This window comes from Orbicella franksi, chromosome 7, assembly GCF_964199315.1.
Source record: "Orbicella franksi chromosome 7, jaOrbFran1.1, whole genome shotgun sequence".
NCBI classification, from domain to species: Eukaryota; Metazoa; Cnidaria; class Anthozoa; order Scleractinia; family Merulinidae; genus Orbicella; species Orbicella franksi.
In genome coordinates this window covers 22,147,110-22,218,953 of record NC_138151.1, presented here as the reverse complement: position 1 = coordinate 22,218,953, position 71,844 = coordinate 22,147,110, and the positions used below count along the sequence as shown (strand labels likewise).

The 71,844-nt window shown below is 38.8% G+C and overlaps 4 protein-coding genes and 2 pseudogenes across 9 annotated transcripts in view; all 6 read right to left on the bottom strand.

The window, feature by feature from the left end:
- The window catches only part of LOC145492301 (fibroblast growth factor receptor 3-like), an 81,305-nt gene extending 79,337 nt beyond the window's left edge, over window positions 1-1,968 (bottom strand). The window contains exons 1-2 of one of the 3 annotated variants that reach the window (XM_081471724.1): window positions 1,760-1,968; window positions 1,228-1,690 (exon numbers count right to left, since the gene is read on the bottom strand). In XM_081471724.1, coding sequence (XP_081327850.1) covers window positions 1,228-1,405 — 178 coding nt within the window. In that variant the 5' untranslated portion in view covers window positions 1,406-1,690; window positions 1,760-1,968. The remainder of the gene's footprint in view (window positions 1-1,227; window positions 1,691-1,759) is intronic. The other 2 variants (XM_081471723.1, XM_081471722.1) reach the window with 2 other exon arrangements.
- A 12,707-nt stretch (window positions 1,969-14,675) lies between these two features.
- On the bottom strand, window positions 14,676-16,293 carry LOC145493668 (uncharacterized; annotated as a pseudogene).
- LOC145492336 (limbic system-associated membrane protein-like) lies at window positions 15,821-32,116 on the bottom strand. 2 transcript variants are annotated; one of them, XM_081471769.1, is made up of 10 exons: window positions 31,871-32,116; window positions 31,372-31,749; window positions 26,721-26,996; window positions 25,724-25,842; window positions 25,211-25,275; window positions 20,727-20,902; window positions 19,197-19,403; window positions 18,981-19,017; window positions 18,388-18,475; window positions 15,821-17,080 (listed from the first exon to the last, which is right to left on the bottom strand). In XM_081471769.1, exons 1-10 carry the CDS (start codon window positions 31,944-31,946, stop codon window positions 17,054-17,056), a joined length of 1,449 nt encoding a protein of 482 aa, XP_081327895.1. In that variant the 5' UTR covers window positions 31,947-32,116; the 3' UTR covers window positions 15,821-17,053. The 2 variants fall into 2 exon arrangements, with proteins under 2 accessions (XP_081327895.1, XP_081327894.1); XM_081471768.1 differs by lacking the exon at window positions 15,821-17,080 and having other exon boundaries at window positions 17,653-18,475.
- An 11,573-nt stretch (window positions 32,117-43,689) lies between these two features.
- On the bottom strand, window positions 43,690-44,775 carry LOC145493667 (uncharacterized). Its single transcript, XM_081473139.1, has one exon. The coding sequence runs from the start codon at window positions 44,773-44,775 to the stop codon at window positions 43,690-43,692; it is 1,086 nt and encodes a 361-aa protein (XP_081329265.1).
- A 159-nt stretch (window positions 44,776-44,934) lies between these two features.
- On the bottom strand, window positions 44,935-46,354 carry LOC145493666 (uncharacterized; annotated as a pseudogene).
- A 4,923-nt stretch (window positions 46,355-51,277) lies between these two features.
- Window positions 51,278-68,152, bottom strand: LOC145492289 (fibroblast growth factor receptor 3-like). 3 transcript variants are annotated; one of them, XM_081471699.1, is made up of 20 exons: window positions 67,906-68,152; window positions 67,348-67,713; window positions 64,567-64,830; window positions 63,527-63,790; window positions 63,056-63,177; window positions 59,266-59,330; window positions 58,804-58,961; window positions 58,381-58,407; window positions 57,799-57,918; window positions 57,161-57,179; window positions 56,837-56,873; window positions 56,098-56,413; window positions 55,616-55,726; window positions 55,268-55,458; window positions 54,772-54,894; window positions 53,965-54,035; window positions 53,221-53,261; window positions 52,784-52,880; window positions 51,722-51,821; window positions 51,278-51,612 (listed from the first exon to the last, which is right to left on the bottom strand). In XM_081471699.1, exons 1-20 carry the CDS (start codon window positions 68,045-68,047, stop codon window positions 51,541-51,543), a joined length of 2,706 nt encoding a protein of 901 aa, XP_081327825.1. In that variant the 5' UTR covers window positions 68,048-68,152; the 3' UTR covers window positions 51,278-51,540. The 3 variants fall into 3 exon arrangements, 2 of the variants coding, with proteins under 2 accessions (XP_081327825.1, XP_081327827.1); XM_081471701.1 differs by lacking the exons at window positions 67,348-67,713; window positions 67,906-68,152 and adding an exon at window positions 65,844-66,236; XR_014049972.1 differs by lacking the exons at window positions 51,278-51,612; window positions 51,722-51,821; window positions 52,784-52,880 and having other exon boundaries at window positions 53,219-53,261; window positions 53,741-54,035.
- Window positions 68,153-71,844: the final 3,692 nt, after the last annotated feature.

The window sequence follows — 71,844 nt, the reverse complement described above, 5'->3', positions numbered from 1 at the left end:
ATTATTAGTATAATTATTAAAGCGAACGGTTCGCGACAATAATAAAAGGCAAAACGGAATTGTATGTGCAAGGTTAAACGGAGAAAATAGCTTAATTAATAGGATTCCAAGACTTGACTCTCTGCTATTACATTTTACTGGCCATCTATGAGAAAAGCGAAATTGCGAACAAGAATTAATTGTTTATATTTCTAGATTTTGGACTTGAAATGGTTTGTGTAACTGTGAGATTATACTGATGACTAATCAATGTCCTCAAGGACTAAATATATAAATATAAATAATGCAATTAATGACTAATCGATGACCGAACATTCGTTTTCCTATCGACAAGAGATTATCAATACCTTGATAATCTCTTGCTATAGATTATTCATCGAATACCGATTGATCATCGGCAATAATCAATTACTAATCAACTGATTACCCATCGCGGATTAATTAATTCTGATATAACATATGAACACGGAACACAATCAATGTACATCGTTAATAAATAAACAAAAAAGTGAAAAGTGAAAAGCTCATGGTAATGTCGATACAAATGAGGTCACAACTAAGGATAAAGCCAAGGGATATCGCTCTGTCAATACGTACCGCAATGGAAATACAAGGCCGATGACGATCGGTACGGATCAAGCTTAGTGGCCTTTAAAACTATTTTAGACACATCTTCCGTAAGTCGTTGGTTGACTGGCCGCTGTGGAGAGGTTATTATAGCAAATGAGAGGCACAGTTAGTGGCGATCGTTGCCGATTTTGTCGCTGTTAGCAGAGTTCGGCTGCATGCGAGTGAATTGGAACCCACACGTGAAGACGTGGAAGATGCCAGTCCGATAAGCTATGCAGCAAAACTTAAGATTACGACAGACGACGATAAGAGAGAAAAAGAGTAATTTAAGTTAGTGTTCGCGTTCATCATAAATTTCAGCTGGAAGCTAGATGGACAGTTAGGAACAGTCTTTTCAGTGTTACAAGAATCCCCGATACTAGCAAAGTAAACAAAACTTGAAAACATTTCCGCGTAGCTACATACTTAATTATGCCTACGACTTCTTTAATTATTGTTTGCAGATGAACAACAGTCTTCAACAGAGCAAGACTCACAATATTGTATGCATAGTTAAATTTCGGTTTATACACAATATAAGTAGTTATGAAGTTTTAAATACTGCCATGCACTGGTGTGCCAGAAACAGAACTCAGCTGCTGAGAACTCGTTACTAACCTTTCACGTCAACAGTTACTCGGAAAGATTCCTCGAGAATTGCACCGCCACTGGTCCTGTAATCTATCGCGAGAGTGTAAACGTATTCATCATTTCTTTGGACGTTGAAAATCCTCAGCTCTTGATCATGATTAGCACGGGCGTCATACTTTATCTTATCTTTGAAGGGCGCGATCATAGTAAACCCTCCCTCAGTGGCGCCTCATGATGCTATTTGGTCTACCTGAACACTGCCAGGTCTCTGTCTCTTGAAAGCAAAGCTGATGATAGTTTCGCCAGCATTACCGCCGCAATTTTCCCATTTAGGAGATACTGCATTGCTGCTGACTCTTAGCACCACGATTTTAGGATCGTCAGGTTTGACTTGACACACGATCGCTGATTCTGAAATCACATCACACAGAAAACAACATCCTCATTGGACGTTAGGCGCCAATTTCAACTGTATCTAGCACTGAATTATCTGAAAAAACGAACATTTGAACCTTCAGCTTGATGATTTTCAATTTGAACGCCATAGGCATAAGCTTACTAGATTGTTGCAGTGCTCCAAAAACCCAAAACATGGACAACATCCATCGAGTAACACAAACAAGAAAAAGCATTCATTTTCTTTAAAGTAGCTCAAAATTGAACTAGGACTTCCTTTAGATGAAAAATTCAAGCTAAAAACCATTCAACAACAAGGACTGTTCGACGCCAAGCGAACAAGAAACGTTGTAATGGTTCCTAGTCTTTTAGCGTGCAGTGCTCCTGAAGCCTGGAATCCAAAGACAATTTCGGACTAAAAGTATGATGGAACCCTGAAATGGGCAATATAAAAACAGACCGATACAACCTAGGATGATTTGTTAAAGATGTCCTTTATTTCGGCTGGTAAAACCAGTCTTCTTCAGGTACAATGAGAATTTTACATTGGCAGGGGTGTTTTTGTAGTATATTTACGTAATACCGGAAAGGAACCGTTTCAGGAATTTCCGCAAGTTAGCACGATCAATCAATGAGCGGTGCACACATTTTGTTTACAATGACAGCGACTTTAATTTTATTAAAGCAATTTAAAAACTTATGACATGAAAATATTTTGGAGAAAAACAGTCTCTTCCAGCTGTTCACTACTTAGGTCGCAACGCGAAAGAAACGGCGGAGCAAAAAAGGAGAGAGAGGCTTGGTACGAGGAACGATCGAACGCCTGTGGTCGTAACTGTACCATTGCTGAAGAGCGGAAAAACGCAGTGGGCAGCTTTATGCGCATTCCTAACCCTACTTGCAGGCTCAGGCTCCATTTATAATGTCTCGGTTACCCGAGACAACCCTCCCAACAAGTTACCCTAGCCGAGGTAACTTTCCACTTATTTCTTTGTAAATTCAACCAACCGTCTACAAGAGGATCGCGGACCCGTCTCGGAGGGAGATACAACGCGGGTGGCGAGTTGTTTCGTCTCGGCATGTAAGGTAACCCAGGCAAGCGGGGCAACTTTTCTTCATATAAACACTTTGGCTCGCCTAACCGAGACAATTCTCGGCGTGGTGAGTGTCACGAAATGTCTAGATTTAGGATTTAAAGCAGAAATTCGCATCAAAGAAGTGAAAATTAACTTCGCAAGACCCACTGTGATCGAATGACCGAGGAAAACTCAAAGTAAGAGGGATATTTACACATTTGGTTATTCAATAAGGGTTATGAATAATCATGCGGGGTCAACTTTGACTCGGACTACAGAGACAACGTTTTCACATGTAAACGCTCGATAAAATTGCCTCAGGAGAAGGATTGTCTCGGGTACCCGAGAACATATAACTGGGGCCTTGGACAACACTGCGGGTTGCAATGGCGGAGAGAACAGTGATCTGCAATAAGGTACGCAAGGATGTTGCTCGGTTGGCTAATTTCTATTTGTAATACAAAACGGCTGTGGTTCCCCGATCTGAGATTAAACATTTCCTAAAAACAAGGTGCGTAATACAATTAGTGTGTTATGTTAGCGTCGTTCTTTTGGTTGTTTAATCTTCATGTAAGAATAATGCGCGTGATACGATTAGTGTGCCATGTCAGCGGTCATTCTTTTCGTTGTCTGATCTTCATGTAAGAACAATGCGCGTAAGCAATTAGTTTGTCGTGTTAATGGTCGTTCTTTTCAGAGCAGTACGATAAGTGTACATTGTGATTAGTAGTCAGTTAATTCAGTTTGAGGTGCTTTTCATGCGGCAATGAACGGGCCGTTACTGGCTGCCATTTAACCAATTTAAATAAAATACGGAATCTTATGTTTTCTTAATCGCATAAACATTATTGAATAGAAACAACAACATGAATTTCAAAGGGAGAATCAACTGCATTTTTAATACTTCTTTGGCTTGCATTATTTTCTTCATAATATTTTCAGTCATGATATGTTTGCCTAGCAAGTTCGTTATAGCTTTAATCATTTTTCCTTCGACTTTCCATTTATCTCTCAAATTCTTAACAAAAGATTAGTCGATATCGTGTCGTTTGGCAATCTTGTACAGTCTGTTAAGTCTGGGACGTAAAATTCTATAACCGTCTTGCCAATAAGTTTTTGAATATTGATTCCTTGGTCGCGTTGACGTCTTGTTCTTCATTTTACTGCGTTTATTTACGCTCGCGACAATATCGTTTTTTTTTGTTTGTTTGGTATTTTTTTGTTTTTTTAGCCTGCGTAGCAGTCTTTTCCGTTTCCCTTCAGGCAAGCGGGAGTCGCGCGAGGGCACGGGAACAGAGGTAACAAAAAAATTAGTGGCAGGGGGGAGGGGCAGGGAAGGAATGGAAAAGCCTGTTGCTGAGCCCAGACATTTTACCGAACGCCCCTAATTACTTTCGCTCCCTAGGGGCGTCAACTGTCACGTCAACTGTCACACGAGACCCAATCATATTGACTTCCGGTAAAATAAAAACCGCGAAAATTTTAGCGCTTAAGTCAGCAGGGTAATTTTTCGCGGCTTGAAAAATGTAGAGGTATGGCATCCGATAATTGCCGTGTTTGTTAGTGCCCAAAGGAAGTTTGGAAGTTTCTCTCAAAAGGAAGGATATTTATCTAGCGAAAATCTGTTCAAGCCTTCCAACAGAAAAGATTTTCGTGGAGTCGTGTTAGCCGAAGTTTTGAAAAAGACAAGCATTTCCATCGAACGTAACAAAAATTTTTCCGATCGCGTTTGCAATCCCTGCGCCGGCAAGAAAAATCCGCAATCTGGGCAGTCTGTATACTTTGATGGAAGGAATATCACAGAAAACTCCAGAGAAACGGAAGCAGTCCACAAAAAGACTGTTTGGAGAGCGTACTCCCGATGAAAGAAACAAATCTCCGAGTGGGAAGGTCCAACGCGTGAAATCTGCAGGGAAAATTGCGTCGTCTTGAAAGCTGAGTAAAGTGTTGACAGGCCAGACACGACTCATAAGCTTGTGGCGTGAAGAGTGACCTCTAGTTATAGTGACCTCTCGTTATAGTTTTGCTCTCACGAGTATATCTCTTAAAGATTTTCCTTTTTCATACGAGATAAGTGAAGGTTCTTTGAATATTTCTCTAAGCAATGGTTGGTTTTGAATTAAATGCCATTTGCTCATCAAGATGTTTTTGAGGTTAGGCCACGCCGGGTGGTATGTTGTTACAAAAGGCAGAATTTTCTTTCGCACTTAAACGGTTTGTTGTAAAGCCGACTTCCGTTCAGAATTCGCTGTCAAACCGATTGATCTTGCTTCTGCTATCTGGTCTTCCATTAAGCTTCGAAGAGGACAGATAACTAAAATACAGGCCGAGTCTTTCGACATATACTCTTTGACACGAACGAAGAATTGAAATATGGCACTTTTACCAAAACCAGTTGGTGAAACCGCCAAAACATCTTTTCCGTTGAAGAGGCTCTTAACGGCAGCCACTTGCTCTGCTTTTAGATTAATTGATTTCCCGTTCTGCGAGAAAACTTAAGCAGTTTCCTGAAGAGCAAATTCAAAAGAATTATCTTCGACCACTGGCCATATTTGATCTGATCTGAGCTCTGCAATTGTCGTGATCGATCTATTGCGCGGGATCTCTTGACAAGCTGTTGACATTGATCGTTTTGATTGACGCTCCATTGACCAATCGTTATGCCTAATTGCCTCCCGTTCGTGGACGAACGGCGTTCGGTAAAATGTACGGGCTCAACAGCAGGTTTTTCGTTTCCTCCCCACCCCCTCCCCTCTGTTCCTAACTTTTTGCTCTCGCCCCATGCGTTCGCGCGACTTCCGCTTGGCTCTCGGTTTCTCCCTCTTAGAGGAAACGGAAAAGACTGCTACGCAGGCTATTGTTTTTTTGTTTTGTTTTTTTTTTTTGTCAAACTCGCCCGCTTCTAAATGCCTTGTTTCTTCGGCCTTTTCTTCCTGTTCTTCACTATTGTTTTCTTTCTCAGGAACGCGCATCTTTCGAAAACATCTGTTAAGCAAAAATTTCCGTTTTTTCACCGCCGCTTCTGCGGCATCGCCGTAATCCATAGAGTCTTCATCGACAAAACGAGGTAGGGTTCTCATTACTTCCTTAACAAAGCACACTAACTGCATTACGCGCATTGTTCTTACATGAAAATCAAACAACGAAAAGAACAACCGCTGACATGGCACACTAATCGTATCACGCGCATGAATACACAACCAAAAGAACGACTAGTCATTTATCGTTCAGACTTTTCAAACGTGTTGGAATACAATTCGAATAGATCAATTGTTTCTTTCAACACAACAGGAAATAGCAAATCCGCGAAAACGACCTCCGGAACAAAGGCTCAATGAAATAAAGCTTAGAAATTGAAAGTCAAAGGAAAGAAAAGGTTGAATCAAATATAGCTGAAAAAACTGCATGTTCAACAACTGTTAAGGTCAATCTAAATTCCTTTCTGAGACATCTCGTCCGTTCCCTTGAGAAAAATATCTAACATCAATCAAAGCAATTTTAATTTAAACTTAGATTGAACTTAAAAGTTCACTACACTGCGCAATAATCGTATCGTTCTTAAAAGAACGACCGCAATCCTTGGGTTCATCCTCAACGTCTGAGGCTCTGAACAGCTAAACTACCAAGTCATGCGCCAGGATGTGTTGGATGAGATCAAATTATAAATTGGTCACGGGTACCCCAAATCTACGCTTTGATTGGCTAAGGCAAATACTGTTAGGAACCACTGTAGTTGTAAATGATTATGTAGCGACACTGTACATAAGACAACTAAACTGAACTTTTTAGTCAGATGAACAAACAAATCAGGTTGTGCGAAAAACTTAAAGAACCCACGATCGATAACAAACGGGAATAAGAAAACGGCAGCCCATTTTTTGGCCATGAATGAACGATGATCGATCTTGTATAAATCATATTTTTCTGTATACAAACAGTATTGATTAACGCTAATCCGTGATTTCAAGTAACACCGACGTTTACATCCCCCTTGCAAACTTTTAGATCATGGTAAAGAAATGTTCAGGTAAAAACAGCTGGAGCCAGAGTGTTTGTAATGTCTACACGAGTAAGTGCAACCTAACACAATTTGCTGAAAAGAGATGTACTTATCATTATCGTCGATTTTCAGTCGTGATCAACTGTTAGTCCGTGAAAGCGTGTTTGACTGTAAAAGCGTCCTTAGCAACAATATGTAGTAATCCTGCTGTGGGGGATTCTTTATTCCACTGTTACTTTGTTTACATTTAAGTCAAACGTTCTTCAGCAAAATCATTTTACTTAGTACAAACTTAGGTCACTCGGACTTTACTTTACGACCCAAATTGTAAAACTAAGAATTTTTGGGAAGATACAATTGTTAAAATGAATTTGCGTGAGTTTTTCCCTGATGTGACACCCTTTTCTGGTAGTGGCGTGACCTCGATACTGGTCAATCAAGAAAACCATTCAACCACCAACTTGTCAAAAAGGGGGTGGAGTTCTTCATTGACGACGTCATTTGACGAGTACCTGTCAAAATGGATCTGAAGGAGCCGACATGAGTAATGACGGTGAAACTAGTTTTAAAAACTTATCACGTGAAAATATTTTAGAGAAAAACAACCTCTTCCAGCTGTTCATTTCTTGAGTCGCAACGCGAAAGAAACGGCGGAGCAAAAAAGGAGAGAGAGTCTTTGTACGAGGAACGATCGAATGCCCTGTGGTCGTAACCGTACCATTGCTCCAGAGCGAATAAACGTACTGCGCAGCTTTATGCGCAATTCTAACCTTACTTGCCGGCTCAGTCCCATTTATAATGTTTACCCGAGACAACCCTCCCCCAAAGTTACCCTAGCCGAGAAAACTTTTCACCTATTTCTTTTCATAAAATAACTGAGATACTACGCACACTCTGATTGGTCAATAGCGTTGCTAAACCTATGTCCTACTGTACCGGTAAACCACGGTTCCCGATCTATGGCAGCTCTACGCGGGAACTAGAGTTCTCGGAACTCTAGCGATTAAAAATGTAATAAACAGTTGCGCCTTTCACTGGCTGAGATATCAATAAAACGAATATCTTTCCATTCATCATATACATAGAAATTTGCAAGGAAAAAAAGATCAGAAGTTGGTCGTCATATAAAGCTTTATCTTTTTTTCCACGCCAAAAATTTTACGCCGAATTCGGTTACGCTTGAGATTAAAATTAAAGAAGTTTTTAACCCTTTTTTCGGTGCTTTCCACGGTCTGTGGAGGACGAAGTCAGCTGGGCTTGACCGATCAATTTGGGTTCTCAAAAAGCAGGGAAAAGATTTATTTCTATCAGAAATTTTGAGTTTAAACTCAATGCATGCACGCATAACACGATAAACGAATTTGGTTTCCATAAGCTTAGCTTTCAAGCAATAGTTTTCATTTAGCAAAATACAGAGAAACACGGACTAAAAAATCTGAATAAATTCCGGAAGCAGCGTTTCTGAAACTAACCTTTATTCCATTCGCAAAACTTTGAAAAATTGTCTTTAAACACAGCGTTGAATCACTTCGCCAAGTACATGAAGTTTGGACTACTTGACACTTTTCGTGCAGCCTTTCACTGTCGTGATGACTGATTACACCAAAAAATCCTTGCATTTCCCCGTCAGAATACGTTTCAGTTAATTAATATATTTTTCGCCTTTCATCGATAGCCTTTTCCTTTCTTTTCTTAAAACTTTCTTAGCGTGAAATGCTTTCGTCGCTTTGCTCTGCAGATTTCGTGTCCGGCGCGGAGACTGTGCTTTCATTCTTTCAGTCGCTGTAATTGGTTTGTCGCGTCATCTCATGAATTTGATGACAATAGGCAACTTGATCACGAAAGTACAATAAATATTCCTCTCATTGACAGGCTTTTTCCATAGTTATTTCATAAAAGCGATAGACCACTCTTCCTATGGGTTTTACTGGCGCAATAAACCACGCGGGATGTTGGGAGAACACGAGAAAAGCTTGTAAATCACGAGCTGTTAGGCGATTGATTCACTGGCTTTTCGGTTTATTGCGTCAGTAAAACCCGTAGAAAGAGTGGTCTATTGCTTAAGTAAATTCAAACAACGCGTCCCTCCGAGACGGGCCCGCGATATATATTATATTTAAGTATATACCACACAAGTAAATAGTACTTTTCGCGCACGCTGATTGGCTAGCTCGGAGGTGATTAGTTAAGTACTATTCACCTGCGAGCAGCCGAAGAAAAACAAAATGACTTTCCGTTTCAAATAAAGTTACTTTTAAATAAATAAAGTTACTATTTGGTCCGCTAGTTATTCAGCTTATGTGGTATATACTGAAACAATTATTCACCTCAGTGTCGGTGAAAGTGTTAAATATACTGTATACAGATTTGTTTCATTTTAGCCGTTAATTGTATACATTGTACAGAATTGTAGTTTAAATGTTACCTTATATTATGTTGATATCTTTCGTTATTTTTCTCTCGGAAAAATTAGCTTGTATAATAGCTACTCTTAAATTCGAGAAAAAATAAAGTTTCTGTGTGTAGGTAGGTAAGTAGGTAGGGAGGTAAGTAGGTAGGTAGGTAGGTAGGTAGGTAGGTAGGTATGTTAGGAGGGAGATACAACTCGGGTGGGCGAGTCGTTTCGCGTCGGCGCGTAGGGTAACCCTGGCAAGCAGGACAACTTTTCTTCCTATAAACCCTTTGGCTCGCCTAACCGAGACAATTCTCGGCGTGGTGAGTGTCACGAAATGTCTAGATTTAGGATTTAAAGCAGAAATTCGAATCAAAGAAGTGAAAGTTAACTTCGCCAGACCCACTTTGATCGAATGACCGAGGAAAACTCAAAGAAAGAGGGATCTTTGCACATTTGGTTATTCAGTAAGGGTTATGAATAATCATGCAGGGTCAACTTTGACTTGGACTACAGAGACAACGTTTTCACATGTAAACGCTCGATAAAATTGCCTCAGGGGGAGGGTTGTCTCGGGTACCCGAGACCATATAACTGGGGCCTTGGACAATAATGCGGGTTGCAGTGGCGAAGAGAACAGCGGACTGCAATAAGGTACGCAAGGATGTTGCTCGGTTGACTAATTTCTATTTGTAATACAAAACGGCTGTGGTTCCCCGATCTGAGATTGAACATTTCCTAAATAGTACGCCAGTAAATTGATCACAGCGCAGTCAATTTGGGTCATTTTCAGTTCAGTTTCATAGATTCATGGACACTGTGTGCAAGCCCGGTGCTGAACGAGTTCCATATTCGAATAGGCTAATTAAAAGTACTTTTTACATGTATTTTTGACATTTTTTAGAAAAGCCAGCTGTTCTTGTGATTCCACATGCGCTGAACGTTACGGAAGGACGCCCCGCCCTTTTTATATGTAGCGCCAAGGGGAGCGCACCTTCTAGCATCACGTGGACAACCATGTCTAGTGGAGAAATCTACAACAGAGGCAAGCTTGAGGTAAAAAATGTCCGGAGAAATGACTCTAGAAATTATCAATGAACTGCAAATAACGAAATATCAGGACTTGTCAAAGATACTGCATTTCTAAATTTATATTGTGAGTACAAACAGTTATCTATTCTCATCAGTCTTCCTCACACCTATTGTTGATAGTGAGCAACAACAGTCTCTCTTTGAAGATAACCCTAAAACGCTGTGGAAGACACCCAAGAATCCCACACGAAACATGCCCAACCTCAAAAAAGGACCAACCCCAAGATAAAAAAAAAAACCATCCTAACAGAAATTAAGACTCTGAGAACGCAGAGACAAAATTTTTAACGGTTAAGATCCTCATATAGACTGGTGGAAGTGGCCGATTCGGTCGAAGGTAATTTAATACATCTCGAGCAGATCCTTCATGGACGACTTCTGTATGACAAGATGTAGGGGAGGGGACTCTCCTACCCAACTCCATACATAGCCCCGGAAGCCAATCTCCCAATAAGCGTGTAAGAAATAGACTGGACAAAAGGCCTACAAGACATATGATTAGTAAAAAGCCGAGCTGGCGGCCTATTGCAAACATAATTTAACCCTTCGTAGCTTCCTTTGTAATGAGTGAAAAAACATTTTTCAACGCAGACGAGAAAATGAATCCAGAATTGGACCTCTGAGAAATTGTTAGTAGAGTACTGGAACAACTTGTCCCATGCACTGATCCGTATGACGGTGGAGTTCACCTGCCCTAAAAAATAAATTAGCTTGGGTCACGGAAAGCCAGCAAACATTTCACCCTAGATAACTGAGGAGACAAACTTTTGGCGTAATGTGGGCGTTGCTTGCCATTTTCCGGACCTCATCTAGGGAGAACCCCTCGCAATTCACCCATCGCAGTCGAGAGAGATCAAAGTAGGATCAAAATTAGGAGTCTTCTCCCAGTCATGAAAAGGTATTTTTGAAAACCAAGAAAGAGAAAAAAGGAGAAAAATAAATAGAAACGGAGAATAAGGCCCAGGGAATGGTAAACTCAGCCCCGTTAGTCCGAGAGGGAACGTTAGTCTCCCCTTGAAAATGCCACCCGAGGGAAGAAGAAAAAGAAAACAGTGGAAACAACTGAGTATATATAACAAAACGGTACGAAAAAAATGGCTAAAACAAGAATAATAAAAAAGGCGAACACTTTGCGAGTTAGTAAGAGGTTAAAAAAGAAAATTGGCTATTGGTTGGGCTATTAGTTGTTTGTTTGCTTTTTTATATACTTTTTCTTTCCTTTTCCTTTTCCCTTTTTAAACTCGTGGATACGCGAAGCGTAGAAGCGTGTTTGTTGCGGGGACTCCGATATGCAAATGTGTCACTCACTCACTCACTCAGGTGTAGACACTGCTCGTAATTAGTCGGCCCGAACGAGAGCGCCCGGGTCCGACGCCATGTTGGAATAGTAACCGCGCCCGACGCCATATTGGAATAGTAACCGTGCAGTCAGTGCGAGCTTACTACTCATTTTTATATTTTAGTAACATCTAAACCTGAGGCCAGCCGAAATATTGTTTTAACTCTACGACGTTGTGTCAGCCTTGCAGTAGTGACGTATTATCGTTTTACTTTTTAAGTTTGGCTGATTAGATCTCCTGTGAGATCCAACGTTCAATCAAGCAGGACCTTCGTTCACCGCTTTGCAGTTTAAACGCTTACGTTTTTCATTTTGAGTTGTCCATGTTCAACCGGCATCGAGTTAAGTTTAGATTAAAGTTGTGTTCTCTATACTTGTCTTGTTTATTTTAGTACATTGATCTGAACTTTAAGTGGGATGTGAAATGCACATAAACTTGGAAAGAAACTCCCAAATGCTTGATTTTGATAAGCTTAAATGATTTTTACCCTGTCTTTTGTTTACACTTTTGCTTCCTGATTGAAAAGATAACAAAGGGAAAGAAACCCCCTGTGAGCTTGTCCCCAATTATTAGTTAATACTAAATACATTGACACTTCAGTAAAGCTGTTATTATTATTGTTGGAACACATGTTTATGGTCGACAGATTTGTCGGATCAAAACTGAAAATGCTTGCAAAAGAGTCCGCTTATTTTGATGTATTTTACGTGCAATGTATATAGAGACAAGTGGTTCCACATTGGAAAAGAAGTGCTGTCTCATAAGAAACCTTGCCTATAACCTTGAATGAAATACAATGAAAAACGTTTGTGAGCTCGTACGACTTGAATACATGCAAATTTTTCCAGCTGGCAGATCAACATCTAGATCTGGGTGTGAGGGGAGGGGGGGAGGGGGGAGAGTATTCTATGATTTGTTGGGCAGGAGTGTCCTCTGTGACCCAAGAACCCTTAGCCTTTACCATTCCATGTTCTGTTGCAATCTTGCCACCCTAGCTATTCTGGACGTATGTCTTTGTAATATGTGTGCAAAAAAAAAGCCAACGAAAAAAGCCAACACTTTGTGAGTTAAGTGCGACCTTGAATAGTACAAACCCAGCTTGTTTTAACAGCATTTAATAACACACCAGTAATTGCAAGTTCACCAATATGTTTCATCACTAGATTACCTAATCCACGAGTTTGGCCATAGGTCTCCTTTGATTTTTCTCGCTTTTCCCTGTTTGATTTAGTCGTAGATATCGTGTGTTGTCAGAATTAACAAATTATTTCCTTTTCTTTCGTTTTCCTATCGTAAGTAGGTAGCACCTGGTGTAAATAAGTGATGTATATTGTAGTATGGATCTAGTAGTAGCACAGCACTTTGTTATTGTAATTTGTGACGCGTGTAATTTGTTAACGGTGTGTTATTTTAAGGTTACAGTATACCTTCAAGTCGGCAATTTTCTTCAAATTTGGATTTTTGGGTCAAAGTAGTGGTCGAAGTATAATCCGTCTAATTTCTGAAAAAAAAATTGAAAAAGACTAAATATTGGCAGAGAAATGGCGGTTTTACGTTTTCACCGGAAGTAATAGTTTACCTCTTGATTGACAGCCCTATGGCGCGTATGCAATCAACCGAGACGATTTTCGCGGGAATTACCTGTACGGGTGTCACAAATTGACTACTCGGTTGATCAGCATTGTTGCTCTGACAACAAGCATTTTTGGTATTTGGTGTAATTCTATTAAGTTATAAGTAAACATAGACCACGTTAAAAACATGGACCAGTTCGTAAAAGCGAAAACAGCAAAGAACGAATGAAAATACATCAACGAGTGAAAAACCAAAAAGTTTGCCACGCAAATGAAGCTATAGCTATCGTATAAGGTGGGCAAAAAATTCGAGGTAAGAGAAAAGAAAGGTTCTGTAAAAATTTGGGAACTTGACAGAGACTCTTCTGACGAGTCCGATATCGATGAATCGTTGGACTCGTTGAAATCCATTTAAATATTATCCATGCACAGTTGCTCCGCCGCACATTCTCTTATTTGTTTTCTTCGCTCAGCCACTCTAGCGTTCGTCTCCTTTTTCGTCTTCCCCATTTTGCCAGAGTGACCAGCTTGGAGAAAAACCGAGCTACAGAGAAATGATCTCTCCGCATTCGGCGCCTTGAGCGCATTGCAAAACACACGAGTTTTTGGAGCTTCACGCGTAAATTTCACCAGGTTAATGGTAGTAAACTTTCCCTGCCCTGATTGGCTCAGTTATCTGAGAACCCAGTTGAAGGCGTTTGTGGGCGGAGTTTGTTTGCGAAGTGGAAGATTTTTTTTACTCTGTTTTCTCGAATAAATTTTTTCGGTTGAAGTAGACACTTTAAAGAGTTCTAACTCAAAGGGAATTTGTTCGATTGCCCTCAAATTTGGACAGTAGCTAGTTTAACATATAAACTACCAAAATATGTCTGCGAATTTTTAATTTCGAAATATTTTTTCTTCAAGAGCGATTTTTGTACGATCACTCCACATTTTTTAAATCCTATTTCGAAAATGTTCTGTACCTTTAAACTGCGATTGAATATGGCAAAACACAGACACGTTTTTTTAGCGCATTGGGCCCTGAAACCGAGGAAAAAATAAAATTGGCGAAAAACAAAATTCGCTCTGACTTGTAGCTTTCGAAAGGTGAGTCGGGCGCTCGAATTTAGTGGTCGTGAAAAATTCGACAATTCATTTTATTTCAAAATTCTTGGTATAGTTTGATAGCCAGCTCTGTAAGCTTTAATTTGACATAGAGGTTTCGGTATCTACCGCTTAAACTGCACTCGCTACATCGCTTGCACGCGAGACACCCCTGAAGGTATACTGTAACCTTAAATAAAAAAACCTTGTCCGCAAAAAAAGGAAAGGTTGTTGCAAAGAATCAAGGCAATGAGCCGGTCCGGCAACCTGGTACTCGCCTAAAAGGAACTAATATCAATCATTTTTAGGCCACCAACACCGAAATCATTGATCATTACCTTCCGTTTTATCTTGTCGCCTTTACCATTCCATAGAAAAGTGTAGTAAATTGAGCGGAGAGGCGAGAGTAGATAAACTAATTGGGAGACCACTAGTGATTTGATAACAGTGATTTTCCCAAACAACGTGAGTCGGCGGTATTTCCAGCATCTTAGGATTTCTTTAACTTTTTCAAGTTTCTCATTGTAGTTTAAAGAGGTAGATAGTTCGGAATCTGTTGAAATCAATAGTCTTGGCGAGTCTCTTGTCCTTTTCTTTATTAACAGCTTGGTGGTTTTGAAGCTCTCTTTGCCTGACAGAGTTCAGTTTTTGAACAGATATGAAGATTGCTGAATAACAGATAATTACAACTTAATACGAAACAAGCTAAAACAATAATCCTACAAAGAATACAATATATGTAGGCAAGTTTGTCTTCTACAAATGCGTCCAATATGGGCACAATCAAAGTCAAAAAGCACTAAAATATCAACATGAACTTTAAAAGAGACGGGATGACGACATATTTATATTTCATAGGTTTTAAGATGACGAAACATATATCAAAGCTCATCGTCGCTAAAGTTACTGTAATATGAATACAGCACGTGACAAATTTCCAATAAAACGAGCGGCGTGTTCAGCTCTCACGTAGCAAGCGCCGTCAAGTTTATCAACAAAAATCGCAATAGCTAGCGGCTCAGTCAATACATTGACTATGAGGTAGGCCAGAGCTAAATTCACGATATAGTGATTTGACACAACTTGCAGCCTTGGTGTATTACACAATAAGATATACCTTAGAAAAAGTTAAAATTATTTGCAATTTAATGAGTAATGTATAAAATAAATAAATAAATAAATAAATAAATAAATAAGCAAATGAAATATATGAACTTAGGAAGATCTAAAAAGCTTAAAAGATAACAAATATATATAAAATGTAAAATTTAAAGCGGCCTAGCAACATATATCACAGTTCTTACAATTACCTATTAAGTGTGATAAGTCTTTACTCTTGATACTGTTTTTAAACTCTTGACATTAGGCTTCTCTCTATCAGTTTTGTCTAATTTGTTCTAAAGATGGGACCCAAAATATCGTAAAGAGTGTTTTCCATAATGCATGGTGCGAAAACGTGGAATATTAAAATCAGCGTTCCTCAGATTATACCGTTTCGGGGTAGTATTGAATATTTCTGTTATATAAGTGAGCACAAATCCGTTTTTTTACTTTATACATGAAAATGGCGATGTTTTGTAAACGTTGTTGGTACAGACTTGGTAGACCTGCTCTTGTTAGTAGCTCACTGTAGGTCTCCGATTTGGATTTAGACTGCCCTGAGTGCGTGCGCTCAAATTCTCTCTATTTTCTTTTTATCGGATGATTTGCAAAAGTATCATACGATATCACAATATGTTAGGTGGGGTAAAATATTGGACTTGTACAGCTGTAACTTTGCGGATCATAGGATTAAATTACGTAGTCTCAACAATACCTCAACCTTACAGCTCGTTTTCTTGCAAATATAACTGATGTGATCACTAAATGTCAGTTTGTTATCAATGGTTACGCCGAGAATTTTTAGATAATCAGATGATTTGACGTCATGTCCATCGAATTCCATCGTCAATGCATACCCAGGGGTTTTCTTGGAAGGTTCTGGATCAATGGTAAAGATCTGGTATTTCTGAGGGTTGGCTTGCAGTAGGTTCTCCTTGTACCATTGTGACACTGCCTCTGTTTGTCTCCTGAGAGTTTGGGCGGTCTTCTGTATACCATTATCATTAGTGTATATTTGATGATCATTAGCATGCATAAATAGATTAGCAGACTGACTATGTAGCGAAAGATCATTTTGGAACAAGTTCCAGAGTAGAGGCCCGAATGAGGAGCCTTGCGGACACCCCCTTTTTTTGTTATTTCCATGCGCTGTGCGCTTCTTGTAGTTTGACTCCGTTTCTTCTACGCTCAAGAAAGGATCGCAAAAGATTCACTGATGTTTCAGGAAAGCCGTATGCTTTAAGTTTCTGAATCATTAGTGCAGGGTGCAGCAAATCAAAAGCTTATGCACACGGTTCCATAACACTAGGTAATGTCGCTTATACATTATGTCATGTCTGATCCTGTAAAGAAAGCCTGGTGTCCTTTTCACGATACATAATTAAAAGGAACAAATTTGCTTGTCGAAGAAGGAATTACGACTGCTGATCACAAAGGTTTGCATATATCGCAAGCAGGAAATATTACGAGAGATACTGCAAACAGCATATCAATAGTAAGTGCAAGTGGAGAACTTTGTTTTATTGTAAACTAGCTTTATTATCTTGCAAAAAAAAAAAAAGGAGTGAACGCAAAAAAAGTATGAACCAAAAAGAACACATGACGACTGACAGATTCAAAATTTCAGCAAAATAGCAATTTTGAGTTCAGGAACTTAGCCCAGACTTACATGTCTGTATAATCAAAGTACGAAAGGCACATCTATTTATTCTGCCTGCTGAAAAATACTGCGCGACATTTCACTGTACTCTGTCCGTGAGTACGGTGGCGACTGCCTACCAGGTCCAGACGAGTTGTTAAATGATAGGTTTCGACTGGTCATCCTAAAAAAAAATAAAACAACAATTTTTATCAAAGGCTTAACGATTATACCACATCAAGATTAAACGTTGGGAGGTATAAATTCTCTCATTTCTGACAATCAGCTCTGGTTACTTGGGCTGGAAGTGTCAATTTGCAGAGGAAAAGGTCATGGGCTTAAATCTTAGTCTCTACAACACAGGCCTGCGACAAACTCAGATTACAAGCCACTCCGTTTAGACTGAATAATGTTCCAGTTCTAAACCCTCGCGGTTTACAGATAACTCTCAATAATGGTACAGGCAACATAAGATGAAATTTAACAAGTCTGCATTTGTCTCACTCAAGAGCAACAAGACCAAAAGAATTTACGAATTTCCTACTTATCACAAAAAGTAAATCAAGGACCACGTAAAGGAATTACTGTTAACTTGATTATCCTGTGCATTTACCCAAAGGGGATTTTGTTGAGAACTCTCAAAAAGACCCAACAAAAGCAAACTGTGAAGTGCAATAAATGCTCTTTATTTCTACAGCAACACAATGTTTATCGATGACCATGGTGAAGAGTTGCTGTTATGTACTGTAGTAACAGTACAATTCAATTGTTTCAGTTACAGTGTATTTTTAAATTTGTATGAAAGGCATATCTCCTACTATTTACACTGTGGATCGATAAAACACGTTTTGTTCGCTGAATGACAAGAAAAGACCAACATGCCAACTTGCCTCTAGCAGACTCTGTTAGGACTAACTGGTTAGAAGATTGGCACGTCCGAGTTCTTTTATATTGAAAGTTATGATTTGACACCACTCTCACTATCTGGAAGTACAACTATTTTGAATAATTTCCTGTTCATCTTGGGATGTCAAGATAGCCAAGGGCTTATCTTGTGTCATGAATCAACACTTCTCTCTACTAATGGGTGCTTAAACCAAAAGTAACATTCCTTTCCTTTTGAATTATCAACCTGAACTTGACATATCAGTTAAAACAAGGCACTAAAATAAATCTGTATTCAGCGCGCAAGCAATCGTTGAACTATTTCCACAAACTACTTAAACTATGTGTCATTTCTTTTTCTTTCCTCTCCCCAATGGTATGCTTTGTCTATGCTGCCTTCTGTCACCAAAAAACAATCTTTGATTGGTGATGTCAATGAATGTTGGATTACTTGGTTTCTGACAAAGGGAACTGGAATTGTGATTGGCTAAGCACTAGTCCAGAGAATGTTGTAAGATGGGGACCCCAATAATGGCTACAAAGTGACTGCAAACATGAATTTAGAGCATCTTCTACAAGATCAGTCACATTTTCTGCCTGCCATACCTGTCTCCTTGCAACAGTAATTGGAGCATACTGTGTTTCTTCAACGTATGCTACATTGGCTGTACCAAGCCGTGAAGGGGTTGGCTGCCTGTTAATACAAGACTTTAGTGAGTGTTACTCTACGACCGAAAGAGACCAAGTTAATAATGCAACATGGCTTTGCTCTCAAACACGCTCAATTGTCGGAAAATTGTTAATCTATTTACAGTTCGCAGACGTAATCATTTGCATTAAACAGCTTACACGTGTACAAAAAAAACAAGAACAAAAACACAATTAAGTTAATTAAAATGTCTTGCTCTGTCGAGAGTAATGATACATGTAAATATTATGTCTCAGGACTAGGCAGTACAATATATAAACTTCAACAATTTAGCATGAACAATTAAATGTACATGAACCATGTATGTTTCACACGGTTGTGCAGTGTACGTATGCACATCTGGTGTAAATAATGGGAAAATGTTTCTCACTATAACCAAGATGTACAGGTAACCAAACTACATGAACAGTGCGTATGTACTTGATAAAACAGGTTATAACAGGTTCAAAATTTGACAGGGTAACAGAAGATAAAAACAGAGTTAACTTACATGCGATAACCATCATCTCCACTGCACGACTTGCCACCTTGAATAAATCAAAATGAGTAAACCTTTTTGTCGTCGCACGGAATGGACAGCGTCAAATTAAATCAGCATCAAAATACCTCCCCTCCCAACAACCGTATCAAAAATAATTAAGTAATAATTAAAAATAATTAAACTTTCTCAAATGTAAGAGCTACTGATGAAAAGTACTTTGCTTACCTTTAGAAGCACCCCTATTTTTCGACTTCCTTTTGCAAATACAGCAGACAAGGATAATGATGGCAACACTGATGGCAAATGCAATGCATCCTCCAACGATACCCCGCAATACACTCTCTGAGAGGCCTGATCCACGAGCACCAATAGAAGGAGGTTCTCTTTTATCCCCTGTTGTTGTTTCTGTAGATTCAGTGGTTGGAGGACTCGCTGCAGACAAAATTGAAACCATTGATACTGACAAATCACAGATGTGACTACATTGTATTTCCAGCATTAGACTGTCCTTGTCTGTGACTTCGCATTGACAACTGTACAGTAAATGTCAGCATTTAAACCACTGGTTTACACAACATGACAGATACATCGGTGTAACTAATCGCCTGAACAAGAGGAGTAAAAAAGCAAAATGTCACCGAACATTATGATAACTCAATATGATAATTTAGAACCTGGGAAAATTGAAGTTTGAGTATCTGCCGGTAGGTCAAGGAGAAACTATTTTGGGTCTGGGAACAGTTTGCCAAAATGATAACAGATGAGGCAACCATGTGATGACATAACATCTCAAACTTGGTGACACAAAAAATTCCATTTTCAATCCAATTTTGTCGTCAATAAAAATAATACAGTAGCTCTACTTCATTTCCGGTATTAAATTTCTTTAATGATATTTCCACAAATAGGCGAGTCTTTGTTTGTAATATTTCTCTCTGATCAAGCTACACAAATTTAAACTTTAAATATTGAAACTGCATGGTTTCATTACAAGTAACTGGCACTCGAAACAAACTGAAGACAAAACTCGGATCACTCATTTAAATCACAAGAACTATCCAGGAGCGAGGCATACACAATAGTTGCCACTCTCATTTAAATCTGGGATCTGTTTCGATCCGGTCCGAGTTTTGTACCTGCCATTTTATTACTGCCATCTCACGATGGATAAACATTATTGACTTCACAATCATAGTTGACTGTCAGTGATGATTCCAGAAATGTGTAATGAAAGACGACGAGTGGCTCGCGATCAGTTCAATGTTTCCTCGTAGCACCGAGTTAACCTGCACGTGGGTTATACAAGCGGGCTTCCCAACATGGCAAAGCCTGCCTGCAGAAAGAAAGGGGGCTTTGTTGGTTTTAAGAACTCCTCATTCTAAGCCGGTGAAATGTGCAATGCTTTCGCGTCTTTATAATGGATTTGTTATTGTGAGTTTATTCCATACAAGCTCTTGCAAAGTTTGTCTGGTGACCTACGCGTGCTCATACCCCGTTAACGAAACTGCCTGCATAAATTGAATTTACTTTTCTTTTCTTTGACAGAAGACGACTCATTCTTATGAAAATCTTCGCGTTACACTAGTCAGATTCAATCTGCACTCAGCTTGTTTGCATAACATGACTGAGGTGCGATGTGCTCGTCATTTGACAAATCCCTGAGACAAACTTAGGAGAACGCTTCATCCAGGTGTAACTTTTCTTTAACTATAATCACAAGCATATTAACATTAATCAACACTTTGGCATACTTACACTCCGTTGTTCTTGATGGTGCCGAGAGTGTATTAGGTTCAATGGTTGGATTCAAATGACGGTCAACCGTGAATGAACCAAGTTTTCCATCGTTTAATTCATCCGTCAATGGTTTCAAAGGATCACTTCCTGTTGATCCAAATTCAAGCTCCACAACAGCATGTACACTACCAGATCTACAAATCAAAAATAATTAAGAGTGCCTGCCTGTAAAAATCAGACAAATTCTTAATTTCGCGGCAAGGGTCGAAAATTCGATTTCGCTCATATTCTTATGGTAGATAGGCTAGGGCATGACAAAAACTACTGGGTAGTTTTTTTGGCAAAATATCCTTTTATTTCAAAGAAATATGCAAATTACCAAATTCCGTTAAAATCGTCATTTGACGCACCATTTTATTAAGCAAGTTTGAGAGCCTCGCATGCAAAACCACATCATTCTTCCGTCTTTAAAACACTTAAATATTTTTGTGCAATGTTTAAATGTGTACTGGGTTGATTTTAAGGGAATGTTGCGTTGTCTTTTTGGGTGCACAATAATTAAATTTCGAAGACATGTATTTCATTCACTTAAAAGTACTTCGTGAATATAATTAATTTTCACCATGTGCGAAACCTTCAAATGGATAAAGCTTCTGGTGGTTGAATCACAGAAGGATGGTCTACAGATTCCTGTAAAAATTTCTTTGGGCAAATGATTGTGAGCGACGCGAGAGCTTTTCAAAGTACGTCAAAAATGCAAATATTTGACCATCCGTCGTCAAATTTCAATTTACGGGTTTGACGTATATTTTAGCATGTGCCACACGACTTGACCTATCATAAGTTGAAATAGACACAGAGCTGATAATTTTGAAATGTTCTAACCTCATTTGCTGTAAAAGGTAGGTCCAAAGCCGATTTGACGTGTTTCTAGTCGATCTCTCACCATTCGTCGCACATAAAGCAGAAGTTTGCTTTTGTTTACACAAGGTCAACGCCCTATGTACATCGCCTACTGTCAACCTATTATTGGTCGAATACTATGAATCTGTGACCATCTTTCTGCGCTTATGAACATTACTGCATTCAAGTCTAAAACGACTGAGTCATTTGTAGATAGTTGCTTGCTTTACGTTTCGCCAAAATATTGCGTTTGATCGATTGCTGACCGTTGCTGATAAGCGTGTCGGAGCAGCACAATCTTACAGCCGTTATTTGTTCGTCACGCAATGCTGTCACGGCATATGTTGCACATTTTGATCTATTTTGTATAGAATACTCTCACGATAAGTGAAACAATTTAATCATCGTTCATCTGTTTGTTCATATATATAATAATATGTGTATATTTATATAATCGTGTTCTATAGTGTACGTGGCGTCGGTCCAAATCACGTTTGTTGTACGTTCTGACGTTTCAGACAACAGCTGACAAAGCTAGTGCCTGTACTCAGTAAAATTTTAAGAAAATCGCCTAAAACAAATTATAGATCATTGAAGCAAGAACTAGCTGAAATAAAAATAGGAAATCACAACGTGTCTAATTCGTGAGAAAAACAGACTACATTTAATTACTAATTACGTGAGTAAATAGCCCTGGCCATGCTATTTTATTTGGCGTGTTTTGCTTGCTTGGTGGCGAGGCATTGGTATGTAACAGAAAATAGTGGACTGTTGTCAATACAGTCCAAAATTATCGTCAGTAAAATATTGTAAATAAAACACCTATTGCCCGGTTACCTCCGCGGCCATCATTTGGTCATTCCGATAAGGGTTTCGTTATTGTCTTTACCCCTATTAAGCGGTCACCCAAAATTGAAGAACTTTGTTTTGGAAAGGGCGATGGCAGATAAGAGTCTGAAATTGAAGGTGCACGACGAGTGATATTTCACACACACGTCTATCATGACACAGGCGGCCCAAGCTCTCAATGTCATCCTTTTTTTTTTCCTTTTTATGCGAACGTTCCGGCTAACGTGACATATGGCATGTACTATTACATAACGACCGAATTTGACCACGCGAAACATGACTCACGCCTTGCAGTATATGGAGGTGTTGTGTTACAACGGTTTGAATTTATAAAGGTTTGTATGGGAATGCAACGGCTTTGCTTGAAAAGCCAATTATTCTTATATTTTGTGAATAAAATCTACTTACCCTGTTGCTGTGTAGTATTCTTTGTTGTTTGCCAGCTCCTCGGGCCGATCTAACGCGATTTCGGCGAGTTATCGTTCTGTGGGTTTCCACTACTAAAAGAAAGACAAGGCCGGACACTGATTTCCGGAGTGCCCGCCGCTCGAAGCGAATAAATCCACTGAAAATAACCCTGCCGGCTCAATTCCTCCGTAGAATCGAACAAGAAATGTTGAAGTTCCATGTCAGTTCACTCGCTATGCGATTCCGTCCCCAACGCCTTCGCAACGATAAATTTATTTCGAGATTGCTTCGCTCGCAAACTCGAAAACAGCCGCGTCACAAAAGTTAGGACACTTTCGCGGTGTTGGGTAACTATAATTAGCCCGACCGGGGGTAGTCAGCAACGATTTGTCAACGGTCAAACCAAAATGCTCCCCGGGTACCCTCGTGCTTTAGTTGTCAAACCCATAAAGGGAGTGCCCGGTTACCCGGTTACATTTTGGTTTGACCGTTGACAAATCGCGTGGTCAAATTCGGTCGTTATGTAATAGTACATGCCATATGTCACGTTAGCCTGAACGTTCGCATAAAAAGGAAAAAAAAAAAAGGATAACATTGAGAGCTTGGGCCGCCTGTGATCATGATTGTCTTGAATTGACTCCATGTTCACCAAGAAATTTATAGCTCGACAGTGAAAAATTAAACATTCAAGGTACACCAACCTTTATTTAAGCGGTTAGCCCCATTAAGCGGTCACCACCCATTTCCCCGAGGGTAGCCCACTGTATTACATGTAAACCAAAAATAATTGCATAGCGCGAAAAGACCTAGGTATGAGTTTAGCGTTACAGTAGTACGCAGGGCATGTAGGTAGCGGTGGTTGAGTAAAAGATAACAACAGGGGCAATGGTAAACTATTCATTCTTTTCATTTCTTAATTCAATCTCTTCCTACTCAACACGATTGTGTGCTCCAAGTGATTCCAAGCCTTACGGAGCCTTACGTATTAGGATAGAAATTATCCTACCCCTACCCCCTAAAATGGGATGATAGCTTTGCGTGACGAACAAGGAACCGCTGCAAGCAAGGATTCCAGCCATCAAACCCTGATGATCAAACGTAATGTTTTGGTGTAGTGCAAAGCAAGTAACTATCTACAAATGACTTAGCCGTTTTTGACTTAGATGCAGTGGTGATCATATGTGTCGAAAGAGGGTCACAGATTCATAGTATTCGACCGTTAAAGAAGTTGACAGTTGGCGATGTAGATCGGACGTTGTGAAAACAAAAGCAAACTTCTGCTTTATGTGCGACGAATGGTGAGAGAAACACGTCAAATCGGCTTTGGACCTGCCTTTTACAGCAAATGAGGTTAGAACATTTCGAAATTATCAGCTCTGTGTCTACTTGAACTTAACATAGGTCAAGTCATGTTGCGCATGCTAAAATATACGTCTAACCCGTAAATTGAAATTTGACGACGGATGGTCAAATATTTGCATTTTTGACGTACTTTGAAAAGCTCTCGCGTCGCTCACAATCATTTGCCCAAAGAAATTTTTACAGGAATCTGTAGACCATCCTTCCGCGATTCAACTACCAGAAGCTTTATCCATTTGAAGGTTTCGCACATGGTGAAAATTAATTATATTCACGAAGTACTTTTAAGTGAATGAAATACATGTCTTCGAAATTTAATTATTGTGCACCCAAAAAGACAACGCAACATTCCCTAAAGTCAACCCAGTACACATTTAAACATTGCACAAAAATATTTAAGTGTTTTAAAGACGGAAGAATGATGTGGTTTTACATGCGAGGCTCTCAAACTTGCTTAATAAAATGGTGCGTCAAATGACGATTTCAACGGAATTTGGTAATTTGCATATTTCTTTGAAATATAAGGATATTTTGCCAAAAAAACTACCCAGTAGTTTTTGTCATGCCCTAGTCTATCTACCATGAAAATATGAGCGAAATCGAATTTTCGACCCTTGCCGAGTTATTTCCCATCTTTATGGACAGGGACTCTTAACATCAATAACTTGTCTGTTGACATACACATACTCATGAACCTAAGGTGGTTTTGATTGGTTAAAACGGTTCAGTTCAAATAAAAGGTCTACAGTAACAAAAACACCGGTGGAACAACAATTTAAAAGTAGTATTTAATCAACACATACATGTAACTGTACCGAGTTTAAGCTGAGTTTAAAGACTTGACTTGTCTCAAGCTTTAAGCTATTATTCGAAGAGCAGCACGTACCTGTCCAATTGTATTCATGAAAAACGTTTTTTACACTTTCTCGTGCAGATAAATGTAATAAAGTTGTTGTGTAAAATATGTTAGTCAGTGCAATTACCTGAATTCTGCAACATCCACTCGATGCAGTTGTTTTTCAGGATTGTCAGCATAAGTACTCCAAATCTAAAGGCAACCAAAGGGAAAGTCAATATGTTTAAAAGTAAAGTGTAATTCACAACAAAATTGAGTACAACAAAATAAATGTCTAGAAAGACAATAATGAACGGTTTAAAATCAGTTGATTCAAAAAGTACGCGAAAGGAAACTACGATGTTTCGAAGACATCTTGACTTCAGTATCAAGAGAAGAAAATAACGAAAGAGACGAGACCCCTTAATAAAAAGCGACTATATATGAAAAACAAAAATAAAGAAACAATTTTCGTTGCAAAAGTAGGGGTAACATTAGAAACAGCATTCCAAAAATCAAGGCATCACTTTAAATGTTTTGAAAGGGACAAATTTAAAAAAACACTAAAGGTGCTATTTACGAAAATATGGCTATACACCATGACTTTCAAGTCATATAATTTTGGTGCCCATGTTTAATACGTAAGATTAAAATAACTTACTGCTGATAACAGGTTTGATTCTAAAGCCTTGAACTCAACTGATGCTTGATTTCCAAAGGCTCGGTGGTAGTCCATTCCTTGTATAGTAATTCCAACTCTCTCCGTTTTGCAATCACTGCCTATAAAAATGATTTAAGTTCACCAATTTAGGTTCAGCGAAAACCTAGACCAGTGGTTTTCTTTTCTTTTTTTTTCGGCACTTGATTTTGTTGCCTAGAATACAGCCTGCTCATATAAAAAACTTAGACCAGACTAGAACTCCGCCCCACAGTGTGGGGGGTCTATGGGGGTCTATGGTGATGCAATCAAGGACCTGTAATGGGTCTTATGAATGATTAAGTCACACGCTCAAAATTACTTACGTACTGACCTACCTACCTACCTACCTACCTGCCTACCTGTATGAACTGAAAAGTGTCAACTGTCAGCTGAGTTACCTGTGAGTGTCTGAGAGATATTCTGTTACCGTCTGAAGTTTATACTGAAGAATTATTATTGGTTATACTCAGTCTGTTAGTCCTAGACAAATTTGATAACAATACTTTCCAAAGAACTAAAAAAAGTAACTCAAAATAGTTAGTTAGACCAGACTAGAACTCCGCCCCACAGTGTGGGAAGTCTATGGGGGTCTATGGTGATGCAATCAAGGACCTGTAATGGGTCTTATGAATGATTAAGTCACACGCTCAAAATTACTTACGTACTGACCTACCTACCTACCTACCTACCTACCTACCTGTATGAACTGAAAAGTGTCAACTGTCAGCTGAGTTACCTGTGAGTGTCTGAGAGATATTCTGTTACCGTCTGAAGTTTATACTGAAGAATTATTATTGGTTATACTCAGTCTGTTAGTCCTAGACAAATTTGATAACAATACTTTCCAAAGAACTAAAAAAAGTAACTCAAAATAGTTTTCTTTGAAACTCCACGTGAATGTGTGTACATGATTTTATTTCTATGTATGCTTCAAGTACAGAATGTTTAGAATACTTACATTTTATGTTAACAATACCAATGGCAGTAGCATTATCGCCAAAACCATTACTCGCTGTACATATGAATGATCCTGCATCCTCCCTCTGTACATCAACCAGATGAAGCAAGTAACCAGAGGCATTGAACTGGCTTGCTGGGACGCCAGCTTTTGTCCAGGTGATGTTTGGATGTGGATCACCAGATGCATTGCATATCAGTGTATGGTTCTGTACAGAACTTGAACTAAGACTAAGTTGAACCTCACGAGTTGGGGCAACAGTTATTTTTGGAGGCACTAGAGAAAAGCACATACATGCATGTTAGAATGCAACAACAACCCATCGTGTTTCTATTTAATAATTAGAATATAAGCTCGAGATTTCTATCGCGTGGTAGTTGAGGAGTGAGCAACCAAAGTCAACGCATAGAAGTCAAGAGCGAATAATCTATATATTTTAGTATAAATCTACTCGTCTACTACAACAAATCTAAATCTACTGAAAGATGGGTAATGATCTAAATAGATCACGCAACGTGAGAATACTGATAATTGCATCACATTGTGTTGGTTTTTGTGTGAGCGCCGTTGCGATTCATTCAAGATATAAGCCGATTTGACGAGTTAATGAGATTTAATTAAGACTTAATGAGCAGAGTTTTCTGATGTAATATCACAATCAAAGATATATTGATGTAAAAATGTCATTTGGAAGCCGCGTTTCTTAATCTAGAATGACAATGACCAGAAAGTTATGAAAAGTTAAGCAAAGGCTTGTTCTCAGTTGTTTTGACAGGGAAGCGGCTGGTAGTAACACTAAACACTTAAAATTTTATAGTATTTTTTGTCTTCTCTGGAATCACCTCGACTAGTGAACTATGAAAATAATTTTCACATACACTTCGAAAACGCAAAGAAGTGGCGGAGATTTTTTAACAACTGCTAGGCTATTCACTATTATCAGCAGAATAGGCAATCATTATAGCGTAGCCAATAAGAGAACAGCCTTCATGGCAGAACACTAGTAGATTTATATTAGATAGAAATGTAAAAAATGTTCACACAATTTCTTTCCTTATTAACATATGACTGAGAAAATTACTTTAGAAAGATTGGCTGAGAGCAGGTGAATTGATCACTAATTTTTAATTTCCACTACGGTGCTACTACAAGTTAAGGCAGGGTCGTTGGTATTCTTCTCAGTCACATAGTAATCAAACGTTTGTATGAACCCTTGCAATCCTATCCCTAATATTTTTGTTAAATTCCTTCACAGTGCACCCACCCAGAGGCTCTGGCAGTTTTGAGTTAGTCTTAGAGAATTCTCAAATATCACTCAAGGAATATTTTCTTGTTTTGCACTCACATTCATATGATTACCTACATGTACAGGTGCAGGTATATTTTTTAGGTGTCGGTCTTCACCTTCTGAACAATGTTGTGTCGATTTTTGGACATCATTGCAAATTGTCAGCTAAATTTTCATTCACTTGTTTTTGTTACAAGTCTTCATATGATTACCTGCGTGTACAGGTGCATATATATTTTTAAGGTGTCTGTCTTCACATTCTGAACAATGTTGTGTTGATGTTTGGATATTTTTGCAAATTCTAAGCTAAATTTTCATTCAGTTGTTTTTGTTATAAGCCTTTTTAGTTCAATGTTTCATATCAAACTCTGTGTATTAACTGAAAAATGTGCTGCGGCCTGTCGATTTCTCATCCATGTCACTGATTATTCATCGATGCCATTCATTACTCATCGACCAACTACTGATTACCAATTGATTACTCATTGATTGCACATATATATTGTAATGCCGCATATCTATTACTACATCCCGCCATTTTTTCTTTATTTCAACTGATTTTCCTGTTATAAATCCTACTTAACCGTTGCACCTAAATATCTTTGTGATCTAGTGCATGTCAAGGAAAAATCCGGCTACAACGCGCGACCAAAAGACGGTATAAAACGAAAAAGTCTTTAAGTTTTAATTTTTAATTCTCAGTAGTCATTGAAACTTTTTGACTTTTAGGATTAGTTTTATGTTTTATATCATGGTGTAAGGCACACTTGATCATTTTATTGAAAGTTGCGCTATATGTTATTAGTATAATTATTAAAGCGAACGGTTCGCAACAATAATAACAGGCCAAAAGGAATTGTACGTGCAAAGTTAAACGGAGAAAATAACTTAATCAATAGGATTCCAAGACTTGTCTCTCTGCTATTACAGTGTACTGGCCATTTGTGACAACAGCGAAATTGCGAACACGAATTAATTGTTTGTATTTCTAGATTTTCGAATTGTAATGGTTTGTGTCATATTGATGACTAATCAATGTCCTCAATGCCTAAATATATAAATATAAATAATGCAATTAATGACTAATCGATGACTGAACATTCTTTTTCCTATCGACAGGAGATTATCAAAGTAAGTACCTTGATAATCTCTTGCTATAGATTATTCATCGAATAGCGATTGATCATCAGCAATAACCAATTCCTAATCGACTGATTACCCGTTGCAGATTAGCTACTTGATATAGCATATGAACACGGAACATAATCAATGTACATCAATAACAAATAAACCAAAAAAAAAGTGAAAAGCTCATGGCAATGTTGATACAAATGAGGTCACTAAGTATAAAGTCGAGCTATATCGATCTGTCCGAATACGTACCGCAATCATTGGAAATACAAGGCCGATGACGATCGCTACGGATCAAGCTTAGTGACCTTTAAAACTATTTTCTATACATCGTCCGTAAGTCGTTGGTTGACTGGCCGCTGTGGAGAGGTTAATATAGCAAATGAGAGGCACGGTTAGTGGCCACCGTTGCCGATGTTGTCACTGTTAGCAGAGTTCGGCTGCATCCGAGTGAATTGGAACCCACACGGGAAGACGTGGAAGATGCGAGTCACTTAAGATTACGACAGACGTATTGTAGCGTTGTACTGAAGCATTGTATTGTAAGTATTTTTCATTGTACGTAGTGTTTTTTTTTTGTTTTTTTTGTTTTTTTTTGGTCTGTTAGTGTGAAAATAAAGTTAAATAAAAAAAATAAAAAATAAAAAAATAATAAAAAAAAAGATTACGACAGACGAAGGTAAGAGATAAAAAAGTAATTCAAGTTGGTGTTCGTGTTCGTCATAAATTTCAGCTGGAAGCTAGATGGACAGTTAGGAAAAGTTTTTTCACTGTTACAGGCATCTCCGATACTAGCAAAGTAAACAAAACGTTAACACATTTCCGCGTAGCCACATACTCATTTATGCCTACGACTTCTTTAATTATTGTTTGCGGATGAACAACAGTCCTCAACAGAGCAAGACTCACAAGACTGTATGCATAATTAAATTTCGGTTTATGCGGTATATATCCGCGAATGTAAGTAGTTATCTAATTTTAAATACTGCCATGCGCGGATGTCAGTCGTTTAGCCTACAAGTCGTTTCGCCTACACGACCGAAGTCGTTTCGCCTACACCATCTGAGTCGATTCGCCTACATTAAAGTCGTTTCGCCTACACTTTAGCCGAAAATTTTTTTGCGAAGATAGATGAACATCACTGCCTACAGGGAGCAGAGGAGTCGTATTTGACCGTATTTCCAGTTAAATTCCACGTAAAGTTGTAGCGCGAATCGACTTGTTGTTGATTTAAGAGATTTCAACAGACGCGTAACACGATGCATGTTAAGTGGAATCCCGATTCTTAGCAGCTCCAAGGGAAACAAAAATTGGTTCGAAAAATCGGAGATTCCGAAAAATCGCGGATAAAATTACAGTGTTTGACTGAGTAGGGGAAACGACTTTTGGTTCGAGTTATCGGCAGGTTCGAGAAATCGGGATTCCACACAGTTTGATCACGTACAGTTACTTGAATTACTCGATTCGCGTGCATAACAAAACAAAATACGAGTGCGTGACGAACTGAACATAGTGTCCTGTTCGCTTCGACGAAAACGTAGGCACACACACATATCATTTCAAGTTAAAGGTGAAATTTAATTCTCTGTTCTTTTGGCACATGACGAGTTCCTGTTAGTGATCTTCAAGTTTATTGGCTCGTTTGTTGAGACAGAGCGTTCAGTATAGCCGTGCCGTCGCTGTGAAAATTAGGGAGCTCAAGAAAACACGACTGCGACGCCGAGGACAACGTCGATTAAAAAATGATTTTATATTTTAACTACGAATCCTGCGGTACCCTAAAGTCATTTACTTTGTTTGTCACTGTCAAAGCTATCACGAAACTGAATATAGGACACACCGATAAATTCGAAATATAAATATAAAAACTTGGCCGTCGTGGTTCACGTTCTCCAGACAACGCAAAATTTCGTCATTTCACGTTGTTGTTTTGCAGAGGACGGCAAAGAAATGTACCAAGAATTATAACGCAGGTGCACAGCCATTGTTCTCCTCATTAAAACTTTTGTTTAGCGACGTTGCCGTTGCCGTTGCCGTCGTGGTTTTCTTAAACTCCCTTATATATTAACTCTTCCGAAAAACATTACTATAATTATTGTAAACCTATATAGTAACAATAGTAGTAATAAGTATTTAGTGTAGGCGAATCGACTTCAATGTAGGCGAATCGACTCAGATCGTGTAGGCGAAACGACAGAAACAGAATTCAGCTACTGAGAACTCGTTACTAACCTTTCACGTCAACAGTTGCTCGGAAAGTTTCCTCGAGAAATGCACCGCCATTGGTGGTGTAATTTATCGCGAGAGTGTAAACGTATTTATCATTTCCTTGGACGTTGAAAATCCTCAGCTCTTGATTAGCACGAGCGTCATACTTTTTCTTATCTTTGAAGGGCGCGCTCATAGTAAAGCCCCCTTCAGTGGCGCCACGTGATGCTATTTGGTCTACTTGAAGACTGCCAGGTCTCTGTTTCCTGAAAGCAAAGCTGAGGATGGTTTCACCAGCATTACCGCCGCAATTTTCCCATTTAAGAGATACTGCATTGCTGCTGACTCCTAGCACCACGATTTTAGGATCGTCAGGTTTGACTTGACACACGATCGCTGATTCTGAAATCACATCACACAGAAAACAACATCCTCAGTGGAAATTAGACGCCAATTTCAACTGTATCTAGCAGAGAATTGCCTGAATAAACGAATTTAAAATATTTTTTATTACGAAGCTTACCAGATTGCTGCAGTGCTCCAAAAAGCCAAAACGTGGCCAACATCCATCGAGTAACACAACCAAGAAAAGCATTCATTTTCTTTAAAGAAGCTTAAAATTGAAATAGGAGTTCCTTTAGATGACAAATTCAAGGAACATTCAACAACAAGGAATGTTCGTTATATTTGATGAATGATGTCATAGACGCCAAGCGAACAGGAACCGTTTTAATGGTTCCCAGTGCGTAAAGCGCTTCAGAAGCCCGGGGTACTTACTTACCATTTGTCACGAAGGTCCGATGTTTTACCACAACACCCGAAATGAAATTAAATGACGGCAAATGATTCAAACTGTAGACTATTTCATACAAATGTGCTGGTGGGATTTCAGTAGATAAATGCGAACGAGGGTCCGATATTTGACCAAAATGTACCCAATATGCTATTACTTGACGACAAATGACGCAAATTGTGGACAATTAATTATTTCACACAAATGTGCACATGGGATTACATTAGATAAATGCGAACGAAGGTCCGATATTTTACCACAACACCCGAAATGATATTAAATGACGGCAAATGACCTAAACTGTAGACCATTTCACACAAATGTGCAAGTGGGATTTTAGTAAATAAATGCGAACGAAGGTCCGATATTTTACAACAATGCGCCCAATATGCTATTACTTGACGGCAAATGACCCAAACTGTAGACTATTTCACACAAATGTGCAAGTGGGATTTCAGTAGATGAATGAGAACAAGGGTCCGATATTTCACCAAAATGCACCCAATATTCTATTATTTGACGGCAAATGACCCAAGCTGTAGACTATTTCACACAAACGTGCAAGTGGTATTTCAGTAGATTAACGCGAAAGAGGGTCCGATATTTCACCAAAATGCACCCAATATTCTATTATTTGACGGCAAATGACCTAAACTGTAGACTATTTCACATAAATGTGCAAGTGGGATTTCAGTAGATAAATGCGAACGAGAGTCCGATATTTGACCAAAAAGCACCCAATATGCTATTACTTGACGACAAATGGCCCAAATTGTGGACTATATAATGAATGATTAAATGAATGATTATGGTTGTAGCTTAATCATGCTGCGACCGTTAAACCCTCCTTCCTAAATTGCAAAAAAACAAAGCATTTTGTTTTATTCTCTCTCATTTACATTAACCTGAACTCTTTAATGCTTGCAACTTCACGCTTCCTTTCCGTGTGTTCGTTGGATGCCCAAGGTTTGCATTTGCTTTTAAGTGTAGGGCTTTGTTTACATACATGCAGTTCGTTTAAAAACCAGGAACATGTTTTTATTTCTGAATATAAAGTTACATCAATTGGCGTCACCTCTATAGTCTTGTAGTCATGCTTAACATTAACTTGAACACAACGTCAGCAAAACAGAAAGTTTCCTTTTCGAACCTGGTTCAAAATCTAAAATGATCTCCCCGTTTCTTAGACTATCTGCTGAGCACAATTGTACATATACTTGCACAGGTTATAATTTATCATGCCTTATGCGAAATGAACCTTCAACTGGCCCGAAACGCATCCCACATCACAGGAAAGCGTTTTGTGTCCTATTTTAACATCTTCCTAAAGGGGAAATTGTTATATTAACTGGTATCAAGAAAAAGGACATTTCAATCTCTCTTTAGAGAGAAACTAACCAGCCAAACATCAAAGTCGAAACACGAGTACTCCATCACGAAGGCGGCATAAGGCAACAGACAAATCTGAGCAACCCAAAGATATTTCTATTGCCTTTAACACTGTTCAGAATTCCAGCTTCCTTCTCAAAGTGTCACTTTACCCTGTTAATTCACTCAGTTCTCGACTTCTTGAAAACACCATTGTATTGCACAGTCTGCACATCAGTTAATTTGAAATCTGCCAAATGAACAGACCCAAACGTCCCGCTTCCAAGCTTGTCTTTGATTTGTACCAAGTTCCTTTTACAAGTCCAATCCCTCGTTTAACAAATCCAATCCAATCCAATCCAATCCAATCCAATCCCTTTTTACAATAAGGCGCCTGAAAAGCTGGAGGAAAAATCGATATGGCTACATCACCCGCTCTGATACGAAGTCTAACATTTTTTCCTTCTTTGCTAACGTCGAAAGTATCGCTGCTCGCCGTAATGGACAGAACTAAGAGACGAAAAGACACAAAACGTTCTCAAATGTCGTAAAAGACCGCGAAGTGGCAGTTGAAGAGAGCGCGAAGTCCGAGACTCCTCAAGCAGGCTGGCGGACCTGGTGGGAGGTAGCCCAGTACGGGTAAGCAAAAGAGCAACATAGCCTACCCCTATTGCGTCAGCCTTTGTTCTGGGTCCGTGCGATCAATTTTAAATTTTGTATTTTGCATACAAAATTGAAAATTGAATCAATTTTAAATTTGTTATTTCGCTTAATGAATTTCCGATTTTCGACTTGAAATAAAATTGAAAATAGAATCGATTTTTCAATATTTGTTTCTAAAGGCAGATTGATTTCTTGTAACGATGATCTATTTTTTACTCATATGAAATGGCAAAATAGTGTTAAATAAAGCAGTATTTTAAATCTAGCATTTTAAATATTAGTGTTTTTCTACAATATGGTAATCTAGTTTCAAAAAACCGAGACGAATTGATAAAAAAACAAAAAGAGAAAGGCTAAATTTCATCTTCGTTCTAAATTAAAAATGAACTGGACGAAGGACACCCGGACCGATGTAGCTGTGGTCAACTGTTTTTCTGGAACAGCGCTCCAACAAAATAGATTAAACTAAAGACAATTTGTTTAATTGGTAATTAGTAGTCACAAATACTTAATGAGAGAAGGAAAGTGAACTACACAACAAAACTGTCATTATTTCTGACCAGAAGTTCACTAGTTATCAACAACATCACCCCAACAAGTTTTTGGTACACTGGGGACTCAAGCCTGTAAAGTTATACTTTTAGGTAACCTTTATTTAAGAACTACTGGTAAATAAAACATGCAACAGATGATAAATGCACTGTCAAACCAATTTTTGATAAAATAAGTACAATTTTTCAGTAAATTGAAAAATCATGTTTCATTTGCCAGTAAGGTTACTTAAAAACTGAACTCAGATCGACAGTCTTTGCCCTTCATTTTGGAAATAATTTGATGGGAAATTATGGAGTAGCTCCACAAATCAAATGTGATAGACCTTAAGCTGCCCTGTAGAAATGTCGATGTACATGTACAGGGTATCGAAACAGAAATCAAGAATTGGTCATGTTTGCTTCATTGGAGTAAGTTTTCTTCAATGTTTATTTTTCTACCTTAAAGCTTATCTACGATCTGCTACATGTTTACGCTCAAGCTTAATTTAAGAGGCACAGTGGTTCAAGATGTTTTCTGTTTTCTAAGTCTTGTAGGCCTGAATGTGAGCATTAAGCGGCGAAAACGAATACCTTTGGCAGCGATGAACGAGAAAATCTCTTCTTCTCATTTCTCTCCTTCGTTTCGAAGCCGCGACGGAGTTTTCATGTGAGCAGAAGGAACAATAATAGAAAACCTCTGGGACCGGCTTGCTTTATGTTTCATTTTACGCTAGCTAGTTTACAAAGCTTAAGCTTATGAATTTACAATTCCTCACAGTATGCAAATGTAGTTGGAGGTTATGAATATTCAAACCGATTGTAAAGGGCTTTAAATAGAATCATTTAAACATGAAAAAATCACTTAATTCTTACCTTCTTGTGAATTCGAAGACATAATAACAACTGTGAGCCGCTATACTAAAAGGAGAGAAACCAAGAAGAAATCGAAGCGATCGATCGCAGCTGAATTCTAAAGGCGCGCGAAAGCGGGTCCATGTCCAGGACATCACGGTCATTTGCATTGAAGGATTACACTTCATTTGTACGTATATGACAAACGATAATTATACTTCATTTGAGGAGGAGATCGTGTTGGTCAGAATGAACCATTCTCGTCCCCATAGCCCCTTTTGCTTCTCTTAGCCGGTGGGGCCTTGGCAAAAGAATCGAAGGGCTCTGGGGACATAGGATTTTCGAATTAATTCGAACTTTTTTGATTGGCTGTTTGAAAACAAAGAATTGATTGGCGCAAAAATATGAAAGAGCTGTGACCGGCGGTGTTTAAAATGGAGGACATGGAGGATTTGGGAAAAATTATCCATATTGTTTAACTCACGATTCAACACATGTGGCTGTTGCAAACAAACGTTTTTTTTTTTAGAAACCTCGGTTGACATTTTCGGCGAGAAAAGCAGCAAAGAGCCGGAAATTTTAAAAGCGCTTGAGTTTTTAACTGGGTAAGAAATTAAGTTTGGCGATTGTTTACCAACGAAACTGTGCGAACCATGTACAGAATAATAATATTAAACAATTCCGTTCTTTGTTGCTGGCATCACTTCAGTTCTTCGCGGGAATTGTCGATCGTGGGGTCTTGTGTGCAAAGGGTTTGTGGCTCGCAACAGGTTGGAAAATCACCCTCGTCGAGTCAGCACTCTACGGTGAGGCGAAAAAGAGTGAACCATGAAAGTGTCGAAAATGGTCGGATGCGTCTTTTCGTTGAGGGCGATAAACTACACAACGAAAATCCCCCTCAGTTTAGACCTATTGCTCCCAAGAATAACACGACTGCACTACAGCGCCTCCCACAATTTTTTAAAAGTATGGGAGGCGCTGTAGGCAACTTTTTAAAAAAGTTGGAACCGTTTATAAACGCGGGTTAAGAGTTGGTGTTTCAGAAAATATATCTAAAATACTGCCCTTGAATGAAAACGGTGTGTAAATGGTTTTGTTTCCTGGCGAATAATTGTTAGCATTTTTCTTTTTCGCTTTGGCATCAATGGAAGGAGCTATAGGAAGGCCAATAAGTGATTTCAACTTTTCCTTGTTGGCCCCAATCTCCAAACGGGGAAGCGGAACTGATGATGATGATGATGAGGAGTAGATAATGTTTCAGCTATGTACTGATGCAAAAAGTTAGGAAGTGTTCCTTTTGCAGTCAGGTGTGACTAAATGATTTTGGTGAAATTAGGGTTTTAAAAACCAGGTCTCAGCAAGGCATCAATTTCAAAACAAATCTGTCACTGCATAAAACTTTACACATTAAATTCTCAACTCTGAGAACAGACATTTAGATATTTTGTTTGTGCTTACCGCCTGACAACTAATCGGTGAGAGACTCGCAATCAATCCCCCAAAATAAAGAGACCTTTTTAACAACATTGAGGGGAGAAAAATATATCCGTTTCGTCAAGCCTCATATAAAAAAATTTGGAGCAATTTGACTTTTACTAAATAAATAACTTGATTTTTTCTTTTCATGGGTACTTAAAAAAATACTAACTGAGGAAATGTAAACAATAATAGTCTTATGGATAAAGTTTAAAAGTTTACAGTGGATTAGAAAATACACAGTATGTTCATCACTTACAAAATAGGGGCTAAACAATGAAATTTCCACTTTTCAAGAACAAGTGGTCAACCTATAATTTCTCCTTACTGTAGTAGTAATACATTTTCAACTAGACAGGCCAAGTTAAGAAAATCATCAACCAAGGGATACTTTTTTGAGGTCAAATATTTTCCAATTATATTGTCAACGTACAATGTCCACAATGACAGTATGTAAATTGGAGTAAATCACTGTAGGAGGCATCCTCTCTCTCATAACTTGTAGTTTTGCTATGTACAGAAGCAGCACTTTGATTTTGTCATCACTAGTGTGTGGTCGTGTTGAACATGTGTAGAAAATGTTCTACCTATTGGGGCTCACTGTAATGATTTCTGGATCCACCATTCCAAGGGAACTTGATGTGTAACATTTTGTTTGCCTAATTACTGTTGCAGTTAGTGCGACTACAGGTACCTTTGCAGATACGGCACCTGGCATACTTAGTTGGGCATATGCAGGGCAAAAACTCTTCCTGTAAATACAATGTATGCGAATGTTTGCTGATTGAATAATGCTTATAATTAGTTTGTGATCAGTGAAAGTATACAAGTAGCTCAGCCAATTAAATTTCCGCATTTTGCATCAGGATATACTAGTATATCAAATTGTCGCAGGCTAATTTTACAGTTTGAAAGCCACTCATACAGGATTGGGATTGTCTCAGTGCATCGATAAAATAGAAATGATGATCACACAAACAATGCCACCATTCACTGTAATAATTTGTAACCTAATCAGAAAATTCCATCCTCGATTAGAGGAGGTGGGACAAGACTAAATAAAGAAGCTAAATTACATTTCTCTTACACAGAAATCCATCTACAAGAAGACATGTTGACTATTTCAAAAAGGTGCAAAATTTTTATTTGTCGCATTCTTTGGCCCCAAAGTATATTTGCTGAGCAAAGTTCTTTCACTTACAAAGCCTTATATTATACTGTAGTAAATGGGAATAACTCAAGGCAGATATTAAATACTTGCCATTCTACAACGAGATGTGCTTCATCAATTACGACAGCTCTTATATTGCGTCTCACATCTTCTAAATTATTGGATACTTCGATTGCTTGACATCTTTAATTTCAACCTCGCTCAATGACTCAGTATTCCGAGCCATTAGACGGCTGACCTGCAAATCGATTTGCTTCACGGTCTGATCTCGCATTTAAAGGCGAAGCAACCAAAATAGACGACTCAGTTGATCCATGCCAGGAGTCAAAAGAAAAGTGTAATTACTGAAAAATCAATGACTTGCCAAAGCAGGTAAAATATTGGTGTCTTTCTTTAAACCAACAATGTTCTCACCTCTTTCTGTTCTACACTGACGGAAACATTCTCCAAATTAATAACATTTAAGGCCTGAAACAAAGATTCCTCGAATCCTGCCTCGACGGCCGCCATTGTCAATCCCATACAGTATATAGAAACACCACGACCGCACACACGAAGACCGGACGTCCTAAAATCTACGGACTCGGAAATCCTATGTCTCCAGAGCCCTTCGATTCTCATGCCAAGGCCCTGCCGGCTAAGAGAAGCGAAAAGGGCAATGGGGACGAGAATGAGAATGAACCGGTTGGGATCAACCTCGTCCCCAGGGCCCTCTCCACTTTTCAGAATCGCGGGCCTGGAGAATACCCTGGGCGAGGCTGAACTAACAGCCTTGCTGATTGGTTCATGCATACGAACAGGCTGATTGGTTTAAAAACCTAAAAAAAATATGGCGGACGTGGCGAGTGTTTTATACGAATAAGAAAGGGCTATAGGAGGTTGTATTGCAGTTCAGTTTAAGCGATGTTGAATCAGACTGCCGTTAACGATTCGAAAGGTAAATCTTTTCCGTTAAATTTTAATTTACAAGATGTGACCCATACCATATAAGTAGAAATAAGGCTAAAAAATATAAAAGAACGAGCATTAATTAAGGCTTTTTTTTAAGTACAGATCTGCCGACAGCTAGCGAGCTGCAGCTCGCCACAAGTGGCCTTATGTGTTTTTGTTTCTGTTCTATTTTCATGCGCAATTAGATTTTCTGCGAACGGAAACAAAGTAGAGCGGGACGAGAGAGTTTGAAGCGTTTGTTATTTTCGAATTTCAAATCTAAAAGGAGCTTTTGCTCGTTTTTTTGCGACCTTGTCCGGACACGTATTTCATCTGTATTAGGATTGGGCTTATTCCAATTCTTATTTGAAATACACTCTTAGTCTTATTTTTTTTCCGCATAATAATATTGTTTTTCTGGTTTATGCTGAATATTTTTATTTTTCTGCCAGTTTTAGGTTGAAAATATCCTTGTGAATATTCTTAGATTATAGCATATGACATTTCTGTTGCAAAACGTATAATTTGGTGTCTGGATGGTGCTAAAATAATTTTAGAACCAGCCTACAGGGATTCAAGACTTATCGATACAACGCACATATTAAAGTTCTTGCTGAAATATTATTAGCATCGAACATTCGGCTAATGCTGTTTTTGTTTCTTTTTGGCTAGTTTTGCTGTGTAGAGAAGTGAAGAGTTTAATACGGTTTAGGTTAGGGTTAGAAATATAACCGAAACATTTCAAATTTTCAACACACAAAATTAGATTCTTTTCAAAGCCTCAGGTTTATTCTTTAAGTATTGTTAATATTTTGCAAATTTCAACCTCATTGTTCTTATAGGTGAAGGAGATAATTTATATCTATTATGTGTTCAGTAAGAACTAATTTAAAAATAAATGCAGAGGAAGGGATTTGAATTTATTGCCTTTCTCCTGTCTGGCCTCCTCCCCTTTGCAGTAGTGAGATCTGAGGATATAATTATCTCTGGATGAATGTCGATTAAAGTGCTGTGGCTAAATTGCCTTTGATTACCATCTTGGCACTTGAAAGGGCCAATAAAAACTGTTATGAAAAAGGTTTATGGGTGATAACAAATTTACAAGACAATCTCACTTACCACAGAAAGACAATAGAAATAGACGATCTAGATATGTACTGCTTGTGCTACTCTACAATAATTTATCTCTTTTCTTTTTATACATATACTATTTTTTTTCACGAAATTCTTTGCTTACAGAATAACAGCCGGGTGGTGGTTTTTCTTTGCAATTTGGCAAGCAGTGAATCTTACCATTGTCAACAGTAAATAAAAGGAATAACGTTGAGAAAAAGTTGTGAAACCTGTATTTCCTGATGTTGTTTCTCTACTCATTACTTTGACTTCTATCTGTCCAAATTATAACACAGCATAGCCCTGTATTTTTGATGCAATTTAAGAGTGTGTCCATGAGAAAACCAGACAGGGGGTGATATAGCTCAAATCACCGATTTCGCTCAAACTTGGCACAAATGTTGGGTTTAGTGAGTGAATGATTGTCGCATAACAGTAGGTCAAAATAGTTTATTCCCTTCAAGTTAGCGGGACCCCCAGTAGAAATGGCCATTTGACACTAATTTATGGGGTCCCTTCAAGTTAGCGGGACCTCCTGTAAAAATGGCCATCTGACACTAATGTATGCATATTTAATTAGCCATCTTTAGTTTAGTACTTCTACAACAAGAAAAGCCACGTGAAAATGAAATCCGCTGGATCATGTTGTAAAACTATCAGTCTAAAAGCACAGATATTCATTTCAACTGAGCAATTTGATATCTGTCCGTGGCTTCATCTTAAGTAAGGTGGATATTTTGTGAATAGCCTTTAATTGATGGCAAATATCTGCAATAGGCAAAACCAAATACACATTATTCTAACATGGATAGTGAGAGCAATCAACAAAGTTCACAAAAAGGCCATAAAATGCTTGGGGATTTCAATACTTTTTCTGTGCTGGAGTACTGTTTGCATAGAACTTTACAATTTATGAGAATTTCATGAACATCCACTAAAACAGACATATCTCATCTCGAAATCAACAAGAAATATCTAGCTAAGCATTTTCCTGTCGATTACTAGTAGAAATTCTGCGAAAAGAAGCACTTGAGACACTTCTTTCAAAATTTCGGAGCTATATCTTGAGGCATATCGATGTGAATACTGCAGCAGAAGATTCAACTCACAAGCTCGTAAAATAGAATACATGACGAGGTAATAAGTCAAAAAGGCGAAATGCATATAAGAAACACCTTGCTTGTTTGCTATCAATCAACAGCCTTGGAAAAGCGAAAGAACAACGACTAAATCGTTCCAGAACATGGGCATTCACCTCGCACCTCTTTGCTAAATCATATTTCAGTCAAAACGCGACGGCGTTGTCGACCCAGTTCCTTGCAGTTTCCGTTCTGTTGCTAAATCACTCTATTTTCGAGATGGCGGGACTGGCACCAGCTTCGGAAGACGTTCGCTCATTCACTGTTTTGTGGAGCGGGGCGTATTTTGACTATGTTTATTCACAGCGACAGAGTTGAGCTCTTGTATTGCTTCGTTTGAAACTACCGGAAACCTGGAAACCTCTACCTTCTTGAGATGGCTCTGTATTTGTTGTTGCGCGGTTGTCGTTTGTTTATGTTTTGCTGGACTCGGTATCATACGGATCTTAAGTAGATGTTGAAGAATAATCGCCAAATATTCGTCAAAATGGACACTGAAAGTTGGAAAATTCCCTTAAAGTAGGTCTTCAGCCTGAAGGAGCGCATAATTATCAGATTAAACGAGACTTACCTGTAAGTTGAAGTTTGATCAAGATTCTATCCTGTCATCAGTCTGGAACGAAGGAGTCACATGAGAAGCGCATGCGCGTTGCTGATCAGTATTCAACGTGAGTGGTGCAGGAGAAAAAGGAACGAAGGACATGGGAGGGGGGGTACATAAGGGCATGTGACTCCTTTGTTCCGGACTGATGACAGGATAGAATCTTGATCAAACTTCAACTTACAGGTAAGTCTCGTTTAATCTGATAATTCTACCCTGTCATCAGTCTACGTCACTACGGAGTCACATGAGACTTCAAAGTCCTGCATCACGAGCAACTCATAACAGTGAACAAACTTTATTCCCAAACAAGGAAAAAGAAGATACAGTTTCACAGATCAAAGTGTGTCTGGGTTCAGCAGCACGAGCCGAAATTAGCTGAGGCAGTGACGACAGGCTTATCATAAAACTTCGCAAAAGCACTAGAATTAGACCACCCTGCGCTCTTCATGATGTCTGCTAGGCTTAAACCTTTGGCCTTACAACTGGATGTTGATGCAGGTCTGCTGCTATGAGCAGAATATTTGTTAATGTCGATCCCGGCTGACTCTAACACTTGCTTAAACCATCTGGAGATGGTATCTTTGGATACCGGTTTAAATGGTTCAACATAACTTATCAGTAACTGCGAGTGCTCCTCTCGCAACTGTTTCGTGCGCTGTAAGTATTCCTTAAGATGTTCGACCACACAAAGTTTCTTGTCACTTTGGAAAGAAATTTAATCAATGGGTGGGAGATGTCGCCCAGGTTTACTCTGTTTCAGTTTCTCACAAATAGTTATTCTGTAGCGGTCATCCATTTCTTGGATGTAATTAACATCAAACTTATGTATAGTCTGTCCACGCTGTCCCGTAGTGAGACAGAGTAACAAAGTCAAGTTTAGAGTAAGCTGCTTAAGAGATAAGGATCTGAAGGGTGCAGCAGCTCTCAAATAATCTAACACAATATTAACGTCCCAAATTTCAGTATATTTGGGCAAAGCTGGTTTTAACTCAAAAATCCCTTTCATGCAGCGAGCTACTAACGGGTGCTCTCCGAATTTTACTCCGTCTTCCAAAACAAGTATTGAAGAGAGCGCAGAACGCGCGGTGCTTACAGCACTGTATCCTAAGCCTGATTTGTAAAGAAAAACGAGAAATTCAATGCCATTTGTTACTCCAGGCTGAAAAACATTGATGTTATTTTCCTGACAGTATTGATTCCATTTGCTAAGGTAAGTGTGGTATTGCTTGGAGGTGCCTTCCCTCCATGAAGCCATTAGCACATCTTTTGCCGCAGGTGATAAAGCATACTTGTTTAGTCCCTCCCTGATAAGTGACACACGAGGAGATTCAGCTTGTGCCAGATTGGATGATTTTCCTAGGGATGGCTTGGCAGCTGGAGTAGGTCTTTCCTGGCTTTTAGATACACTGGTTTCTGTTTGAGTAGCCGGAGAGCTGTTGGGTGCCATGGTTGTGTGGGCCAATCTGGCAACACACAAATCCCCTGTGCTCCGTGGGTCATCAACTTGTTCAGCACTGTTGGAATGACACTAAACGGGGGAAAAGCATAAAAATTAAGGTTGGACCAACTCAGGCTAAACGCATCGATGGCAATAGCCTCTGGGTCTGGTCTGTAAGACACATAATCTGGGAACTGGTGATTTATACGAGAGGCAAACAAATCTATATCAGGTTTGAAGTCTAGCCTCTCAAGAGCACAAATTAGTGATGCCTTGTCAAGCCTCCACTCAGATTCTCTTTCGTTTCTTCTGGATTCAAAATCTGCAATAAGATTTTGTTTTCCAGAATATGTGCGGCACTAAGCCAGATCTTGCGATCTATACACCACTCCCAGATCTCCTTAGCGACAGAATTGCAAGAGTCTGAGTGGCTTGTTCCCATGTGATTAATCACATTAACTGCTGTAGTGTTGTCACACATTATTCTGATACGTGTGTTGCTCTTGTCTTTAACAAAGGTTTGGAGCCCCAACAAAATAGCCAACATTTCCAGATAGTTGATGTGGTGTTTAGACTCTGAATGGGACCAATTTCCTCCCGAGGACACCCCTGCAGATTCTGCCCCCCAACCCATAAGGGAAGCATCTGTTGTTATTTGATGCTGGGGTTGTGGGTGGTTGATTACATTGTACGTGTCTCCCACATGTTGAATCCACCACTGTAATTCAGATTTAGCATGAGGGAACAAAGACATCAAGTCATCAAAATTACCCCTTGTTCTAATAAGGGCCTGGGATTTATCTTTTTCCAGGTATCGGTAGTAAAGAACTCCATGCATGACCCCAGGCAAGCTAGCAACTATTTTCCCAATAACACTTGCTACTTCCCTAATAGAAGGGGAAGAGTTTTCTAATAACTCAGTACAGACATTTTGTAAGCTAGTGGCATTCTCACTGGTCAGTTGTATTGTCATTTCCACTGAGTCTATTACAAACCCTAGGATAGTAAGCACTTGTGTGGATATGCAAGTAGACTTCTCTGGATGCACAACCAAGCCTAATTTGTCCAGCAAGACGGTAGTGTCTATAACATTTTGGACACATTTCTCATAGGTTTGCCCTTGCAGGTAAAGGTCATCAAGATGTGCCACAGCTATGTGTCCTTGTTTGTGCAGAGTAGATAGAGAGGGCTTAAGAATTTTAGTAAATATACGGGGAGCACACGACAACCTATTAGGAAGACAGGTAAATTCATAGAACTCCCCCTCCCAGATAAAGCGTAAAAACGTTCGATCTGAAGATCGAATGGGGATAGAGTAATAGGCATCTTTCATGTCAACAGAAGCCATAACAATTTTGGGTAACTAGTTTTGTTATGGTAGAAAGTGAATCCATTTTAAAATGATAATAACTAACTGACTCATTAAACCTTTTGAGATTTAGTATGAGTCGATAAGTCCCATCCTTCTTCGGACGAAGGAATACATTGGACAAAATTTGCCCAGGTATAGGTGACACCTTTGTGATGACACGTTTCTCAAGTAATTTATGCACTTCTTGACGAACAATGGGATATTCATGTCCTGAGAAGATTTGATTAGGTAACTTGTGTTGAACAGGGGTGGCAGTACACTCAATTGCCGCTCCCAACACACATCAGATAAGAGGATTTTGTCATTAGTAAGAGTCCTTCAAGCTGAAAAATGAGCAGCCACCTGCCCAGCCTGAAATGTATTGCATAACATTTGTAAATAATTCACCAGGTTGGGCGGGAAATTTCCAAAGCCACTTACCCTGTTCCTTATTTGAAGCAATTGTTCCATTATTTCTTGTCGGTGGTTGGTGATGTTTTCTTGTTTTAGTGCCGGTTTTGGCCTTTCCATAAAAAATCTCTTCTAGGACCTTTAGAGTAATGGGCATGTTGTTTTGAACTTTGCTGTTTGCCTTTGAAGGGACCATTCTTAGATGAGGATGTAAAGGAATGGCTAATTTTGCTCGCTTCTTTGGCATCTCGCAATTGCTTCGCCAGGTCGTGCCCAAAAAGGTATTGGCTAGTGATGGGCACTTCAGCCGAGCAAATAGCAGATTACTCCGCTGTCATTGATGGTTTGATTTCATCTCTTCGCAGCTGGGCCAACGGCGTATTTACATGCCCCAGCATTCCAATGGTGTCAACTTGTTTAGCCATTATTTTGTTGTTTTCTAAACCAGAGGGATTTTGAACAAGCACATTGGTCGTTTGTAACGTCGCAAAAGTGATTTTGCGGATAACCTGCTGCAAATTTGAAATCTTCAGGTCTGTTTTCTATTTCTTGGCATTTAATTGGCTCCATATCTCGGGGTTGACTTTTATACCCTTTATGTCAGAGCAGTTTTGAGGCTGTTTATATTTGTCTGAGAAGCTTTTAATTTTGTCAGAAGACAGCTTCTTGCCCCATCGTTGTAGAGCAATATCAGCCAGTTCTTGCTGGATTTTGTCGCCGGTGGCGCATCCTCGTCAAGGTTGTTAGCAAAGTCTTGAAGGAGCTTTGTCTCCTTGGCGGGACTTTCCCACTCTTTTTGGCCGGTGGCCTTTGAACACTCGGTGAGCATTTTAATATCATCTGCGTCGTCCAGATCATCACTAGCGTGAAGACTAATATTATCATCCGAGAGACTAGTATGACGCCGTCGTTTGTGAGAGTTTTCTTCAGACTCAGAGTCTGAATTATCCGATACGGCGGATGTTGACTGTCGCTTTAAGCTCTGTAGGCGTTCGTCAGGGACTGGCTTTTCACACAATTTAGCTAAAAGACTAGCCATTTCCCCCATGTTGCTGTTTATGTTATCTAGAGATAACGCAGGATCTCGGTTATTGAGATTAGGTGGATCTACCGTGCTTGGAGAGCCGTCAGAGATGCCCGACGCTTCTGTGTTTTTATTAGACATTTTGGGAAGGAATCGCTCGAGCTCTAGAAGAAAAAGTACGATAAGTATCAAATTTTACCCTTACCTTCCTCTCCAGGTATGAAAAAAGTGGAAAGACCCGGCGATGGTTTAGATTTGCAAAGATTAAAGGATTAAAAATACTCACAGCGTGAAACTGCCAGCGAAACGCAAGGCACACTGATCAGCAACACGCATGCGCTTCTCATGTGACTCCGTAGTGACGTAGACTGATGACAGGGTAGAATCGTCATTCAGAAACGGTCATTAATTAAATTTGTTAATTGTTTTGAAAAAAACCAACAACAACAAATTTTTGGCAATAATAGCTGCAAAATTCGCCACTGCCACACAATGGATTTTTGTCTTTCATTTAAGTCCTGATATTTTATTGGTTACTTTAAACTAAGCTTGAAATCTGATTGGTTATTTTGTCTTACTGTCCCATTCTCATTGGCTGAGAAAAAGATGCAATTTAGAGCAAAAAACAGTGCGATTTGTGAGTAAATCGCACCGCTGAGAGCCAATCAGATTGCAAGGATAACCAGTGATTTCAAAATGGATTTAATAACTGAATTTATGCCACTCGATTCTCTTAGACTAATCCCAGTTCCCGGCCGAGGGTTTTTCCGGACTTTTAATTCACTCGTATTTAAACACGTGAAGCGCTGGCAGAGGCCCCTTTTGCTTCAAGCGCTCAACGAGAGAACAAGCCTCTTTTCAGCTACGCCGAAGTCGCGATATTTGACCCTCCTCTGCTCCGGACCAACCAGCCTTGCTTTGTCCAGACTTTTTGGTATTCTCTCACCTTTGCTGGGAACTGGTCTTTTCTGTCACAACCGAGTTTCCCTTTTTTGTGTAAAAACGATAAGAAAATAACTCGGTGAAAAGGCTAAATTTTCGAGTTCTACAGTTGGTTTTCGAAGTACTTGTGCTTCTCTCAGCAAGTTATTACGATCATAACGTCTCTGATAGCGATTATATCGGAAATTTGGGTAGATATCAGCAGCAATGTGTTACGGCAACAAAGCAAGGCCCGACGAGCGCGGCCATTTTGGGACTAAAGGCAGTTTCAGCATTCCAACCGAAGAACTTCAAGCGAAAATTCTTTCACTCTGTGATGAAATATACTACAAATGGTGTTTCAACTTTCAATCCTCGTATTTTGGAGCTCGAAATTTTTAAGGCCTGTGATGTAAACCCGAATCCTGGCCCGACTACTCCAAGTGATAACAAGAATGACAAGACAGCCAATTTGTCCAAGGTATGTTTACCAGGAAAAGGTCTCAGACTAGGACAGTGGAACGTAAACAATCTAACGGACACTAAGTTTGAGCAGATAAGGTTATTACTAACCACTAGACGTCAAGAAATCGATGTGCTTTTTCTCCTCGAAACATTTCTTAAACCAAACAAACCTGACTGCGTTCTAGAAATACCTGGCTACACGCTCTTCAGGAAAGACCGGCAAGGAACCAAGAAGGGCGGCGGAATTCTCGCCTACGTTGCTGACAATCTAAAAGTCGAAAGAATTACAAGCCTGGAAGAAATGGATCTAGAAACCGTCTGGTTACAAGTCTATCCCTATAAATCAAATCGCCCGATACTCACAGGAGCTGTTTATCGCCCGCCTTCTTCAACGGCGGACACGGATGCCAAACTGGAGCTTAACATTGAAACAGCTTATTTAAGAAACCAAGAAATGTATGTGTTTGGAGACTTTAATATAAACTTCTTGGATACATATGTCTACAAACATCATCGATTAGCGAAGGCATTAAAAAGCCTAAATTTAAGCCAACTCGTGCACAAAGTTACACGTCCCGTGAGCTCAACTTGTCTCGACCATGTCTACACAACGCATCCTGGTTTTGTTACTGAAATCTCTGTACCAGATATTGGTCTTTCAGACCACTTGCCAGTTTTTATTAGACGTAAATACTCCAAAAAGCAAAGAGATCTAACCCACAGTACCATAGAATATCGTGACTTCAAAAATCTGAATACAAATGAATTATTACATGATCTACAATGTGCCCCATGGGACATGCCTTTGTTTTTGATGATTTACACGATGTTTTGATTACAATGGAAACAATGCTAAATGACGTTTTGGACAGGCACATTCCACTAAAATCTAAACGCGTCAAGAAACCGAACCAGCCTGCTTGGATGACTAAAGAAATCTTGTCGTCTATGAAAACAAGAGACAAGCTGTTGAAAACGGCGCGAATTTCAAATCTGCCTGCAGACTGGGAACGCTATACGCATGCAAAGGGTAAAACTACAAGTCTCATCAAAAAAACAAAGAGAAGTTTCTTCCGCAAGAAAATCGACGAAAACAAAGGAAATCCAAAAGGAGTTTGGCAAGCACTCAAAACATTAAGTGGGACTAGTAAACCTCGAGTTCGCATCGATGAATTAAACACAGGAAACAACATCATTAGTGACGAAGCTTCCATTGCAAATGAGCTTAATCAGTACTTCGTAAACATCCTAGATCAAATTGGCAAGGAAAACGACGCTGGCGTAGAGTTTGATGACACCAAGCTGAAAAATTTTGTCTCTTCGCGATTGAATGATAATGTGCCTTTCAACATCCCTCCAATAACGCCTAAGCAGATCATTGACACCATAGGGAAAATCGCTTGTAACAAGGCCTCTGGGCACGATGGCATAAGTATTCGTGTACTCAAAATTATTGCACCAGCGTTTGCAAGTCCATTATGCAAATTGCTGAACCTTTCAATATCGACAAATAGTTTTCCAGACTGTTGGAAAGTAGCAAAAGTTACACCATTGCACAAGGGTGGCGCACGAAACGATATCAACAATTGCCGCCCGATATCAGTTTTACCTGTCTTTTCGAAGATTATCGAAAAACACGTAGCCAGCTGTCTTCTTAAGTTTTTACATGACAACAACATGTTATATGAGTATCAATCAGCCTTCAGGTCAGGTCACTCTACAGAAACAGCTCTAATCAGACTTACGGATCACATCCTGAAAAACATGGAGAATGACGAAGTGACCGGTCTGGTATTTATAGATTTTCGTAAAGCTTTTGATGTTATAAATCACGAACTTCTTCTAAAAAAGCTGTCTATTTACGGTGCAAGCCCTCCGTCTGTTGCCTGGTTTCAATCGTACCTGTCTCAGAGAAAGCAATTTATTACATTAGGGAAAACCACATCTGAACAGCTGACTATCAGACAGGGCGTTCCCCAAGGATCAATATTGGGACCGGTGCTCTTCCTCCTGTTTGTCAATGACATGCCTCTAAACGTCCACAAGTCAACTATGGATATCTATGCAGACGATACCACCTTGTCTTTAAGCTCAGACTGGAAAGCTATTCCTGCACTAAACAAATCATTAACAAAGGACTTGACAGAAGTTGAGAAATGGGCTAGTGAAAACAAAATGTTTATAAATACCAAGAAAACCAAAGCGTTGTTGGCTACGGGAAAGCGTCTGTGCAGACGTATAACCCATGACGCAGGAAAATTTGAAGCTAGGATGCAAAATGCAGAAATTGAACAAGTTGGTAGCCATAAACTTCTTGGAGTGATAATCGACGAGAACCTAACTTACGAAGCACATGTTGACGAACTATGTAACAAACTTTCAAAACGAATTGGTCTTCTACGCCATATAAGCTGCTACTTGAAAAAGAATCAAAAATTGATCTACTATAACGCAGTAATCAAACCACTCTTCATGTATGCAAGCACAGTATGGACATCGTGTAATAAAGAGGCACTCGAGAGAGTTCTCCGTATGCAAAAACGGGCTGCGCGTATTATTCTTGCAGCACAACGTACTAGTCGAACTGTCACTCTATTTAATAAGCTAAACTGGATCCCCTTTTACAAAGAAGCTTATATAAATCGATGTGCACTGGCCTACAAAAGGATAAACGGAACTTTACCTGAATACATGAACACATCTTTAAGGAAAAACTCTGACGTCCATTCGAGAAGTACTAGAAATTGTAATTTAAATTTATTATGCCCCTCTCACAGAAACGCCTCTGAGGGAGGACGCACTTTCGCCGTCAGAACTATTAAAGATTGGAACAGTTTACCCCGGTCTTTAAAAACAGAGAAGTCCGTTAAATCGTTTAAGGCTAAATTATGTAATACTATTCTTAACTCTCAGAAAACTAATGGAATTTTTTAACTCTTATTATTCGTAGTATGTTTGAAATTGTAAGTCCAGTCTATTAATTGTAACCATTTTTAATAGTAACTTAATTAAGTATTTTATTGTAAATAATATCGTATTTTAGCATTTTATTGTAAATAATATATTTTTAGCATTCTAATTATTTTAAGCTGAGGGCCCCAAGTTTATCAGTAACTTAAGTTACTGTCACGGGTCACCCTCATTAAATAAAGTCTTTCACTTCACTTCACTTCACTTCATAAACGGCTAGGCCAAAAGCGCGGCCAAATTATCTCCAACTCGGTCTTACCTATTTTCGCTGTTTACAATACCTAGTAAACCAAGCTCAGCCAACACTGCGCCCACCTTACATCGAAAATATATCCAGCTTTATGAATCAGAGAGCATAAAGGGGATTTAAATCAGAAACAAAATTATGGCTGCATATGGCATTCAAGTTTCGTTATGGAGAAGTTCACTGGAAATCTGCCTGCAACCCAAGTTTAACCCTCCTAAGAAATGTGGTCGAAAGCTTTTAGTTGAAGATCAACCAGTGATATTGAAGGGAAAGAAACCAGCGTTGAATTAGTCAAAATCCTAGTCCAAGAATCGAGCCCATCAAGAGCCACCGTTTCCTCGTGCCAAGGCCCCACCAATATTATAATATTCTGTCACTATTCACGTCAGTTTCAAAGAATAATTGCAAATTAAAACTAGCAAAGGCTAATAGTTTGTTCATTTTTCAGGTGCAGTCTTTAATCGGGAAACGAAGTAGTAAATATAATTCACCGCACACGTTCATAACTTGTATTTGTTGTTTATCCCTGCATGACATTATTACACGTAAACTTATTTAACAGCGCAGTTGTTGTTTTTCTCTTTTGCCAGACAAGAATAACATAAAGGGGGTTTGGGCGATTTCATATACATGTACCGCAGGAGGAAGTATTATAAAATCGGTATACACTATTATGTGAAACTATCATTGTTCGCCGAGTTCATAATATTAGCAGTGTCTTCCTCTATTCCATGGAGAGGTCGTCAACATTCGCGTATAAGCTGGTGTCATATTCCTTCATGTTAACGTGTGCCTCCTAAAAAGACAAGTGAAAATCAATCAAGACACGTTAACTATCTCTTTATGAAACGAATCATTACTGATTCTCATTCGTAAAAGAAAAAATAATAGAGTATCCAACATACGTTATTATTTTGCGTCATTTTAGTGATGGTGTCTTTAAGCATGGAGAATGTCGGTCGGTCGTCTGGATTCTCTTGCCAGCACTGCAGCATAATCTGGTAACTAAACAGAAATGGTTCACATTAGCAATGTTAAAATTGATGCAATAAACGACGTTCGCGCCCAAAATGTTCTCACGTACAGATTTTTTTAAATAGAACTTGCCATGCAGTGAGGTAAAAATCAACTTTTGCCAAAAAACAAAAGACAATTGGGGCAACCGTACTTTTTTTTTCGAGATAAGAAGCATTGGGTTTTTCGAGGCTTTCGTTATTTTAAGACGATCTTCATCATCATAGCTCCAGTCTCCTAGTGGAGATGTCAAGATGATCTTAGCTTACAACTATCAGTAATAAAAGGAGCTTATTTAGATCAGGTAAACGTACTCACTAATTCAGCACAACTAAGTCTATTAAGTATACTCTTGTAGAATGGGCCTTGAAAAAGAATACATATTAGTCTTGTCCGTTCACATGCGAAGAAAACATCGGTTGCACGAGAGTAGAAACTGAGGTGAAATATTAGCAAGTTTTTTTTTTTGATCATAAGGAAAAATCAGTAAAGAGAGTGACCTGTGAAAAGAAAAGAGGGGGTCACCAATTATTTTAGAGAGCAAACTGTAAGTGAAGTTAACGAAACCGGTACCAAGCCCCATACTTCCTTGTATTTTTTCTTAGCGCGCGCTTGATGTATGACGTGGCGTGACGCTGGAACATGAATTTCGCGCGCAGTAAGGATAAGCAGAAACGATGAACGGGAGTGTCCTTAAAGTCAGTTCATATACACATCAAATGGGGGTAATTGACTTCGTTGTCGACGGTCGTTTGGGTTTTCTACAGCGAGGTAATTAAGCTCAATCTTATCTTGGGGTATTTTAGGTTTTACGGTTGAGGATTCTTTACTTCAGGAAGGATGCCGGAATTTGTTATTTTAGTTAGTTACGCGACTAAAAGTCAGATAACGCCATAGCTGACAACTATTGACAAGCCACGATGGCTTACAGAAGCCATAGAGATATCACTCACAGTTGATGATCAACATGTTTAGGTTGTGGCATCCGGTATCCCCTCTGAAGTTTGGTGGCAATTTCACGACCGTTTATTCCTGGGTATGGAGATCCACCTGCGGATGTAAGGAATTAACAGAAAGCGAGAAATAACAATGTAGTTCCCAAATTATTCTCAGCTGCCGATCCAACTTTTAATATTAATGAAATTAAAAACTCTACCGTGAACTAATGAGACGATGTTCTCATTGAATGAGAATTTATTTTTATCATTTTCCGAGAGTAGAGTGCGCGCAAATATACGTCCAGGCTCCCACCAACGAATCACCGTATAACATTGTTTTACGCAGTTACAAGTCTTGAGCATTATGTGGGGAAAAATATCCTCAGGTTTTTCATAGCACTTTAAGTTACTGAATTACTTAGACTATATTTAAGTGGCAAAAGTAAACGTACCTACAGTAAATATTTCATACAGAACAACACCGAAACTCCATCTGAAAGAAACAGCAATAACAAAAATAAATTGCGGGTAGCAACTGCTTGACACATGTACTGAACCTAAGTAGTTTGAAATCCGCTGGTCTCGAGTTTGTCCTTCTACCTATCAGAAGCTGCATTTCTTGTCAAACGCGGGGTCCGGAATTAGCTTTCTTGGCTTATTTCACTACGTTAACAGCCACGTTTTTATTCATTTTGAGTGCCACGCCTTGGAGTACCCTTAGCTGGTCTGTTGAAAAGAACCAGCCTCAAGAACTACATTAGATCTACAATAATCATATACATTGTTTTACATCTATTATCAGTATCTCGTGATCGTTAAGGGAGCAAAATCTCTGTTCTTAATGCATTGGTAGTATACGATTGTCTGTGCTAACATTGCCAACATCAAATGACTTCTGCCGGTTAACGAGGGAATTTATACTGTAGTTTTCGTTTTTGTAGTTTACGGTTTGTAACTCGTTGATCGGCATACCGAGACAGAACTAGCAAGTGGTTTCATTTGTAGACCCATACTTTTTTTCCTACAACCAGTTGAAGGAGATGTACAAAAGGATTTTCTCTTATCCGCACTTAAAATAAACCCGCTACTTTGGTACACCGAGGCAGCCATAAGGCTACACAGTCAGGTACGCTGTTACCGCCGAGAAACAAACTCCTTGGTCAAAGCCTTTCTTGACTTCTTATAATAATGCTCACACGTCACTCTGGGTTGTGTATATTCCATAATGTAATCCCTCATAAGCAGTCCATTTCACTGGCAGTCGACCCTATTTGGAACACAAACATCCGAGTTAATCCAGTGATACACTGAGCAATTTTATACAAGTACGCTAAGTCTCATTCCACACTTTCAAAGTTACCATTATGGGTAATGTTGAAATCTTACAAGGAAATCCCGAAATTTAAATGGGTGATTTACGCAACTACTTCCAGTTCTTACTGCACGATTAGGCAGTAGACGTCGAAACGGCAACGATTGCTAGATATTAGCAATTATCTTTTCACCAATTCCCCGTAATTAACTCAGTTTACCCCCAAATTTTGCATAAACTATTGTTGGAGAATCTCACAACAATAGGTTATGAAAAATTTGGTGGGCAAACAGAGTAAATTATGGGCAACTGGAAAATAGAGAATGCATTTTGAGGATTCATCTCGGCAATAACGATTTCTGGCAAAATTAACGTTGTAGTAGCGACCACACCTTCACACATGAAGTTTTTGCCAATCACTGACATGATTGTGGGGAAATCGCTTAGTGTCGAATGAAATGAAGAAGGTTTGACACTGAATAGATATTGGTAAACAAAACAAATGACTTTAGTTAGGTGTTCCCAATTAGCTTATCTATAGCTAAATACACTGCCACGTTAATAAAGTTTTCATTCATTTTTTTTTTTTTTTTTCATTCAATCATTCAGGTCAGATCAAATCAAGACAAACCAGAAGGGAAAATGACTCGAAAAATCAGAAAACAAACCATGTTTATAAGCTACGTCTTACCCGAGTTTTTTTAGTGTAAATATCATCTCGCTGAACATTCCTCGCCATCCCAAAATCTGTTATCTTACACTTTTCTTCTTCACCTACAAGAACATTTCGGGCTGCCAAGTCACGATGGATTATCTGAAAGAAAAATCGTACTTGGAGTACAGTAAAATTAACGAAATTGCATAAATCTGACATTTTTAAATTTTAATAACTGAAACAATAATTCAAGAATGACCAGTAGCCGCTTTAAATCTGATTTAGCCTGATACTTATCTATGTCTTGGATGCACAGGCATTTTCTGATGTAATAACAAAGGAGGCTTATTAACATGCACTATGAGTTTTACTCGCTCCTTTTTCATAACAAGGGAGGAATGTCTGTTCTCTTTAACATGCTTAATGGATCGTATTAAACTTGCCCCAACTTACATTTTGTGATGTTTAGTCTGTAGGCTATGCGTTTGCTGTCTAAATAGTCGCGGCGTTACCTTTCTTATGCCTCCCTCACCTTGCTGGAACAAAGGTAGCTCATTCCATCAGCGATCTGCCAGGCAAATTGCATCAGCTGTTGTGACGTCAAATTGGTCTGGGGTTTAACATCTGGGTCCTTAAAGTACGTGTCATTGAGGCCACGGCTCTTCCTCAGGTAACCCAACAGATCACCATAAGGTATGTATTCGATGAGGACAAGTACCGGTTCTGCAAAACCACAACAGCATTATTCCTCATTACGGTTAAGTCACTGAAGTGGCATTTGACAAAGGTATTCACTCTTGCTTGTTGTAAACTGCTTCGCATAACGAAATCTGCTGCGAATAATCCTAATCATAAAACACATATTTCAGTTCTGTTTTACCGGATTCTGAAACGCATCCCATTAGCTTGATCACATGTGGATGAGGCCTTAGCTTCTTCATCAGCTCTAGTTCTGACAGCAGGTCTTTCTTGTCCGTCTCTGGAGCATTTTCTATTCAAAAAAAAGTTTGTTGCATTTGACAGCTCTGTGAGGTGTTTTGTAAGTTTGAATTTGGTACCACATTTCAAAACTGATAGTTAAGGCGATGACACTAATAATACAAGTGAAGTTATATCAATCTTTTCTGCAAGACAACATCTGTAATCATGTCACTTTGGTGTTATAATTCTACGAACTGGAGTACCTATGTCAAACCAATTTACATTTTGCTACGTTAGAAATTGGTTTGCAAGGAGAGCCATGTATAAATAATGCAAATATCTCAACCACCATGAATCAACCCCGTTTGAAAATACCGATGCAATTTGACAATTACTTTCCGATTGTATTACAGTGCACATGTATGTAGATTGCCCTCTTACCTTTCAGCATTTTTACAGCTACAGTTTTCTTTCCCTTGACTCCACTGATATTTAAAACTGTTGCTTTAACAACCTGGGAGAAAGCACCCTTTCCAATCACTTTTGAGATTTGAACATGTTCCCGACTAACTTCCCAATTCTTGAATTTTGTTGCTGGATTGAGTGACATGTATTCCGAAACAATTTGATGTCTTGTGCTCAGTGGTGTGTTTCCTGATGGACGCGATTGCATAACAGCAGATTCCTCATCACTTAACATCAAGCTGTCTGACAGGTTTACATATGCTTCAGTAACTTGAAGTGACGCTCCTTGATCCTACAACACATTTTAAGGCAAAGGTTGTAAGACAAAGTAATAGCACGGGTGACTACAAGTTTCCTGAAAGCAGCTATCATGTGGTAGGTCACTGAGCCCTTAAACTGCAAATAATATCTGAATTGCTTGATCAACAAACAATAAAAATCAATTTTAATATACCCTATTTCTGGAGGGTAGCAAGAGATAAATACGTGCAAACAGATATGACATTGCAATTTTTAACATAGGAACAGGTATTAAGCTGAAAAGGTGAATTACAATGATGTGTGTAAAAATTCAAACGACAGAGAGTGTTGTCACACATTAAAATCGAAGTTTTGAGAACACGGGTCCAGGAAGAGAAAAGAGAAGTTCTTCCTGCTTTCTCTCTCATTCCCTTCTTATCGCCATTAGGGATTTTGTGCAGCGAGTATATTTTACCTGGATATCGCCTTTAGTTTTGCAGTGGTAACGGCAGCTACAAAAAAGAGAACACAACATGAACAATAAGAATACACAATAGTTAGAAAGCGGTGCGTGTACGATCTACATAATGAAAAACAGTGGAATAAAATAATAGCAAAAGCGAACACTTACATAGTAACGATAACTAACCTACATGTGGAGAAATAGAGAAACGTGCATTTAATTGTCCAATGGTGGTTGCACGTTAATAACACAGCTTTCAAATGAGCCTATTATGAAATTGTGTTTACGAGAATTGTATGAACATTTGTGTAATATTGAAATCATATTTTCTCCTACCTTGCCTTATTCGAAGTACCTATGAGAAGAGAATAACCATTTTATTCATTGCCGTTTCATAGTTGAAAAATAATTTCAAAAAAATCATTGCAGTACTACCACTACCACACAAGACACACTGCAATTAAATTAACAGTTCACAGTAAAATGTTAACGAACTTTGCTTTGATCATCTCGTAACAGAGCGCGGAATGCTCTTGCAGTTACCAGTTTAGCACCAAGAAGGGAGAACAGTTTTGTACTTCACAGACGTGCAACATAAGAATAAAAATAATTTATATTTGTGTCTGTACGCCCATCACCCACCAAATAGGGCTTAACGATACGTTCACTTCCTTGTACAACAGTGTGTTTGTATTCCTTAACTCTTAATTCAGTCATACCACAACCACTACTTTTAATTACAGAAATTAAGGTAAATCACCCATCACAAGTTTCCTACCACTCCAGCTCCTCCTATCTAATCACCAATAATAAGTGTTTCAAAGAACACGACACTTGAAAATACAAACACGTCTGTCAATCCAAACGGATTTAAGGGTCAAGAGGTTGTTTTAAAATGCAATCTGCTAACATTTCTGTCTCCTTGGAGGGTATGCGTTGTAAGGAAGTTGTCGTAAAGATTCTGAAAATATTACCTTTGTCATTTGGTCTCATACAAAGTACAATCGCTAGAACAGTGATAACAACAACAAGGAGACCAATCGCAGATGAATAGACAGCGTGAAGAATCGTTCTTTCATTGACCCAATCGGCATCTATAGAAATCACGAAAATGAAAAAAGGTAGATTAAGCGACGTATGCCTGTCTTACTAGAGCTTAAAGTTTAAAATCTGTTTCGTATTTTAACCTCGTTGAGGAGAGTTTACAATAAATGGCCTAATAATAATCCTTTAAACAAAATAAACACACAGCTGAATAGAATAAATATGGTTTCCCCACCAAGGATAGCAATGTTAATCGAGGCGGGCAAGATAAGTAACTTAAATCCGCATGAACAACGAAACAAGAACATTAAAGAACATTGGTTTCCTTTCCTTTACAAAGCTTTAAGTCGCATCACATTGTTTCAATCCACTCAAAATTATACGAATGAAGAGTACGACACGTTATCCCAATATTAAGTTACAGTATGGCAGGTTTCTGGCTTGGGTGAAATTACGCACTGGATTAACTGACACTACCCTAATTCAGTCTTCAAAGCAAAACTGCTACTCACCCGTTACCAAGTTTTCCTTAAGGTTTGCTGGAAACAAAAATACGAAACATGTGAATCTTAAACCTTTAGCCAGTAGATGACCATTTGTTTGGGGAACAACTGCTACCTCCTGCTTTTCTTTTTGCTTACAGAATTTGTACTCGATAACGTAAATATAACTGAACTAAAGAGGGAGAGACAGAGGGCAGTTATGTGTTTAAAGGTCATAAAAGCCACCCTCGTTATAAGTACTTAAACGGCGTAAAAACTAGTCTGGAGCCAATAATTAGCACTGGTAGTCAAAACAAAGCATTTGACAAGTTAACAAAAATTAAGGTGGCTCAGAATTCCTCTCTAACGATGAAACAACAACCAAGTTGCTGATATACTATTGATTAAGCTATCATAAAAATAGGCAGCAATGAATGGAGTGTTTACACATACTTGTCGCTGTGGGCAGAATACTTGGGTCAACATCCAATGCAGGGTTGACCAGGATTGAAACCAGATGTCCATCAGAAATTTCTTCCTTTAGTGGTTGCAGCGGATCAATGGTTGAGTTTTCAAACACCAGCTGCACAATGGCCACAACGCTACCAGGTCTAGAAACGCGTGAAAATGAAACAAGACAGAAAGTGAATCGACGGGTAATAAAGACAAATACATAAGAAATGCAGCGTTTCTTTGAAAATGCGTTGTGAAACAATTTCTATAAGCAAGATAGGATAAATTGTCGCAGTAAAAGGGATCACGCACTGATGGCATGAAAGTGGCCACTGGTTTTCAGCTCAAGGGAAAAATGGTTAGCACCTTTACCCTCGAAAGAAATATAAGGGAATGGAATTTCGGAGAAGGCCGCCGGAATCGAGCGCTACGCGATGACATTGTATAGACAAAAGCATGTACCTGAATTCTTCAATTGACACCCTGTAAAGCTCCTTTACAGTTTTCTGTCCATAAACATTCCATATCTAAGGGGGAAAAAATATTGCTGAATAATTTGGTGGTACCTCTTGGAAAAGGAACTGCAGAAGATCATTACAATAGTAGGAAGCCTGAATAATTCTCATCCCTCTTTCTTATCACATACGTATGGTCCTCCTGGCCTGAAGGATGTGTTATATCGACCTGCTCAGATTACCAACCTAACTTACTTGAAAACTAACGTTGACCATCTCATGTTAAAAGCACCGGCCTCGGGTTAAAAGCCGAGAGAAAAACAAAATTAAAACTGTTCAAGTGTCTGAATTATCAAACAACTTTGCAGTGTGTCTTTGATCATAACATTGGTTCTCCGATCAATTGATCTATCCGTCCATCCACTGCCACAAGGAAAACAGTTCATATTTTACCTAGAGTTCGTTTGGCATAAAAAGATTTGCGAAAGCGAGACTCGTGTACTGCACGTACGTTTAGTAAATCTAAAGGCTTTAAGAGTAAATGTCAGTAAAAATCAAAGAAAATTCTAAAAATGTGGCCACGGTCGAAAAATCGATTTTGCTCATAATTTGCCAGTTTGAAGGCCTAGGTAAGTAACTGAAGGAAATCAAGTTAGTTTTTTGAAATACGCTAAAATAGGTAAGACCATTTTTGTTGGCTTGAGACGGGACAATCAAAGCCTATTAATGTCTTTTACATTTGAAAAGCGACAAGAGTTTAAAAAAAAGCGAAAAAGAAACACCAAACTTTTAAATCGCACTCTCCATCTTCTCGCTGCCCAGTGTCACGCTCGAGCGATTTTTCAAGGGAAACAAATTTGAAACCATTTTTTCATCGTTCATCGTTCTTTGTTGTTGATGTGCGAAATCATGCATTAATAAGAGAAGATTGCCTAGTTAACCCGCCGAACGAAGTAAAAAAGGTCCCAATAGTATAGACATATTGGAACGATGTTAGGGATTACAAGCTTTATGCCGTCGCCAGCCAATAGGAGGCTATCTATTCCCACGAAAAGTTAATGTTGTATCGATAACCAAACAAACAACGCACTTATCAAAGAAGAATCGAAGTAAGTTGGATGAGTTAAAGACGCCCCGCGCGAGTTCGTTCTTCAATACGGTGGAATTTGTGCCGGCACGCAGTTACGGTCATACCGCTCATACAGTGTAACAAGGATATCAAAAGCTACTAAAAGTCCTTCAGATTTTATCGCATTGAGACATACGTGAAGAATATTTTTGCAGAATGTGTGCGTTTCGAGAAACCGGGAAACTTCTTGGAATCGACAATCTCATTGATTAGGTCAGGAGTCCATGACCGGCTCCTGATTAGGTACAGGTCCAGAAGTTGATTCATGTCACTCAAGGATCTGTGGAAATTACACACACGGCAAATGGAAATTTATTCAAGTCCGTGAATTTACTAGAAGATTCAGAACAGTTCTTCCCTGTGGGCTCAGGCGCGCCAGTGACGACTGAAGTCTTTGATGAACAGAGAACCAGAAACTCTCCTCAATGATAACAACACATATTCCTCCTTGACTTGCACCTGCTGGCTTGTACTTTAAAATCAGTCTGACCAGATAAAAAGCAACACACCAGTCCTTGGGCTAAAAGTTTTCATCATTGAAGGAAGTCGAGGTAAGCAAATACCTTAGGAATAATAAATAAATAATTTCCGTAGTTTTAACGGTCACACCCTCAATGACTATCCAGAAGCAAGGTAGTCCTGTTCTGGCCCTCTCCTTGTCACGCAACGTCGAGAGGGAGGGCCCCTCTCTCTCGGCTCTCTCCCGACGTTTCGTGACAGAGAAAGGGCCAGAACTGGACTAGAAGCAAGGAAAAAAATTTGACCCGCGCAAGAATGTCATCAATGTTGCACACACGCAATTTGCTTAATTACGTTTGGCCACCATGTTGCAACATCCAACATCTTACAGGATACTTGTGTTTTCGAATTATTTCTTGTTAATTTATTTGAACTGAAAAGCATGTTAAACCAGGGTCGAAGAAAGGCTCGTCAACTGAATGAGGCAGTAGTTGGTGGTATAAAACGATTCACAAGACTACATGATAAAGCATGATAAAGAGTAGGTAGTACTAATTTTTTCAGAAGTGTAAACCACAACGTAGGTTAAAGATATACCGACATGTCATTGGCTACAAAAATGCTTCATGCTTCAGTGCTAAATAGCAATGAAAACCAACCGTGGCGTCACAAATTTGGTTTGTAAACAAGGCAATTTTTATCAGGAGTTTTCTCATCCCCACCCCAGCGTTATCAATGCAATTCAACTTTTTTCTCTTCCTTTCTCGCCCTGCAAGTTGATCATGAAACTGATACTGACGTCTCTTTTTCCACCCCGATCAATGAGCTGAATGCAAAGGTAGGCTTTTTGTACTAGACGAAGCTTCAAAGGAAAGCAAACTGATAGCTGAATATCGCATAATTTGAAAAAGCGATTGAAGGTTGAGTTCTGGAGAAAGCTCCATCATCTTCTACAGATTTGACGCATCTTCCAAGTCCGTCACGTACTCGCTGCATAGTAGCACCGTGGATTGCAGTGTAAAGCTCTAGTACGCGTTGTTATTTGAGAAAGCTGAACAGTGCGTTTTAGCCGTCCCGAATATCCTTGCTCCTGCAGATTTGAATTACTTCTGGGCGGAGTTATCTAAACGCAAAGGGAATCTAAGAGCAACTGGTGGGGAAATACTTTAACCCTTCAAACACTCAGTCACTCATCCCGAAGCTGCATAAATTACTTGACCTTCGCCACAGATTGTCATTTCCAAGATTGTAGCATCGGCCAAGTGTATCATGCGTGACACAAAACAGGGAGAGTTAGGGAGCGATTAAGTTTGGTTCTATTCGTGTTTTTTCGCTATTACAGGCAATTTCTAAGTTAAATATTATTTCTAAGGCGTTTCAAACGTTAAAGACATTAATAGGCTTTGATTGTCCTGTCCAAAGCCAACAAAAGATTTTTACCTATTCTAGCGTGTTGCGTTACATTGCAAATTTTCAAAGGGGCTAAATTGCAATTTTCTCGATTTTTGATCGGCGTTCATGCAAAACTGCTGGTAGATCCCACAAAAATGAATCCGTAAGCCTAAAATTCATCGACTGAACTGTCTTTTGCTAGAATATCAGACGATTTGAAGCACTACCGGTCAGCTTTTTTCCTCACTGAATTTGCATAACTTTTGAGTTTTGTTTTAATTAGAAAAGTATGTCTACTTAATCGGGGCTCAGTTCGGCCAGAAAGCACAAGAAATAAAAATAATCACTATCTCTTGATTAAGGAAGAATCAATGTATACATTTAAAGTTGAGAACGTTTCACAGCGATGTAAACGACTGTGTAGCAAAAAGCTGAAAAGTGTAAAATTTCGGATTACCGCGAAGTGAAATCTAAGCTTTCGGTGCGATAACCGTTTTTCGTGAATTTCTGCCGTTATATTGGATATTTCAAAAAACTAACTTGATTTACTTCAGTTACTTACCTAGGCCTTCAAACTGGCAAATTATGAGCAAAATCGATTTTTCGACCGTGGCCACGATTTCTTTGATTTTTAGTGGCAATTACTCTTAACAGCTTTAAAGCCAAGTGGGTCGCGTAAAAGATAACACGCTGGAGAGATTAATCGCGACCGTCCACGATTACGTGGATTTTTCGTAGTAACTGAAGCACACACTGAGCATACAGGCCTTTGCAAAAGTAACATCAAACACTGTGACCTTAATCTCGAAAGACTTACCGCCATTAAAATTTTAGATTCTAAGTTCTTGAAGTAAGTTGATTCTTTATCTGACAAAGACTGATTCCATTTCTCTTCTGTCATGGTTATTCCTATTCTTTCCGTTTTACATTTGTCACCACCTATCATAGAAAAGAATGCAATTACTACTTGATTTAAGCTACTCACAACAAGTTAAATCTAACAAAACGCCAATTGAGAACAAAGGATGGCGAACAACACCCAACAACTTTGAAGAATAGAAAACCAGTAGTTTTAAAACCAAATTTGAAAACCAACATGGTGTGCCATGTCGGAAACCTTCAAGGTATGGGATTTGTTGAATATGTATGGTACCAAGAGTCTCTAACACATAAATTCAACTAAAACAGAGTCTGCACTAGGACAAAGAAAAACGAAAACCAAAACAGAGGCATCTTGCGTTGTAAGACATGGCCATTCAAAGGTATCTAGATGAAATTAAATACTTACATTTTATACTGACTATGCTGACACTCGTAACATTGTTACCATATCCGTTACTAGCTGTACACCTATAGGGCCCTGCATTCTTTCTGTGTACATTAACTAGATGTAAAAATTGTCCAGAAGCATTGAACTCCTTTACTGATACGCTATCTTTTGTCCAGGTTATCGTCGGCTTTGGGTCCCCAGATGCATAGCATATCAGCATCAAATCGTTTCCATCCTCAATATCTGCCTTTCTTTCTGGGGCGATCCTAATGCTTGGAGGCACTATTAGTACAACAAAAGTGAATATGTTCAGTGTGTGTTCATGCAATTACGAATTTACGCGGGAGATTGAAAAGGACGAGAAAAGGGAGCTTCATAGATACTCCTGAGCTTTCCAAGTACTGCGATGACGCTAAAACTGCAAGCATTTACTAATAATCAGTAGTTACTTGATTAAGTCTTAGGGGAGTTACGAGTGCACCGCGGCATTCTCCAGTTCAATAAAAAAAAAAACTTAAATTAAGAACGATTTTGTCTGTTTATTAGCAACTAAGGTTAAGCGCTTAGGGTTTTCCCTCTCTTGTTCAAAACGTCCACCCATGCGAACACTCCATTTATCACAGATATAAATGATGTCTTGGAGACCTTCTTCTCAAGGATCACCGCCATACCCAACAGTAACACAAAGGCTGCTAGTAAAACTACCAATAAGAAATGTTTTGATAATCAAAGCTACACTCGTCCATAATCCTGCTACAGGCATTTCAAACAAAGACAATATTAACAGTCTGTGTGGTTTAATTACATCCAGTACTCAAGCTCAATCATCACATACGTAACAAAATTCGTTTCAATATACTGCAAAGTTACGAAAGCAAGGACCCTCGTTGCTGTCAAATACAGGAGGCTATAGTTACTAGGTCCGAGGGTCCAAACTTCCAAAAACTTGTGCTTTTGGCTCAGAGAAATTGCACCAAGTATTAAAATCACAACAGAAAAATACACTGCAGTTAAAAGACGCAGTAATTTGAAGTAAATAGAGATAAAACCTTCCTCACATTTAACGTTAACTACGCTAACACTGGTGGCATCATCACCATAACCATTACTCGCTGTACATATGTATGATCCTGCATCCTTCTTCTGCACTTTAACAAGATGAAGCAGGTAACCAGAGGCATTGAACTGGCTTGCTGGGACGCCATCTTTTGTCCAAGTGATGTGTGGATGTGGATCACCGGATGCCTTACATGTCAGTGTCAAATCTTTTCCAACCTCAACATCTGCCTTTCCATCTGGAACGTCCGTGATACTTGGAGGCGCTGAAAATACAACCAGAAGGAAAAGATATGTTTTACGGAACGTGAGTTCATCGAGTTATGGATGAACGCTGGTACGACATGAACTGCTCAACCAATTCAAATCAGAATTGAATCAGACAGAATTCAAAATTTGGCTGCAGGTAGAGAAAATCTTTAAACTGTCTAGTATAACAGTTGTAGCATTGAAATCAAGCCACATCGCTTCAATTTTTGAACGCTGAAATTTTTATCCTCGCCAAACGCCAAGCTGAGTAACGCTAGAAATGCGGATGAAATATGAATGATGAACATTCTCTGTCATGAACATTATCTGACAAAGACTGATTCCATTTCTCTTCTGTCATGGTTATTCCTATTCTTTCCGTTTTACATTTGTCACCACCTATCATAGAAAAGAATGCAATTACTACTTGATTTAAGTTACTCACAACAAGTTAAATCTAACAAAACGCCAATTGAGAACAAAGGATGGCGAACAACACCCAACAACTTTGAAGAATAGAAAACCAGTAGTTTTAAAACCAAATTTGAAAACCAACATGGTGTGCCATGTCGGAAACCTTCAAGGTATGGGATTTGTTGAATATGTATGGTACCAAGAGTCTCTAACACATAAATTCAACTAAAACAGAGTCTGCACTAGGACAAAGAAAAACGAAAACCAAAACAGAGGCATCTTGCGTTGTAAGACATGGCCATTCAAAGGTATCTAGATGAAATTAAATACTTACATTTTATACTGACTATGCTGACACTCGTAACATTGTTACCATATCCGTTACTAGCTGTACACCTATAGGGCCCTGCATTCTTTCTGTGTACATTAACTAGATGTAAAAATTGTCCAGAAATTTGTCTGAAATTTTTATCCTCGCCAAACGCCAAGCTGAGTAACGCTAGAAATGCGGATGAAATATGAATGATGAACATTCTCTGTCTCTATAGAGAGAATAGTCCGTTTTGTGTATATTTGCATTGTAAGAACACGGAGTACACGGTATGTAAAAAGTTACCTGTGAGACCGTTAAGCCATATTGTTCTCATTAACGGCCTCACAAGCGAAGGCGAGATAACTAGGCCTTGATTTCGTTTCGAGCATGTCTAAAGCGGCTACCCTTATCAAACTAGTTGATATGAAAGGAAAACTGGAATTGGCAAGTGGCCTGCTGCTTAAGTGATTTTCTGTATTATTATCCATAGTATAACTATGAAGTCATCTGTTTGGTTTCTGCAAAAGCAGCCATTTAGTTGTGAAGGACTACTATAACATCAGAGAAATAAATATTCATCTTTTACGACTTTCGCAAATACTTTCCGTGCTAATCTATTCATCTCCGCGTTTGAAATTGACGTAAAATCCACCGTGAATAAAAACTTAAAATTAGCACCCATTTACTATAAATAGTCCTTTTCCTGCTATGCTTGGTATCGTAAGCAACATTTCTTTGGAATCAATATAAACAGGAGGGCGTATTAAATATCTCGAAAAAAATAATTTCAAAATGCAAATTTTTATCTTAACTTTATGTGAATGTGAAGCATTTATATGGAAGAAAATTCAAGGTCTTCATCTGCCAAGTCACTAATCGAACGAAAAAAATGAATCATTGCAAATATTACAAGTATTGAAAGCCACTTTCCAGTTTCGCATAAACAATTGTCTCACACTCCAAGTCCATTTCCTACAATGATTCTAATTATAAAAAAAAAAATTTTATTTCTGACGTAAGTTGCTGACGTTAGATCTAATCAAAATATATGAAAAACTTTATTGAATAATGAGCCTTTATATTGTTAGATAAATTCCTTATCACGCAATTCAGTCCAATATCTAGAGAGAAAACTTCAGTATATTGCAGCTCAAAAACTCCGTAAATGAAAGAACACCCTTCCACGGGTTCACGCGTCACTGGTTGCCTCCCTAGGGGGCAACGAACAATAACGTCCCAGCTTATTAAAATTCTGTGAATCGCGCGAAATCATCATTCTCTGAAGAAGAACGCAGAAGGTGGTCGAAAATTTCGAGACAGTTTTACTTTTTTAGATCTGTTTTAAATGTTTTTTATAGAACTATGAGGACAGATCGCTCCAACAGTTTTATTGCAGCTCAGTTTGCTTGTACTATATATAATGTTGCTATAATTTACAACATTTCCTCTGATACCAAATAATTCGACACTATGACATAAAGTTCCTTCTGCCTTCGTCTGAATTTAATAGAGACAACAAAACAATAGAAGACGTACTAACTGCGCGGTCACGAATGCGGGTTTTTGGAGCTCCTCGATATATTGTGCGATCGCTGACTGACTAAAAATTTGAATTTTCTTTCAATGAATGCTTTGAACGTGTCAGTATTACAAATAAACAAATGTGCTCGTGCTCGCGATTAAAACTCTGCTTTATGCTCTGCACATTAGGACAATTTTCAGCTACATTAAACTTGGATTGTTTTCCACTCAGTTAAACGAGAAATTATTCGCCTTTGAGGAACAAGAGTTCGGTTTCGATACTCACCAAATGCAACAACGGATACAGAAGATTCATCCTGTCCTTTGCGCATACTGTTAGAATAAGATATTTTCAGAATGTACATGTAATCATCAGTTCTTTCGACTCTCTTTAACATCAACGTCGCAGGAAGTCTCACTCCGTAGTCAGTTCTGAATCTATTACTAGCGAAGATGAACGAGTCGTTAGCGCTGGGTCTCGTTGCTATTGTTGTTCGATTGTTTTCTTCGGGTCTCGCCCTCTCAATAGTAACGCTTTCCAACTTTTCACCTTTACCAAGAGAGAAAGCCCAAATAAGGAGCACACGACTACTGTTGACTCCTTCTATCACAATTGTTGGGTTAGAGGGTTCTCTCGTAAAAGTGACGGTCTCTAAAATGAGATAATAAAGCACAAGTTACAATTCTGCATTCACAATTCTTAGAGAACAAGACTAGTTTAGTCCAACAAGTAAATGAATACCTGGACGGCCTTCTGTTCATTGCCAAGAGATTTTAGGAAAACCAATAAGCTGAGGGCATTACACCGGCGTTGGATTGTATACTAACGAAAAACGATACATACCAGCGAGTGATGGATGCAGAATAGTCAGCACTAGAACAAGACGAAACATTCCAAGTAAGACGTTTGTAGAACAGCTATCCATCTTGTCGTCGTTATGTAAGAGTGAATATTTCTCGTGTTGTGAGGAGGGCAAGTCATGCATGTATAAATTACTCTATAAGGCTCAATGATCTTCACCCTAATTACGCTTGAAATCGCTCAAGTAAACATTGCAATATCACAGTTTCATACAACAAGTTATTTTAAGCATATTATTGACTCACGATTTTTAGGGTATTCTTTTATAAACTTTACATACCGTCACGAGAAACTTGAAACTTACGTTGTAATAGTGAAAATGTATCGCGCAATATGTAAAACTACTTTTAATGAGGCTTAGCAGTTAGTAATGCCGACTGAAGAGATGAGAATCTACGCATGCAAGCGGAAAATCATTTATAATATAGCAACAGGAAAGAACAACCAACAATTGTTTGGCAAACCCTATTCACATACGCATTTGGGGAGAAGAAAAATGTACCACGTCATTTAACTTGACCATGTGTATCAAACGTAAAAGCTAGCAAAATTAACTTTCGGTGGAGCAGTCCGCTATCTTATGATTTTATGTTTGACTTAAACGGGACTTTTCTGTTTAGAAAAAAAACCCGTTAACATAATGATAATATTTAATATTTATATTGATCTTTTTCTATAAAAATAATCAAAGCACATTACAGTCACACTAGTATAATGATTTCTTACAAGCACAAGTTAAGAATAAAACTACCGACTAATCTTAACAATTAAAACCTAAACTCCTATCATAAATTAAGCCTTAAAAATCAACCCTTAAAACTCAACACAAAGCCATAGAAAATGAGTGTCTTGACTAAACACTTAAACTGAGTGCCAATGTTTCTAGCTTTCCTTTTACTGACAGAAGAAGGCTGGTCCACAAGACTTGTGTCTGCACGATCCCCTGCCCATAGTCTTTTTAGTTCTGAACCGCGAACTCACGCAATATACCATTTCCGTTTCCACGCAGTTGATAGTGTGAAACTGGTAAGATTGAAACTAGATTCTTAAGAATCAGTTTACCAACAATAATTTACTCTTTTCATGAAAGCAAAGCTTATGTGACAAGCATTTTGGTTATGGAAACCAAGACTTTCCCAATCAAGCAAAATTTCTTCACTGAAAGTACTAACGATAAACGGCACAATCATTGAATATATCGGTAGTTTTGCCAATGTTCACCTGTTAGTGCACGCTTTAAGTATGCCGATCTTTGACAAGATTGCAATCATAAGCAAAACACTTTATTATAAAACGTGCGGTTGTTTATTAGGAGTTCAGCCACAGTACAGAAACAAAGTAGTACCTCAACATGTTTAAGAAATAGTAAGCGTGCAGAGTGCAACTATCGAGTTATGGATGCACACGGGAGGTTGCTAAGCACGAAAGAAGCGTAAGAATCGCACTCGGCTATCGCCTCGTGCGACTCTTGCTTCTTGAGTGCTTAGCAAACCACCCAAGTGCATCCATAACTTGATAGTTGCACGCTGCACGTTTACCATTTTTTTTTTTATAACATTGAGACTTTTGAGATAGTATAATTATATTGAATCTCGTCCGGCTTACATGACGTCAAAGCGCCATAAACCTCGCGAAAATGTTCATTCAAAAATCTGACAAAGCGACACATCAAAGTTTTTCTTGGATCGCAGCGAATTCATATTTTACATTTTCTCGATCTCGGGCAAACAAACAACTTAAAACTATTCGGTTAACCTAAATATCAAGCTGACAACAAACGAAACTTGCAGTGAGTAAAAGCGTTTCTCAAAAGTTAGTTAAGCTTAAATTTGGACCAGTTTTCCGAAAAATTGAAAACCAACTTCACATGGTTGAAACTTTTGGTTGCTGAGCTCTCTGTCCTTCATGTCCTCTTCGGCAAAAGAAAAGAACAATATGAAACAGATATTTCTTAGAAGCGAAAGCTGAGAAGAAAGCGAACAAACACCCCTGGCTTTGAGCTGTTTGAGATGCTCATATTCAATAGCAGGTTTGTGGGTTTCGTTTTCCTTTCCACTTCTTAAATTGATGAGTTGCGCCTTTTAAGGCTGAACTTGAACACATGAATGGCTTTTAAAAATGATCTCTGTCATTTTCGAAATTTGGTAAAATAAGCCTAAATGAACAGAAGACTGAGGCTTAAAGGAAAATGTCATAAATGTAAGCTTATATTTGTGTACGATGCAGTCATTCCTTTGAGCGGCTGTTTCTTCAATTACAAGAGTTCAATTCACGACCGAGCGAGTCGAGCGATCGAGCAAAACTGAAACCCGGGAACTTAAGGTAAATAATTCATCAGAGGCTACCAATATTTTATAAAACTTCATGTAGCAAAGGTCAGAAAATCTTTAAAGTTTTTGGAACAGAAGGATTTCGTGTGCAAGACTTCACTTAAAACAGAAATTTGTTAAAACTCTCATGTACAAGTTTTGCTCGCCGAAAGCATTGAAATGGCTTTTGACGCTAGAAAAGTTTTACAATGAAAGCTTGTGCTGAACTTAACTGTCGCCAAATCGCTGAAAAATTCGCTCTAAAATTCCCGCTATGCATTACTAACCTCTAAAGGTTGATACAGACCAGTTTGTTGTTTTTTTGGTCTGTCTCCGAGTGCCGAGTGCCTCCGGGTAACGAGCGCGTGAAAGGTAAACAGTTATTTACGTTTCTCGCGTTGCTTTTGTGGCATGAAGGTAACAAGATTTCTTCTAAAAAAAACTCTTTATTTTGCCAAATGAATTGAAAACGCAATTTGCCGTAATTAATTCTTGGGCGGTCCGTCTCAGTGGTCCATATTACAAAATACGGACTGCAAAGATCGACTGCTCACGAATTTTTTGTTTTTCGTCCCGGACTAGTTCATGTTCATCCATATTATAAAGAATTTTATTAAATGTCCGTGGAGGGAAGTATTTAATAATTAGTGTGGTGTACCTCTTTGTAGTGTATTTCAAACTTATCTCCTGCAAATCGGCGACAGAATTGAAGAAACCGTTGGTGGTTAGAAGAAAAAACATCTTCACAGCGGGCTGCTGGTCCACCCCAGAGGCTGCGAAAGTAATTCAAACCTCGTATAGTGTTTAATTATTATACCTTTTCCTTCGAGTTCGTTGGAGATTTATTTTTCAAAACATGCATTTGGTTTTATTTAAGGAAGTAATATTTTCCAGAATATTTGCGATGAAAATAAGGGACGTGTTCGCGTGAGTTAAATATGTGGGCGTGTTCTCTGACGGCTGATTCCAGACTGTTCTATTTTGCATTTTTTGACAGCCAGCCGACGTCTCAGGCATGTAAACAAACTGGACAATGCTCGTACATTCGTTCGGTCACGTGAGGCCATAGAATAAAAACGCCGGCTTTTTACGTTTCAGAAAGCTCGCCAAAACTGCGTTCACAATATGACGACTTCCAGCAATCCCTCGATTCTAACGGGCGCTCTCCATGACGATGGAAAAGACCTAAACAACCTTGCATACAAATTCGATTCCACAAGGCCGTGGCATTATTTTGTCCATGGTGATCCAATCGCGCGTTCAGTCGAAAAGGGAAGGGGGAAATTGGTTACCAGCCACAAGTTCCAGAAGACTTATGTGGTCTATGTGACAAAAGGATAGGCGAACGATATAGGCGAATCTTTGCTGACGTCATTGTTTACATTTTTCCTCTTAACATACGACTTTGCGCATAGAAGGCATCATGCTAGACACGATTTTACTGGAAAAACGTAAAGAGTTTGTGAAACTTAGTAAGTAATGAGATTTTTGGCTCTTTGGGTGTAATATTGGAGGAGAAATTGGCTTTCAAAAACATCAAAATTTCTGTGTGGCAAAAGCGCTATTGAGGTCATACATTCTTTGTACAATTTTGAGCTTTTAAACCCTCGTC

Bases quoted from the DNA above. Each gene is read 5' to 3' on its own strand.
- LOC145492289 (XM_081471699.1), bottom strand. From the start codon at position 68,047: ATGCATGACTTGCCCTCCTCACAACACGAGAAATATTCACTCTTACAT. The intron at 63,791-64,566 runs GTGAGGAAGGTT...TTGTACTAATAG, and splicing joins TAGCGTAGTTAACGTTAAAT to TGCCTCCAAGCATTAGGATC. The intron at 54,895-55,267 runs GTGAGGGAGGCA...TTTTTCTTTCAG, and splicing joins GCTACCTTTGTTCCAGCAAG to ATAATCCATCGTGACTTGGC.
- LOC145493667 (XM_081473139.1), bottom strand. From the start codon at position 44,775: ATGGCTTCTGTTGACATGAAAGATGCCTATTACTCTATCCCCATTCGA.
- LOC145492336 (XM_081471768.1), bottom strand. From the start codon at position 31,946: ATGAATGCTTTTCTTGGTTGTGTTACTCGATGGATGTTGGCCACGTTT. The intron at 31,750-31,870 runs GTAAGCTTCGTA...ATGTGATTTCAG, and splicing joins TGGAGCACTGCAGCAATCTG to AATCAGCGATCGTGTGTCAA. The intron at 26,997-31,371 runs GTTAGTAACGAG...GCTTTTCTCTAG, and splicing joins AGCAACTGTTGACGTGAAAG to TGCCTCCAAAAATAACTGTT.